Source organism: Lactuca virosa, chromosome 4, assembly GCF_052849685.1.
Source record: "Lactuca virosa cultivar CGN04683 chromosome 4, Lactuca_virosa_CGN04683_v6, whole genome shotgun sequence".
Lineage (NCBI taxonomy): Eukaryota > Viridiplantae > Streptophyta > Magnoliopsida > Asterales > Asteraceae > Lactuca > Lactuca virosa.
Window position 1 is genome coordinate 62,524,801 of NC_136429.1, and position 72,089 is coordinate 62,596,889.

The 72,089-nt window shown below is 35.0% G+C and overlaps 1 protein-coding gene, 2 long non-coding RNA genes and 2 pseudogenes across 4 annotated transcripts; 2 read left to right on the top strand and 3 right to left on the bottom strand.

The window, feature by feature from the left end:
* Window positions 1-21,838: 21,838 nt before the first annotated feature.
* On the bottom strand, window positions 21,839-23,791 carry LOC145104840 (uncharacterized). Its single transcript, XR_013707180.1, has 4 exons — window positions 23,184-23,791; window positions 22,985-23,108; window positions 22,615-22,705; window positions 21,839-22,519 (listed from the first exon to the last, which is right to left on the bottom strand). It is a non-coding gene; the product is annotated as an uncharacterized LOC145104840 (long non-coding RNA).
* Window positions 23,792-24,096: 305 nt separating this feature from the next.
* LOC145104538 (BTB/POZ domain-containing protein POB1-like) lies at window positions 24,097-26,192 on the top strand (annotated as a pseudogene). The gene is made up of 6 exons (XR_013707101.1): window positions 24,097-24,389; window positions 24,566-24,611; window positions 24,705-24,772; window positions 24,851-24,914; window positions 24,991-25,270; window positions 25,410-26,192. The product of XR_013707101.1 is annotated as a BTB/POZ domain-containing protein POB1-like (transcript).
* A 4,948-nt stretch (window positions 26,193-31,140) lies between these two features.
* Window positions 31,141-33,253, top strand: LOC145104539 (BTB/POZ domain-containing protein POB1-like; annotated as a pseudogene).
* Window positions 33,254-33,336: 83 nt separating this feature from the next.
* Window positions 33,337-35,049, bottom strand: LOC145104846 (protein CURVATURE THYLAKOID 1A, chloroplastic-like). Its single transcript, XM_079042013.1, has 5 exons — window positions 34,819-35,049; window positions 34,349-34,449; window positions 34,106-34,213; window positions 33,900-33,971; window positions 33,337-33,566 (listed from the first exon to the last, which is right to left on the bottom strand). The coding sequence occupies exons 1-5, from the start codon at window positions 34,949-34,951 to the stop codon at window positions 33,504-33,506; spliced, it is 477 nt and encodes a 158-aa protein (XP_078898139.1). The 5' UTR covers window positions 34,952-35,049; the 3' UTR covers window positions 33,337-33,503.
* A 14,212-nt stretch (window positions 35,050-49,261) lies between these two features.
* Window positions 49,262-49,814, bottom strand: LOC145109897 (uncharacterized). Its single transcript, XR_013709305.1, has 2 exons — window positions 49,656-49,814; window positions 49,262-49,581 (listed from the first exon to the last, which is right to left on the bottom strand). It is a non-coding gene; the product is annotated as an uncharacterized LOC145109897 (long non-coding RNA).
* Between the last annotated feature and the right edge of the window lie 22,275 nt (window positions 49,815-72,089).

The window sequence follows — 72,089 nt, forward strand, 5'->3', positions numbered from 1 at the left end:
TGGGGAGTTATGTAATATATAACACTATGAAATAGTGGGTTTGTATCCAGTAGTTTGTAACCGCTTTATCAATATAAAATATTCTTTTATGAATATGCATGTAGCATGTTTCGGAGTAACAAATGTTATATATGAAAGTGTGGGTGTTTCACATTGGCTAACATTCTGAAATACGATTTCGGTTTGGTTAACCATCCATGAACACCCCTAAATATCGGAAAATCAAAACCTTGCAGTGATGATGATGAAGATTAATATTATCGATTCTAGGGTTAAAACTTGGTTTTGCTCAACTTGTGAACCTAATTCAAATTATTTCAAGTGATATTTGCACTGCCAAAGATCTTCGGGATAAACTTGATGAATTCTTTTAAAACAACAAAATGACTCGTATGCTTCAATTACAAGATCAATTTCGTAACACCAAAACGGTTCGTTGTCTATTACTGAATTTTGTCACTCACTAAAAAATCTTGTTGATGCTTTATCAGATGTTGATTCTCTTATTACTATAAGTGAGTTGGTTACGCAAATATTGCATCAATTACCCACTTCGTATCACATTATTGTTGAATGTTGATGTCATTACTAATACAAAACTATTTTCATCCTTTCTTGAAGCCTAAAATATGCTTTTACTTCATGAGTCTGGTGAATAAAACATTGACGCTCCTATTAAACATTGACGCTCCTATTGACTCTCCTTTGTATTCAAATTCCGCTCTTATTTCATCTTCCAAATCCTCTGGGAAACAAAAAAATAAATGGAATAAAAATAGAAATAATAGTAAAGATGCTTCCAAAGGGGGGCTAGCGATTCCACATTTGCTAACCATTTTGTAGGGACAAATCACTTGGGAACACAACAACATGCGAGAATTATTGGAAATGGACAAGCATAAATTTCTATTGCCAACAACAACCTTAGAGATCCACTTCATGAAAAAAATACTACTATTTTTTCACAACAATAGTGGTCAAACTTCAGCCCTTCTTCCCAACTTCCACCAATGGGCCAACAACCCATGTACTTGCTGTTGTCAACATCCCAACAAGCCTAGTCCGGATCTCACTTTTTGTTGCTCCAAATATGCTAGCAACCTCGATTTTCCAACCCACAATGCAACCGGTTCAACATGTTTTTCTGTCTCAAATGCAGGCACAACCACCTTCGGTTCAGTCCCCGGCGCACATAGTTTTAGGCCTACATAGCTCCCTTGAACGCGACACGTAGAGTAGAGGAATCTGACTATTTTTTCATGTAGTAGACGCAATGTGTCCAGGTGCATGTCGTTGGTCGTTGACCGTTGACTTTTGATCAAACTTTGATAGTTTTGAGTATTAGACTGAGGATTCGCATATGTTTGGTATTAGGTAGTTCGTGCTAGATGTTTCGTTGGTGGAGAGTGCTTTGGAGTTGTGATTTCCAAACTCATATGATTTTTCTCATTATACTATGTGTGACATTATATGTCATTTACGTGGTAAGATGCCTATGTATGATGTTAGTGTGTGGTGTGTGATTAGACTAGATTAGTCTTTTTATAATAAGTGGATAGTCCTATGGGTGGTTCGCCAAGATCCTTTAGACCTATAACGAGGATGTCTGGAAGTTGATTTATCAGTAGGATGATGGCTCCGTGCCTAGAGGTCTAATGGGGTGTTGGCTATGAGCTGGTTGGAAGTCGACTGGCCGGTGAGATGAGGGCTTGGTGCCTACAAGTCCACTGGGGTGCTGGCTATTAGTTTATTTTGGTATGCATGGTATATGTGATGGAATGTGTAGTATATTGATGAAGTCACTAAACTTTGTGCTTACATTTTAAAGTTAAGTATTTCCAGGTTGTTCTGGTAAGAAGGAAGAACGCGACGTGATTGTACTCGCATATGACATATGTTTATATTTTGAGACTTTTGCAAACTCTGACACATTTTATGACTTGATTTATGATGTTTGAAACAACTGAGATCATCCTAAACAATAACCGCAAGTGACATATCCCATTTTCATCCAAGATTTTAGACCAATTAGTCAAAGTGGTTGCTAGTACAAAATAATTGCTAATCTTGGCAAATCTTTTATTGGAAGTCGCGGGGGAGGTGATCAGTGAGGAACAAACAGTGTTTATTAAGGGTCATCAAAATCATGATGATCCTTTAATGGTTAATGAAATTGTTAGTTGCTCTAAGGCAAAAATGAAGAAGTTCATACCGTCAAGGCCGACTTCATAAGTGCATATGACTCGTTGAGATGGATACCTTGATGACAAGTTAGCTACTAGTTTCTAAGCTCTCAATCAAATTTGTTTAATGACACAAAAAATTAAAGGAACATGAGTTATGAGATGACATGTTTTTATATGATTGCCAAATGCAAGGAAAACTTATTTGTTAGATGTTTATTATATTCTGACCTATATTTACGTCGCATCTTTAAAACTTACTATAAATGTTGGCGACGTACAACTTTTGATCATACAAATTGTTGACAATTTTGATTTAACCGAAAAGAATTCAATTTTACTCAAAATCAAAACTTTATTTTCAACGATATTTTTCAAAAGTTATTTCACATGTATTCAACTAAATATAGTCAACAAAGTAATCTAATGCATGATCTTTCGAGGGTGGGGACGACATCAGAATCACCCCAATGACTGAAATGTGACATCGATGACGAATTAAACATCATCTAAAAACTATCATATTAAATAATCAAAGTCGTCAACGATTTAACCAACTAATGAAAATTGCATTTTATTTTGTAGGTTTATATTATTCTATTGTCCTATTATTGTTATTTTGTATTTAAAATCAAATATCATATAAATAAATATTTTGTTAGAGTTAAATTTAATATGTAAAACCGGTTCGAATCCTATTCTAATGTTACGACGAAACCGGGTGCAGCAAGACTGTCCAGTTGTAACATCCTGTTTCGAGAAGTTTCTTATTTCGGGATTGTGGGCAATAAATTGATCAAGTAAAGGCCTTGGTCTTCAAGGGAATAGGGTTTAGACCCTATTAGATGTTGATAATATTGGTTATGCGATTCAAACGCTTGGTGTGTGTTGGATTCAAAGGGGCAAAACAGGAAAAGTGATGTTTCAGACTTCTTGTATGAAATATGGATTTTTGATCGGGAATTGTTTAGTCCACGATATCTATATAATATTGTGGGGCTCTTTAATACCTTTCCATGGATATAAAGATCGTCGAAAAGGAAGTTGGAACGAAGAAGTTATGACCGTTTGAAGTTAGGACTGTTTTGGGTTAAGCCGAGTACATTGGGCGTACGCGATCAGTGCCCAAACCCTATTTTCATGGGTTGATCCCTATTTAAGCTCCTTAACTTCCCCAAACCCATTCCATTCTCAGCTTCCACTTCTCCAACACCTTCCCTTGAAACCCTAACCCTAGTTTGAACCTTGTGAGCAAAAAGAATGTGTTTTTAAGTGCTTTGGAGTGTTCTTGGTGCATCTTGGAGAAGAATGAGCTCATTTGGGAAGTTTTGGTTGCATTGGAGCTTCTAGATCCAGACTTTGTTCACCTTGATCTTTCTTCTAGAGGTATAAAGCTTGAATCGTGATGATGCATTTGTTAGATCTAGCCAGTTTTGGATGTTATGAGCTTTTGGTCATTTTAGTGATGTAACGTCCATAAAATTTAAGACTAAAAATTTCAATTTTTAGAATAATAAAAACCATTTTTCAAAACATGTTTATAAAACCATAATAGAATCAAGTATGATCAATACATCTGAATACATCAGAGTAAAGTAAACTACGGAACAGCATGGTGTGTGCGATGCAATCACCCCGAGCTCTACCCCTTGGATCCGGAAGTACCTGAAACAAAATGAAAATCGTAAGCACAAAGCTTAACGGGTTCCCCAAAATACCGCATACCATACATACCTGCCAGCTCTGTAACGACCCCATTTTTCAAAGGAAAATTTTCATTTTTTGATTAACCAAAACACATTCTCATAAACCGCGAAATCCAAATACAATTGTTTTCAAAACTCATATCAATTACAATTTTATTTAAAAACATCAGAGTGTCACATAAAAGTGTCTAAGAGAGTACACGCCGCGCCATCAAGCCTTGCCCTTGCCCTTGGGCTCAGATGTACCTGAAACAAATCCACAAACTGTAAGCTAATGCTTAGTGAGTTCCCCAGAGCATACCCCACGCACAATCCACATAACACATAACATATTAGCTATAAAAGCTACATATATACTACATAAGCCATGCATACAACAAATAGGGATGTCATGGGCTCGTCCCCAGGGTCTTACTCAGGATGTCATGGGCTCTCCACATGGTCTTACACCTAAGTGCCATGGGCTCCCTCCATGGTCTTCGATAGGAAATCCATGGGCTCTCCACATGGTCTTACATCCAAGTGTCATGAGCTCTCCCATGGTCATCCACACATACATACCATATATACCACTAGCATGCTTCCTAGCTCAACAAACTAACATACCACATAATACAACTACAGCTAGGATGCCACATATCATAAAATGGGCTAGCCTTGGTGCCTTAGACCCACTGGTATGGTGAGGAGACTCACCTCTCACGAATGTTGTGCTGACAAGATAAGATCCAATAAGTCCCAACGCACAACTCCAACTCAACTCCCTATAAGCATCATAAGATTAACTTGTCATAATCCCAAAATTACCCTCAAAGTCAACCCTAGTCAAAGTCAAGGTCAATAGTCAAGGTCAATAGTCCATGTTGACCCCAACTCGTCGAGTGCATCTAGCAACTCATCGAGTTCCTACAGAGTCCAGAAAACCTGAAAGAACCCTTGCCAACTCGCCGATTTGTTTCATCAACTCGACGAGTTCACTTGATATACAGAGAACGGGGAAATCCAATCCGACTCGTCGAGTTTCCAGGGCAACTCGTCGATTCCCCCTCCCTGTTTGCTCATTATGATGATGCTCTGAATGCAGCGACTCCAGGGCTTAGATCTGAAACCCTAAGGTGTCTAGAAGGATAAAGTTTCCAACTTTGCCAAGTGGTCCAATACTCTAGGGTCCTTATCAAAGATCTGGAATCCCTCCTTTCCAGAAGAGTTTCTAGTCCTCAAAACGTTCCAAAGATGGAGGCTTTATGGACATGCATGTCCAATGCATGTCTTTAAGTCAAAATGGCCAAAAAGGGGAAATAAACTCTAAAAACCCTTGCATGGAATCCTTGATTGACCAAAAGGCTAGATATAGCCCACCTTGGGACTATTTTGCCCTGGAGATCCATAAAGTTGCAAACTTTATAAACCCCATACATGCAATCAACAAGAATGATAGGAAAAGAAGGGTAAACTCAAGATCTAGCCATATTCTAAGATAAAAATCAAGTCTTGAAGACTTACAACAATACCCAAGATGGTCAAGCTCAAAAGTGACTATCTCATTCTTCTCGCTATCTCCTTCTTCTTAAACTCCACAAGTCACTCTAGCTCACAAAATGAAAGAGAATGGGGATTAGGGTTTAGCACAGATGTTCTTAGGGTTTGGATGCTGATGGAAGGTCAGCCTCAAGGTTCTTAAGGAGATTATATAGGGTGAAAACCCTAAAAATTAGGGTTTCTCTTTACAGCTCCTACTCGTCGAGTCGGGCCTTCCGACTCGTCGAGTAGGACCCAACCCCCGCGTCCTCATAATAGCCTCAACTCGACGAGTCGGAGCTCCCAACTCGTCGAGTCCCAGCACCAAAACCCAAAATTTAGAAGATTAAATTAATACATGGAACAGGTGTTACAAGCTCAAGGTTGTGCCGGGTCTATTTCACACCCGGGTCTATTTCAACTCGTGCGTTGGCCCAAGCCATATCGGGTCTATTTCACCACCATATATATATATATATATATATATATATATATATATATATATATATATATATATATATATATGTGGAAAACAGGTACACATGCATATAACACATACAGTAGGAGTCACAAAGACTTCAAGCACATAACATATCCTAGTGTCGTATAGTATAGTGAGAAAACTCACCTCGATGCTGCTGATAACGAAATACTCAGGCTTCTGCAACTAGTAATCACCTCACTAACTAAACAAACAAAACCCTAATTAATAATTAGGTTAATAACGATAACCGGAGTCCCGACTCCACAACTTCACTCCTAGGGTAAAAGACTATTTTACCCTTCCCTTAATGGGCCCAATTAACTTGGCCCAAAAACCCAATAATGGCCCAGGCCCAAAAACGGCCCAACTCATAAACATAAGGCCCAACCATGGCCCAACATAGATAAGGCCCAAAAATCTAGTTAAGGTCCAAAGCCCAAAAAAATACCAAGTCCAAAAAGGGCCCAAAGTGTCGAAGCCCACTTCACCGAGTACGCTTGACATACTCCTCGTACACACAGCGTACGAATGTTGACTCGAAAATGAGCAGTTGACCCAGTACGTGCAGCGTACCAGGAATTACGCCCCGCGTACCGACCAGAGTCCCATTTGTCCTATTTTTGTCTTAACCACTAAAGCTCTTAATGTCCAAACTGCAGATCTACTTCATTTCAAGGTATTAATGCAAAAAGTTGACAACTTTACCACTTTGCATGTCTTAATGGGATCTAAAACCCAATTTTGCCGATTAAGACCCATAATAAGGACTCTAGCTCATGCATGGACCAATATGATTCATCAAGATAACATTTTTCTACTCAAGGGACATCAGAGAGGTTAAGATCTATCATTTCTAGCTCCTAGAGTGGCTCAAACTCACAAGGAGAACTCATAAGACCATAATAAGCTAAAAAACAAGCCCTAATCTCAATCTAACACAAAGAGGTTCAAGATGAGAACTTTATACCTTCTGTAGCTAGCAAATTTGATGAATATTTTTGATCTACAACCTCAAGTCCAACCCAAGCTTGGTCACGAAGCACCACCTTCTTTAATGCACACAAAATAACACAAAATAACTTCCAAAGCTCAAGAACACACTATGGGAGGCTAGGATTTCGTTCTTAGGGTTTGGAGGGGTGGAGGTTGATCATAAGATGCAACCAAGGCCACATAAGTTGTTTAAATATGGCACAAACCCTAAAAATTACGGTTTTCCCTTGCTTAGCGCACCCCCTGCGTACTCCCACGAATGTCCAGCATACGTGGCTGCCTATGCGTCCATCCTTCGAGCCAGTACGCCCAGCGTACTCATAGAGTACGCCCATCATACTCAGATATGGACCAATGATGAATGAAATTTTACACATAAGGGGTTAAAAGGAACATACCCATGAAGGTGAATGTTACATTTCTCCCCCATTTGAATTAGAATTCATCCTTGAATTCCACTGCCACAAATAACTTTGGGTAATGCTCCATCATCTCTTCCTCTGGTTCCCACGTCTATTCTGAACCCATGCGGTGTTTCCACTATACTTTCACCAACTTAACAACCTTGTTCCTCAAGGTATTCATTTTCTTATCAAGAATCACCACCAGTATCTCGATATAATTCAGGCGATCATCCACCTGAATATCCTCCAATGGAACCACTGCGGAATCATCGACCAAACATTTCCGCAGTTGGGAGATGTGAAACGTGTTAGGGATCTGACTAAGCTCCTCAGGAAGATCCAAGCGATAAGCAATCCGACCCACCCAGGCCAAAACCCTAAAAGGATGGTCAGAGTGAACGGACCATTCAGACACTTGAGGACATGTTGAGAGCTTGTGTCATTCTGAACCCCTGCGGTGTTTCCACTATACTTTCACCAACTTAACAACCTTGTTCCTCAAGGTATTCATTTTCTTATCAAGAATCACCACCAGTATCTCGATATAATTCAGGCGATCATCCACCTGAATATCCTCCAATGGAACCACTGCGGAATCATCGACCAAACATTTCCGCAGTTGGGAGATGTGAAATGTGTTAGGGATCTGACTAAGCTCCTCAGGAAGATCCAAGCGATAAGCAATCCGACCCACCCAGGCCAAAACCCTAAAAGGATGGTCAGAGTGAACGGACCATTCAGACACTTGAGGACATGTTGAGAGCTTGTGTCATTTATTTTGGTGGGAGTTGGGACTCCTACCTTCCTCTAGTTGAGTTCTCGTATAACAACAACTACCACTCTAGTATCGGTGCGCCACCTTTTGAGCTCCTCTATGGGAGGAAGTGTCGCACCCCAATGTGTTGGGGAGAGGTTGATCATAGGGTCATGGGAAGGACAGACGTAGTTCTTCATATGACAGAGCTCATCCAGCAGATCATACAGAGGCTCCAGACAGCTCAGAGTCGACAGAAGAGTTATGTCGACAAGTGGCGATCCGAGTTGGAGTTCCAGGTCGGAGACATGGTATTATTGAAGTTATCGCCCTGGAAGGGTGTAATACGCTTCAGGAAGAGGGGCAAGTTGGGGCCCCGATATATTGGGCCATTTCGGGTGTTAGTCATGGTTGGTAAGGTAGCATACATATTGGATTTGCCTGAGGAGCTCAATTAAATCCACAACACCTTTGATGTGTCTTTGCTTCGGAAGTGTGTGGCTGATGATTCAGCGATCGTTCCTTTAGAGGATGTTCAGGTCGATGATGACCTGAATTACATTGAGAGGCCGGTGGCGATCTTGGATCGGAAGACGAATACTCTTCACAACAAGGAGGTGACTTTGGTAAAGGTTCAGTGGCGACATCAGAAGGGTTCCGAATGGACTTGGTGATGGGTTTTGAGCACTACAACATTCCTATGGTGTACATGCAAACCCTAAAGATTTGGATCTAGTTTGTCTAATGAACATGCAATAATCATCCAAAGCCATAAACCCTAGATCTAGCATGTGATAATCAATATAAACATAAGAATAGGGTTTAGATCTTACCTTGATTGTTATGTAGCAATAACAATCTATTCCTTCTAGTAATTGGCTTCTAAAAGCTTAGAGTCACAAATGTCACTCCTCTAATGGCTCACAAACACCAAGAGCAAGAGGATGAAGAAGGAGAAGAGGAGAGGCACTCAAAAACATCTAGAAACCCTAAGGGAACTCTTAGCCACGTTTTTGGTGTCCTAGGGGTCCTTAAATAGTGAAGCTATTAGGGTTATCTAACAAGGAAACCCTAATTTGACTGCTTAGGCCCTAAGCAACCCATGGACTCCTCCTTTAGAGGCCTTGGACGATTTCTAATGGGTTTCCCCATAGAATTCGTCCACCCCTCTAATAAGAAGTCCATTAGCCCAATATTCAACTATCACACAATTGATAGTTCTAGTCCCCTAAGTTTAATTAATCTCTTTTAGCCACAAAATTAATTCTTAATTGACTAATATTAATTAAACAATATGATTTCTCCTTTAATATATTATTCTCATAATATATTAATAAATCATAATTAATCCTCTCTCTCCATAATTCATCCTATCAAGTTGCTTTGGTGAAGGCAACCCAAAAGGACCATGCACCATCGGCTCAAGTACATACCAAAATAGTTATGGACTTAGACACTAATCCAACAGTCTCCCACTTGGATAAGTCTAATAACTATTCTGCGTATGACTTCAGATCCTGATCCGCAATCGTAGCTTTCAAAAGCCGCTGTCAACTCTGATCTTATCAGATATGCGTCCTTTAGATAAGGGATCATATATTCCTCCATTCTAGATATCGTATAGACGTGAGACATGGATTGAAATCATTCTCTCAGTCTATGTGTTGTTTTCCCGATTTCCGATTTATAACGACTGACTAATTGACCAAATCAAATCAGTCCTGGCCCGGCCGAGCACTTTCCTTTGTCATCACTAAATCATCGAGGGGCCCACAGATATCGCTTTTATCCTACATTGGGTAAAAGGAACGGATAAACTTCGACTCAATGCTCGCTTGTACTCACTCACCGAATCACACACAACAATACGCTTTATAACACCAAGTTACTGGTGCGTTTACATATTATCAATGTGTAACCAACTCGCTAGATACAACTCACACATCTCGGTTTCAAGAATATAAGATATTATCGTCTCACCAATCATTCGTGATAAAAATCCATGAAGCGATCCAAGTGAGCGTGGGTTTAATCCAATGCTCAAATCATATTTGTAAGCACTCATGAACGTTGTAGCAAACTTTTGCTATGTCTAATACACTTTAGACAATCTACACACCAATTCATGACAATCTTCTTTCATACCTACTCCCAAAGTATGAGCGACTGTGGAACGTTCAAATAATTCGATTATTCTCAAATAACTCAATTATTTAGGAAGTCAAAACATGCAAATTGAAACACAAGAATAATACTAATCTTATATGGCCCCCAAACTTTTGAGTATAAATAAAACACTTTTATTTAATCACCATATTGATTACTCATTATTTGTTGTTTCGGGTAATCAACTTCTTACTTGAATTATAACGACAATTGTCCCATGCTCTTATCATGCACACTATGTTTACTTATGGTCCTTACTCTGTGAAATAGTATAATTGAATAACATTTTCAATCACACTCATTTTACAATTCCCAATCCTTACCACAAGTGTAAGAATACCAAATTCTTGCCACTTATAGAATATGTTAGATTCTAACACTTTATGCAACGATCCTTTCATAATGTCATGGCACAAAAGTCACCAACACTTGGCCAATGAAATTACAAAATGATCTATTGGAGATTGTTGCAAGAAAATTCCATAGACACGAAGTCTCACATTCAAAGTACATTCCTTTGAACATCCTTCTTGCATAAAAGTTTCTAATCTAGACATATAGATTCTTAACGTCCAACTCCCAATATGGAAACACTTCTATATTTGCCATCTGACAATTCATTATTAATATAATCATATCTAATAATAATAATGCCAGTATGGTCCATTTGTTACTATACTTCCAACAGCTCATAAGCAACCAATCCTTGGCGAACCTTAGATTGTCCTCGACAGTTGTTTAACTAATTCAGTCAAATCCGATTCTAGTCCTCTTTCCCTCTTAATGCCCTAGGCATTTGGAAAATTTTAGAACGGTCGAATATTACAACGACATGATACTTTACCAGTCTTTTGCTATAATATTGTCATAATATTTCTATTTGTCGTGTTCTCAAAATTCGAACTATGAAGAGGGATGCCGTAATCATAATCGAACTTTGAGAATGCATTTAATAAATATTACTTTGACTAAATTCAATTAAAATTTCTCGATCTAAGCTTTTAGATTTGAAACGTAGTATAACATCCTCTCCCTTAATTATAGCAAAAACAACTTTTCAACCCCTGCAACTTTGCAAAGTGAAACTTTTGTTTTTCTATAATTAATATTGCCAACTTGCAATACTTAAAATAATGATCATGCTCCCACTAACATGATGATTATATCCATACCAACATAACATTTATGCTCCCACTAGCTTTGACACGTATTCAGAAACCAACTAAGCTTCTAGAAAACAATACTTATTGACTTCCAAAGTTTAATGTTTCTAATACAATATGCTTTGATAAGCTTTTATCTAAGCATCTCAAACTCATACACCTTACTTTAGACAGCTCACATGTGTGCCTAAATAATTCCAGAACTTATAGCAATAAGTCTCGATTGTTCAAACTAATTGCCAAATCTCATAATTCGAACTATGAAAAGGGATGTCGTAATCATAATCGAATTTGAGAATGCAATTTACATAGTCGCTATCTCCTTAAAATCTCTCTTAGTGAAAGCGTTTCCTCATAATCATTTTCATGAAGGAGAGAAACCATATGACACTTAGATTTTATGGTGCATGTGTTCCTATCCGTGCAAATTTGTCATAAGCATAATCGTAAGATAATGTTTGTGATAAATTCAACCTCTTATGGACAGAACTTGTTCATTCTTAATTTCTTACCATCAAGGGTCCCACCATTGCTTCCAAATTATTTAGCAGCTCACCTATGCCAGTCAATTTACTTTCATTGATCAAGGTTTTTGCCCTTATGCATTCAATTCAGAACTCGTAGAACTCATATGCATAATCACTCAACTGGATTGGCACAGAAATAAAATTTTGTCAACACGATAGGTTACAATCCTCAAGTCGTGTGCTAATGTTTATTAGGTTTACTTCTTGATTTGTTCTTGAAACTTTTCAAGATCTTTAGACTCCCACTGACCTCTTGACATATAAGATTCTCTTGTCAAGAAACATTTCTTGACAAACAAATACTCAAGAGTTAGTGTGTGTCTTTATCAAGATAAACCTACACACAATTTGGTACTAGCTGGTGTTTGTCTTATTCAAGACATCACAACTTACCAAAATGTGCTAGTGTAAGAACATTCCTACTTAAGATTATGTCACTTAACTCACAATCTTGGAGTATGACTCTAAGACTTGATTTTTGGAACGAAGTATGATTCATCTTATTGACTTAACCATTTCAACAATTCTCGACTCCTCATCTTAGCCATACTAGTGCACTAAGGTGTCCTTAGAGGATGAATTGTAATATGGTCCTTATAATCTTTAATAGAATCATAAAACATGATACAAAAGTACTCTCCCTTCTTCTTAGATTGGAGAAACTTTTATCTTTCTTGCCTAATTGATTCTTCTTATTTGTTCTACCATTCATTGAAACTTTTCAATGATTCAGAATCATACTTAATCTTTTAAGTATAATCATATTCACTAATCTTTTAGCAAATCACAACGAACATTTTATCATTCTTTGTGGTGGACTTGACTAGTGCACAACATTGTGTACTAGATCTCATTATCCTTCACTTAACTCACATACTTATGTGAACAAGGAATTAGTCTCAATTTTCCAAATACGAATGTTCTCATTCGTCACACAATACCAGTTGCATGATTCCAAGTTTCTGTCCAATTGAAACTTGGGCGATAAGAATCTTTCCTCATTTGGTAAATTTCTAACATTACCACAAATAACATAACTAAGAATCAAATCCATTCACAACATTGCTAACAATAGAACCATTCAAACACCAATTTTTCATAAAATCCATCGCAAGGAAACATAAATAAGATACATCAAAATTTATTTTATTGCGGAAAAATATTGTCCTTACAATGCGATTACAAGTGAAAACTATGTAAATATTACTTAGCAATCTATCCTAACTCTAAAGTAGTAGCTTAAATATCTGATCCTTGAATCATGCGATCGAAATCCATTTCTTCGTGATCAGACTCATCTTGCTTCTTCCTTTAAGCTTCCTTTCCTTTCTTCGATCCTTCAAAACATCGAAATGTAATCTTATCACATCATGTATTAAGAATCTCCAAATAGGAACTTAATAGAGTTAGATAGTGGATTTTACCTAAAGCAGAGTCATACATCTTGACTCTCCCATCTCTTAGATCTCTCTGGTAGTTAGGGTAGCTTCGTAACCAATGCCCCTTCTTTTGGCAGTAGAAACACATGGATTCTTATGGAATGGTACACGGGACTATCTCAGACTCAGCCTTTCTCTTGCGTAGAGAAAACTTGTCTGGACTTCCAATGTTACCATTGCCCATCGAAATGTAATCTTATCACATTTATGCTCCCACTAGCCTTTCTCTTGCGTAGAGAAAACTTGTCTGGACTTCCAATGTTACAAGTCTTCGAACATGTGGGTCAGGGAGAATTATTGGAGGAGGTAGAGGAAGAGAAGCATGATTTCTATTTCCATAATCCAATCGTGGAACATCATCTTCATGTGGAAAACTTTTTCCAATGGATTTAGGAAGACCATAGTTGTCAGACTATGACATCTATAAAACGAGAGAAAATCCAAGTTTAGTTGATTGAGTCCTTAATAAAACACACAAATGAGATATTAAGGCTAGGACCCAACATAATATCCAACAAATTGGAAGAGGGATGTCGTAATCCAATTCGCAGAACATTTAAAGGTAGGTAAATGACGATTTACCAATTTCCACCATGAAAAACGAAAAGAAGGTTAAGTTTTAAATGAATTAAAACTCCTAGATCTTTTGAGATTCGTTGAACTTTTCAATGTCATGTTTAATATCGATTATGCCCTTCATTTGTGAATGGGATGCCGAGGATCACAAATAAGGTGTGAATAACCATGCGAATGTGCGTGGTGCCCTCAATGTTACAGTCACCTAATCGACGTGCCGGTTAACCACACATGCTCCATCGATCTATGACAAACATCAAGTCACCCTTCGCTACCAATGCCAAACCCAACTTAGTGTGTCGGTTAACCACACACGCTCCACTAATTGTCTCGGCAAGGGTACAAAGTGTAATTCCATGGAATTGCATCGATTTCACTTTTTCCTAAAGTAACTAAGATTGGGAATTTTGTAAAAACCATTTAGTTACTTTATTCATTATACTTTTAATGAGGAGAGGATTTGTCCTATCCTACTCGTTCGGCTAACGACCCTCCACTAGTCAAGAGTGCGATGGGTAAGAGGTGATACCCATTCAATCGCCATTTTATAGGCAATTTCCTTAAACACCCCTTATAGACCAACTTCGTGAATGAGGTCTACTAACGGTAAGACTAGCAGTTTAAGTTATACATATATAATATTAGACTTTTAATGTTATATATAGTATAGGGTGTATTTTACACTTTTAAAATACTAGGTGGTTTAATTTTATTAAATTATACCTTTTAATTTAATTAAATATAAACCATACAATTATGGATTTATTAACTCTCTTTTAATTACACTTTTAATTAATTTAATAAAACCATAAGGGTGTATTTTGAACTTTTTCAAAACTAGGGTTTTAGAATTTAAAATTTCAAAAATTAAACTTTTAATCAAAATTTAAATTCCAAAACTTGAGGGCAAGTTTTGAAACATTACAAAAATATTAGGGTTTAACTATTTAAATTTCAAAACTAAAACTTTTAAGGTTCAAATTTAAACTATAAAACCTAAAGGGTAGAAATTGAAACTTTTCCAAATTTTATCAAGAACATTCTAGATCAACAATTCAAATAAGGTAATTAACAATTAATTATGGTTATCTAATTTTGACCTAGTCCAATTACTTGCAAGATAATTCACCAAATAACTAAAATAATTAAACATTATCTTATAAGGCAACAAATATTTGATTAATTGGTAATTATATACTATTTTGGCAAGGATATTCACCCAAAATCAATAAAAATTGGATTTTACTAATTGAAAACGTTTATGGTAAGTATCCCAAGCCAAAATAGCAAGTAAATCGCGAAAATAAGCTGTCAGACCCTTTAACTCGTCGAGTCAGGCCTTGGACTCGTCGAGTATAGCCGACTCGTCGAGTTCATCATGTGACTCGGCGAGTCACGCAATCAGAACCAAAAAAAATCGTTTTTTGAGCAATTTTCGATCAAATAAGCATCAAATTCATAAACAAACTGCCCTAGGCTCTAATACCACTGATGGGTTTTGAGCACTACAACATTCCTATGGTGTACATGCAAACCCTAAAGCTTTGGATCTAGTTTGTCTAATGAACATGCAATAATCATCCAAAGCCATAAACCCTAGATCTAGCATGTGATAATCAATATAAACATAAGAATATGGTTTAGATCTTACCTTGATTATTATGTAGCAATAACAATCTATTCCTTTTAGTAATTGGCTTCTAAAAGCTTAGAGTCACAAATGTCACTCCTCTAATGGCTCACAAACACCAAGAGCAAGAGGATGAAGAAGGAGAAGAGGATAGGCACTCAAAAACGTTTAGAAACCCTAAGGGAACTCTTAGCCACGTTTTTGGTGCCCTAGGGGTCCTTAAATAGTGAGGCTATTAGGGTTATCTAACAAGGAAACCCTAATTTGACTACTTAGGCCCTAAGCAACCCATGGACTCCTCCTTTAGAGGCCTTGGACGATTTCTAATGGGTTTCCCCATAGAAATCGTCCACCCCTCTAATAAGAAGTCCATTAGCCCAATATTCAACTATCACACAATTGATAGTTCTAGTCCCCTAAGTTTAATTAATCTCTTTTAGCCACAAAATTAATTCTTAATTGACTAATATTAATTAAACAATATGATTTCTCCTTTATTATATTATTCTCATAATATATTAATAAATCATAATTAATCCTCTCTCTCCATAATTCATCCTATCAAGTTGCTTTGGTGAAGGCAACCCAAAAGGACCATGCATCATCGGGTCAAGTACATACCAAAATAGTTATGGACTTAGACATTAATCCAACACTTGGGAGCCCGAGTCTGATATGAGGGAGAACTACCCAGGCTTGTTTGCAGCAGTGGATTTCGAGGACCAAGTGTGATTCAAGTGAGGGAGATTTGTAAAGCCAGTTTCCAGGTATTTGCATTGTTGGGCTTGCTTTATATTAACTTTGCATTTTGGTCCCAAACGCCAGGCATTGGGAATGGAACGCTAGGCGTTGGAACACCATGCATTGGAACGCCAGGCGTTGGAACACCATGCGTAAGTTTGTGGACGCCATGCGTTCGCACGCAGAGGACAAACCCTAATTTTTAGGGTTCGCACCCTATTTAAAGGCCATTATTTTATCAAAACGTTTCTTATCTCCAATCTCCATACCTTATAGCCCTCATTTCGAAACTCTAAGTATGTGTGTAAGTGTTTTGAAGCCTTGGAGTAACATTGTGGTATCATTTTGGTGTTCTTGGTGGCGAAGGAAGATATTTGGAGTGTAGGTGTTACTCTCTAGCCTTTGGATCTGGACTTTTGGCATCTTGGAGCACCTTTTGGAGGTATAAAGTTCAGTTCTTGATGACTTCCTTATTAGATCTTGCTTAAGTGTGTTTTATGTTCTTTTTAGTCCTAAGAATTTGACTTTTGTGAGTTTGGAATGCTCCAGAGGTTTGGGCAGTCCTTTCAAGCATTTTGGAGGGTTTAGAATCATAAAAATGCAAGCTTGGACCTTGATACCCTTCCATGCAAGAGTTTTGGAACTTTAGAGTGTGATTTAATTTAGATTTTGATGTTGGGCTCTTTGTATCCATGCAAAGTGATAAAGGTTGCAACTTTATTACTTTAGACGTTCTTTTAGCATTAGATCTGAAGTTTGAACATTAGTTCTTAAGCCATTAAGACTTTGTTTAAGGATTTGGGATTCCATCGTTACGCCAAGCGTTTGGGTTAGAACGTTGGGCGTTCGGACGCCAAACGTCATCGAGTAGACATCAGGCATTCTCTTAGAAGCACACTGGATCGCTTTTGGGACTTGGGTCATTTAGGGTTTTGGGCTTGGATTAGTTGGATCTTGTAGGGAAAGGGGCAAAATGGTCTTTTTCCCTTAATATGATGAAGGGTGAATGGACCATTGGTATGGGATAAACCTTAATTATTGATTGGAGTCGTTTCTGGATTTTGTTTAGTGTGAGGAGCAGTGTTCGCAACAGATCAAGTATTGATTCAGTTATCTTCTGAGAGGCGAGTTTTCCTCACTGTATCTGTGGGTCGAAGGCACCAATGTCAGCCCACTAGATTATGTATCCTGGTTATAGGATAGTGTTATGCTGGTATATGACTGATTAGTATATCTGTATTTGTTGATTTTGTGTTTATGTTTATCTGTTACATATGTCAACGTATTGTGTTTGGGTTGAGACGATCCTGCTTTGTGCTGAAGCCCAAGACACCCGGGGACGACCGAATAGGCTGTAAGCCCTACGAGGCGGCCCACTCAGTCCGGCAGCCCGTAGAGTGGTTCGGATAGGTTGTACGCCCTACGAGTAGAGGTGGCGGGGTCGACCTAGATTGGGTTCGGGTTCAACCCATTAAATAATTAGGTTGAAATTTTCAACCCAACCCAACCTATTTATTTAAATGGGTTGATATTTTCAACCCAACCCATCATTTTGGATAAATGGGTTGTCACCATGTTGACATGTTTATGTAGTTCCCCACCCAACCTATTAAATAAATGGGTTAAACTTGGGTTAACACATTTAAAATCAAATAAATTAATTAATTAACTAAATAATATACCACTTAATTTAGTTTCATTACTATGACAAAAGCACAATCTCAATTCATAAATACAAACAAATTGTTCAAATAACATTAAAAATGTTTAATTTCAAAGTGATTTTGGAGAGTGACTAGTGTTATCGGTGTTAAAAAAGGATGTAAGTTAGGATTGAATTTTTATAAAACATAAACAATAATACAACATTATAATTTATAAATTAATACTTTTTATTAATACATGATAATATTAAAATAATTATTAAATTAAATATATATTAAAGTTAAATGGGTTGGCGGGTTGAAAACGAGTTGATAATTTTTACCCAACCCAACCTATTTAATTAAACGGGTTAGACGGGTTGACCCATTTAACTTAAATGGGTTGAAAATCTCAACCGAGCCCGCTAATTTTGGTTTGGGTTCGAGTTGAGTAGGCGGGTTGGGTTGATTTTTGCCAGCTCTACCTGCGAGGCGATCCATTCATGTCGAAGGCTTGTAGAGCGGTCCAGATAGGTTGTAGGCCTTGCGAGGCGGTCCAGTCAAGCTGAAGGATCATATTTGCATGCTTTGTATGTTATGTAGTGTGTTGGTACTTTGGGGGAACTCACTAAGCTTTGGCTTACAGTTTCAGTTTATTGTTTCAATTACTTCTGAGGATCGTGGTAAAGTGTAGGCGTGATCGTGCACATCTTCCTATTTTCATGATATTGACTTTTGGGACACTCTGATATGATTTTACTTTTGAAACAATGGCTTTTCTTGTAAACAATTATGGATAATGGTTGTTTTTGAAAATTTTAAAATTTTATGATTTTTGGGATGTTACACTCATACCAGGATATGTATGGTAAGCGTCCTCATTCCATTATTCCATATGTTTCAGGAACATCCCGAATAGTTGTTGTTAATGATTTGAATAGTTGGTGTTGATGATTTGTTGCTAGAGAAGGACGAGTTGTTACGTCAGCTTAAGGAAAATTTAGCTGTGGCACGTCAGATGGGGGAGGTAAAGGCTAATTGGAAGCGTTGAGAGGTCGAGTTTCAAACCGGGGACCGGGTGTTGGTCAAGTTGTTGTCGTACCGTCAAATTACAGTATCTAACCAACTTTCAAACAAGTTATCAAAGCGGTTTTGCGGGCCGTTCGTTATTACGGAGCGCATCGGGAAGGTAGCTTACCGTTTGGCATTGCCAGCAACAAGTAGGATTCATCCGGTGTTTCATGTGTCTATTCTTAAGTCGTATAAAGGCGGGGACATGGATGTGGTAGCGGCATTACCTGAGGAATTTAAGAAGGGTATAACAGTCGAGCAACCACTCTCCATTTGCGGGTCGTGTCGGGTGCTGCATGGAGGTTCGTCGTTCATGCAAGTACTCGTGCAATGGACAAATCGTTCACCGGAGGATGCAACATGGGAATGGCTTCACGAATTCCAGTCCGTCTATCCTCATTATTACCTTCAGGACAAGGTGCTTTATGAAGCGGACGAGAATGTTACGACGGAACCGGGTGGAGCAAGATGGTCCAGTCGTGTCCCAGTGGTGCCCCTTTGGCACAAGGATTATGTTATCAGAAAGGAGCAGATTAGGATAATTATAGTTTTATTGAATTTCATTTAGATAAAGATGTTTGAATTGTTTGGGATTGGTTTTGTTTTGTTTTTAAGTATTTAATGGTTGGCATGCCCAAGTCTATGAGGCTTGATTTTGGGTTAACTCTTCTTTTCTTTTTTTCTTCTTCTTCTTCTGTTGGAGTTGGAACTCACATCTTTATATGTGTTGTAATGCATAATAAAAGCATAATTTTAATATTGTAAATGGGCCAGGTAAAAGGGTTGAAAATTCGTTGATCTGGTGGATAAAGGTATGAGTTTAATTATTCAAAACATTGCGGCTTATGGGTCGGGTTTGGATCAACATTTGAAAATTGCTTAAGTGTTTGGATCAAGACCGATCCTCTCCAAACCCGCTCCATTGTCATGTCTACCTATTATGAGTTCTACAAAACATGACGCCTAAACAATTTTTTTAATATTTTTGTTTTTTTATCTTCTTGTGCACTTTTAAAACCAAAAATATGGTCGAAGTGTTTGATTAGATATGTGAGGTTTGTAATTCATTCCTTTCTCCTTTGTTTTAGAACCTTTAAAACTAAAAACCTTTCATTTTTTTAACTCCTTTGCTTTTTTTTATTTTTAACTTCTTGTGCACTTTTAAAACCAAAAACCATCCTATGAACTTGCATGTCGGTCCCGAACCAATTAAATCTTGTTAGAATTAAGGCAAAATTGGAGAAGATCAAGAACGAAATTGCATTTACCCTTACCTTTATAGTACAAGCATAGTAAAGTTTCACAAGGTTGTTCTTGTTATAAGATGTGTGAATCCCAGTAGCGGCTCCACAATTGCATTTTATAACCATGATTCTTATCAAGTTGAAAGAAATTGTAGGTGATGGGAGAAGTCATACGAAGGAGACGACAGTAGAGGAAGGGAGGGAGGGAGGATTGTGTATGTTTTCGAGGTGCAACGACATTAAGAAGGTATACCACCCCTGAAAAGACAAAAATGCCCTTGCATGCAAAAGGCGTGTGAGGCACTTAAACGAAAGCATTTAATGTTTAACATTTATAGGGACTAACCGTGCAAGTTACCACTACTTGATTATTTATTAGAGTAATTTCGATTATTAATAAATATTAACCCTTGTATTTAATTGGAAAAAAATTATTTTATGAAAATAATATTTATCAATATATTAGGAATTATTTTCTAGGAAATAATAATAAAATAGAACAAAAACTAGTTTAATATCATATGGTATAATTATTAATATTGTGTATAAGATTTTGGACATTTAGAGTAAGCAAATGGTTATACTCCAACTAACTAGTTGAATAAAGTTAAAAGGTAATCTACTTTTTTTGTCTCTTTCGTGGAATTGTCGAAACTAAGAGGACAATGTATTGGTTAGCTTTTAGTCTTTTATATTATTTAATGTTTAATCTGATGCTTGTAAGAAAATGATTTTCTTCTACTTTATGGTCTAAACTTTGTGCCATACTTGTATGCATAAAGGAAGGGCATAAGAGATGAAAGAACAGACTTTTCTACTATCTATTCTCTCCATTATTTGGCTGCCAAAATTCAGATTTTGCAAGTCCTCCCTCTTTTCTTCCTTCTTCCATTAAGTGCTAGAAATGAAGGTCTTAAATGTTGCTTCTCTTTAAACATATTTTAGAATATGTATTAAAGCTTAAGAACAACATTTTACAAGTGAATGACTAGCATCTAATGGTGGTTTCATCTTGCTTGGTGGATACATTATAGAGAGCTTAATTTAGAGCTTAAAGTCATCGTCGTCAACTTCCTAATTGACAGAAAGAACCAAAGTCTTCAAAAGTTGTATAATTTTCTTCTTATTTGGTTTTGTTTAATCTTTCTAAGTTATTGTAAAATGATCATTGATGCGTATAAAACTAATTTTATTTTGTTCAAAATCAAAGTCTTTCATTGCCATATTTATGTTTTTGAAAAAGTTAGTATAATTTTCTTCTTATTTGGTTTTGTTTAATCTTTCTAAGTTATTGTAAAATGATCATTGGTGCGTATAAAACTAATTTTATTTTGTTCAAAATTAAAGTCTTTCATTGCCATATTTATGTTTTTGAAATTATTTTTGAATAAAAACACCAACAAGGACTAAATACGATTTTTGACATATACACGGAGGACGATTGACGTAATTTACTCTAAAAACTAGGGAAGAGCCACGCTTTGCGGGTTGGATTAACGTCTTTTAACCAATATTAAAAGAATTAAGTTTCAAAAGAAAAAGGTGATTTTGTGACTTTTGATGCTAAAGTGGTCAATATGTTTCGAACAATTCAAGTTGAAAACTGATAACTATACATTTGAAAATATATATATGTTACTGTGTTAATCATATCAGCATCCGATTCAACTTTTGGTTGAAAACGACTATGGTTGACTGATCCACTCTAATTTCCAAGTCTTTCTAAGCATCTAAGCAAGAAAGAAAACCCTAATGACATAAAAGAAAGCTTAGTAGAAACAAACTGATTCAAATGATGCTTTCACAGTTGCTGAACAACCTCCCCCTCAATCAACTCCAGAACTCAAAGTTGATTTATCTGAATCAGTGGTCAATGTGGCAACCACATCAGCTTCACCTAGCAAAAGCAAATTAACTTCAGTCATCCCAGATCTGTTGCCCAATCTACCTGAATTTGTATGTTCTGATGATCTATCTTCAAGGTCCGAATCTCATTTGAAGTGCTAACAGAAGCATGATGAGGCAATTGAAATGAATCCAGATGAAAATGGATGCTTGCTGTTAATGTCTTGCAAAAGACATTAGTTGGCTGTCTGCTTGGTGTGCCCAACTCAACAGGTAGAAATGTGTCCTTTTGTTCTTGCTAACAAATATATATAAAAAAAATTATCTTGTTGAAACTGTAAATTACAAATTTGAAAGCTTTTTAACACAAGACTATCGGGTCAAGGGCTGCAATGTCATTTGGGCGTACACCTCATCTGTTTCAACATCCGCCTGAATTTACAGAAATCATAAATCTTTTTGATAAGTTTTGAGTTGTATAAATGCATGAATTATAAGAACTAACAGAATCAAAATGAGAAACTCACATGCATTGTGACATTGTGGAGTTGACAGATCAACCGGGGAGGCAAGCTTGGGTAATTGGGTATATGAGCATGTCCCACCCACCCCGTAAACCTAGACACAATACAATAAAGTCAGAATTCGACTGAAAAAGGCTCCTTCTATAACTCAATCACTCAAAAAAAAAAAATTAGGGTGTAAAGATTTACAGCAACATCAATGGTGGAATTTAAGAAACAAAGACAGATTTTTATTCAAATCCAAATTAGGGCTTAAGCAACAAAACCAAATGGACAGAAAAAAAAAAAAAAAAAAGGATGAACAATTAGACGATGGCGGTGAGGAAGATACATCCAGAGGGTTCAAAGGGCCGGTCTGTAAATACTCGATTACCTATCAGTAGCGGTGGGTTCATAAATGGGGGTGAAAACCGGAAACATTTGTTCCAATATTGAGGCGTGAAGAAACCATTGGCTGAGAAACACTATGAGGGAGGGAGATCAATAGCTTTCACAACCTAGAAATTGCATAAAATCAAAATTAAAAGAATGTTTGAAGATCTGTGAAACATAAATCAAAAAAATGTAATTACTTAAACACAGTAGACGGAAAGACGATTTGACGATTTGACAAAAACAGCTCTCGTAGGTGGGTGGGTGTAGCGGCTGTGGTGAGGAAGGGTGCGCGAACGGTGGATTAAGTCGCTTCCGAGTTCCGATTTCTGTGGCCCAAATAGAAACCCATATCCGACCATTGTGCTCTTCTTCAACTCATCGTCCTCTCAATTCATCATGCCCTGAAACAAAAAATTTCATGGAGGCGGTGACCAAAAAACCCAAATACAGAAGGCGGTGGAGAAGACCTGGAGAAGAAGCAGCCATGGCCTAATTTCAATCGGAGGTGCAGCCCTATAGAACCCGGGATGGTTCCAGAAAATGTATGTGACCGAAGATGGTGCCTGACGCAAAGAAGAAGCAGTGAAGCTTCAAAGAGTTCATATCAGAGATGGAGATGTAGTCGGTGGGAAATATGTGCAAGCATTTTATTGGACCAAAGATGGGTACAATCACAGAGAGAAACACATAGAAGGAGAAGAACTGGTAAAAGTGAGAATGAATAGTAACGGCACCGACCCATTATCATGGGAAAATACATATTAAGAAAAACAAATTCACCCAATGACGGTAAAGTACTGTTCACTAAGGTTGTTCTTCAGATTTAATCTATATAAATAATTATCAAGGTGACATGACATCTATAGTTTGTAAGTTAATCCGAATCTAAGTTCATAAAAATTCACATGTAATAAGATTTGGTGGATATGCAAGATCTTATGAAGATATGCAATATCATTATTATTTATTATTATTATTATTATACTTTATATATATATATATATATATATATATATATATATATATATATATATATATATATATATATATATATATATATATATATATGTCGCAAGCGTATTTCATTCATCCTCTTCCTGTGATAAGGAATTAGGGTTTTTCAAATCTCTCAAATTCTTTTAGTTCACGTATAATGAGAGATTCCAGTTTGGAGATTTTCGATCATACGGTGGTCAGGAGCTCTGGCTATTCGTCTGAAGTCGGTCGCAGCGACGCAGACTTTGGTTTTGCGTTCAACGATAGCAAGTTTTCCGATCGTCTTCTTTGCATCGTGATCGTTTCCGAGCCCCTAGGGTTTACACCAGATGGAGAGGGTAGTATCAGCCTGGCCACTTGGGATCAAAATCGTAAACGCCGTAGAGAAGATATTACTAGAGATAACGGTGAGTTGTTGCATGATCTTTTCGTAATTTACCAATCATCGATGAATATGGTATGCATTTGTTTTGTTTTTTATAATCGCTGTGAATGTGGGGAGATTTCCATAAGAACATGAAACGCCTTTCTGTTTTTGATGAATTTCGGAATATTATGACAGTAAATTGACGTATTTTTTTAGTGTTCACAGCTGTAGACATTGATGCTGTATATTCATACACCATTAGGTATGAACCGATTACTATCACTATTGATACTTGTATTTTATGAGATGACATTGATTCATTCTTCAACAATATTGACTACTTAATATTTATCAGTTGCAAGAGTTAAAACCATACATATTAGCTCCCCAATTTTAGCTGCAAAGAGTACATTTTTCTACAAGGTGAAAGCTTCAATCCTCACAAGAATCTATTCTCTTACTCGATCATATTCATTTTCCTCACACAATATCTTGATGCAGCTCTTTTCAAACGAGATGAAAGAATCAGAACAACCCAATGTAAACCTGCGAATCAATGCCTCAGGTATGTTTACCATTTATAGCATTTGTACTTTGTTAATAGTTTATATTAAACATTTATTTTTTGTTCTTGACAACAGAAGAAGCTGCCTTCATGGAACTCCTGAACTTTATATACAGCAATACTTTGACATCAACTTCTGCTCCTGCTCTTCTTGATGTTCTAATGGCTGCTGACAAATTTGAAGTCTCTTCATGCATGAGACACTGCAGTAGCCTGTTAAGAAATCTACCTATGACAACTGAATCAGCATTACTTTATCTTAATCTTCCTTCCAGTGTTTCAATGGCTGAAGCAGTTAAGCCATTAACAGATGCTGCAAAAGAGTTCTTAATTGTTCGCTATAAAGACATAACCAAGTAATTAATTAACATCCCCTTTCCCCAAAGTAACTACACATCTGTATAGATATATAACAATAAATCACAAAAGTGCTCGCAATTAAAACTTCCTTCATTCGACACATTCGACACATTCGACACGGTTATGTAAATCCAGGTTTCAAGATGAGATTCTCAATTTCTCCCTTGCTGGGGTGGAGGCGATTCTGTCAAGCGACGACCTCCAGGTGGCATCCGAGGATGTAATTTACGAATTTGTCCTCAAGTGGGCCCGGATTCACTACCCTAATATTGAAGAACGACGCGAAAATTTTAACAACATTTCTCGCAGAATGTATCCGGTTTCCTTACATGTCATGCAGAAAGCTGAGAAAAATCATGACATGCAACGATTTCGATCCTAAATTCGCACAAAAAGTCGTACTCGAAGCCCTCTTTTTCAAAGCAGAATCCGAATCCCCTTACAAAAATCCTAATCCCCCACGGGCCCGTGAAGGTGGTTGGATTTAATCTGACACGTCACCAATGCATCGTATACTTGGCTTTAAAACGTGAGTGACTGAGGAGTGCGCGAGTTTGTTTCCTTCCGGAACGATTTACACGCAAGGGTTTCATTTAGGGGGAAAAGGTTTTATTTTGGCTGCTAATTGTCTCATGGACCAACAAAGATTGAGTCGCTGTTTTGGGCTTTTTTTGGTGACGCAGGAAAAAAAGGTTGGGCCCGTTTGCAGTGGATTTTGAGTTTGGGGCCCGGTCAAAGCCCGATGAGGAGTATATTAGTAAGTATAAAGGGACGTATAATTTTACAGGGGCAAATGCTGTTGGGTGTAAGAATTTGTTTGGGATACCTTGGACTTCTTTTATTGGGGAGGAAAGTGTTTATTTTATTAATGGTGTTCTTCACCTTAGGTCACAGCTTACTATTAGGGAATCAAAATAAAAAATTTATATAGATAACTGATCATGTAAATGTGTACATATGTTTTTTGGTTATTATTAGTTAGGCTTATCCATTATGGTATAAAAATTATGACTTGTTGGATATGTGAAGAAAATATAATACAACACATGAAATTGTTTCGTGTTGGGGGTATATATATATATATATATATATATATATATATATATATATATATATATATATATATATATATATATATATATATATATATATATATATATATATATTCAATACAAAGATCTCTCTATATATACTTTAAATATATCAAATTATATAAATGAAAATAAAAAAGAATTCCATTTGATAGTACTTGTCTATGTTTCTGAGATTTCCTTCTTGATTGATTCGATCTTTGTAGCCAACTCTTTTCTTCTTGACTGAAGTTCCCAGAAGTGTGATATTAATTGTAACAATTTTATACTTTTAACAAATTTTACATACTAATAACTTTTATTTTAAATATACATGGGTAAAATACTTAAAGACAGAGTATATTTTAGCAATTTTTGTGATTTAACAACTATTTTATGATTTTGTTTTCCGTTTAAACCTAAACATTTTTTTATATCAAAAAAACCTTTGCATTTTTTTTCATTTTGGCTCATCTAGTAGGTCTAGTAGGCGGGTAAACTTTCGATTTGAGACAAATTTTTCGGAAAAACCCACACTTTATTTCAGAAAAACCTAAACATTTTTTTATATCAAAAAAACCTTTGTTAAAAACTCACATTTGACGAACTTTTTTGTTTGGATCAACTTTCTCATGTTGGTTCATAATTATGTGGTTGTTTATGGTATTCTTGATAGTTTTTAACAATAAAAAATCTAGGGTAAATTACGTCAATCGTCCCTCGTGCATGTGTCAAAACGCATGTTTAGTCCTTATTTTCAAAAATTAACTCAGATCGTCTCTTATTTGCTTAAAACTTATACTTTCCGTCCCTGATATGCGTTTTTGTTGCGCATCTAGTCCATGACAGATTTAAAATGATCATAATTCCCTTTGTCTATTTCTTTTCTAATTAATTTAATGTTATTATTTTTTTTTTAATTAAAAAAATAAATATAGCCCCACCTACCCCACCTTTTTAAAACTCTTAATTTAATATTTCTCTCTCTCTCTCTCTCTCTCTCTCGATACCATCACCAAGAATATTCACCACCACCGCCCCGTCGTATATCTGAACCACCACCATAATCTCCATCTCCGGTGTGTCGCTGTCACCTACCACCATCTCATATCTTTGTCTAAAACCCTAAAAAACCACCTGAATCTCCATCTCCACCACCATCAAAAGCTTTATTTTTCACAAACGCCTCACCGTTTTTGGAACTGTCACGTAGTCGTGATTGTCGCCTCGCTGGAGAACGTGACCTCTTCATCAGATCTACACCACCGTCGTCTTCGTCGCCATCGCCTTCATCTTCGTGACTGTTGATTTGCCTGAAAACCTTCTTCGTCTCAGATCTACACCCTCTCAAATCTATACATTCGTTGTCACTACATGTTCGCCTGAAAAACTGTTCGTTGGAGCTTGCAGATCTCGAAGTGGTGGTTCAATGGATTATCAAATCGGGAGACGAAGGTGGTAGTTCGTCAAAGATAACAGATCTGGAGGACGATGTGTATCATTTTTGTCTCAGAGGTGAGTTGCTTCGAACCTTCATCGTCTCAGGTTTGGAACGTCACCGCCTTCACGGTATCTGGGTTCTGATCTGAGGTTTCTTTAACACCGTCACCTAGGGTGTCAAATGCCACCTAGGGTTTCAAGTTTGGTTTGGTTTGGTTAAGTGATGGTAGATGGTCGTTTCCAATTGTATTCGACTAGCGGTTATTCATGAGATAGCGGTGATAGGTGGAGGCACCAAAGGTGGTTGGTGGCTAGAGGTGGATGGTAGCTGGTTGTGGGAGAGAAATATGAGTGGCATATGGTGGTTTCTGGTGAAGATAGGCGGTGGTTAACGATGGTGACAAGTGGTGGTTTTCTGGTGGTGCTAAGTGGTGGTTGTCGGAGTTGAGAAAGAAGAAGATCAGAGATATAATAATGGTGGTGGTGGTGTTTATATTTAATTAAACAATTTTTTAATAGATTACTAATTAATAATTAATAAACAAATCAAAAAAGAAATAAATAAGGGTAAAATGGTCTTTTTATGTGTGGAGGGACTAAGCGTGCAAGAAAAAACAACCCGAGGGACAGTCCGAGTTAATTTTTGAAAATATGGACTAAATGTGCATTTTGGCATATGCACAAAGGACGATTGGTGTAATTTTCTAAATGGAACATTTGATGCTTTTCAAAACAAAGAGAAAGTTGTTCCAATCTAATGTCATTATTATTATTATTATAAATCAAATCAAATTTAAGATTGATTTTGAAAACAATCTAATTTAAGATGTCAAGCTAGACCGTTGTTCTTCACTTGCTACAATCTCTAAACATGTTAAAAAAAAAAATTGCTATGAATTTTTCCAATAAGAATGGGACACAACATGTGTTCTCTTTGATTAAAAAAAATCAAATGTTTCCTTCGGATTTTAATGTTGAAAGTTGAAACCATCAAGAACACTAAACAACAACCATAAGATTTTTATAAAATATAAGCTAAAGCGAAAAAGTTTGTTAAATGTGGGTTTTTTTGAAAATAAAATCAAAGGTTTTTTCTGAAAAAGTTGTGTAAATTGGAAAGATTATCGGTAAAACTGCAAGGGATATTTAAAAAAAAAAAAAAAAAAAAAAAAAAAAACTATGTTTAAACATTTTTATAAAATTAACCCATTTTTGTATGTCGACCACTTTGACAACTCCTATTGCAATTAAGACTGCGGAAAGACTGCAACAATGAGTGATTATAAGACTGTGAGAGGACCATGTAAATCACACGTTCTGTATTGATATTTATGTTGATAGGTCGACGCTAGAGCCGAGGACTTTATGTGGATGCATTGTATGTATAGTGAAATATGTGGTATACTGAGAAACTCACTATGTTTTATGCTTACAATTAGGGATGGGGGAGTCCTTCCCTCCCAACTCATTCAACTCACTGCCACATCAGCTTTTCTTTCTCCTCTTTCTTCCATCTTTCCCAACCAACGATACATAGAAACCTATATTTTCCGATCCACTCAATTAAAAACATACAAAACAAATATAAGGTACAACTTCTTAAGCCTATGGTACAGGAGAAAAATGAAGAGAGAAAAAGTAAAGAGATAAGGATTATGTGCAGGTTCGTCAACCCATTGAAGAGTATAAATGAGTGGCACCACATGAAGAGGATTTATGATCTTGGAGGTACCCTGGTACCTCCAACCCCAAAAAAAAAATGTGACTCCGTCCTCCCTTATGGATAAAATGTTTTGCAGGTTGTTCGTGAGAAGAGCTCGGTGGGACTGTACACACACATCGAAGATGTTGGTTTCTGCTATCTTTGTAATTCAACTATGTTAAGATAATGGTTTTCAACAATTGAATGTCACTGTTTGTTTTTAAGTAAAATGTTTAAATGGGATAATCTACTTTTTTTTAAATGAAAATCTCTTTGTAGTTTTTGGGACGTTACACCACCCTTCTAAGCGCAGTAGTAGGTTGTATCATCCGAACTAATAAAATCTTATTTCCCTTAATTTCTTGTTAATAGATACGACTCATGGTAAATTTCAGATTATCGAGTTTGGAACGTAGTCCAACATGGTTTTGCGACAAGTCCACCACAACATCCTCATTTCTGCGACCTCCATCTTCCTCTCATGATCCTTCTTTGTCGACCAACATTCAGATCCATACAACATAGTCGACCTTCCAGTACTCTATAGAATTTTTCCCTTAAGTTTTAAGGTGGGCTTCTACACAACCTAACATTTGGCTCACTCATAGTCTCCACAACCAAAACAATATCGTCTACAAAACACATACACCAGGGTACCTTTCTTTGTACCTTGCGAGATACCTTGTCTATAAATAATGTAAAGATATTTGGGCCAAGTGTCTAACCATGATGGATCCCAATTCATATAGGGAAAGACTACTTTATATCGACTACTACAGTTCGGGCACATGTCGTAGACCGACAATACATGTCACGTATGGCTCTAACATAACACCCTAATACCACTTAGCTTCCAAAGTCCTCTAAATCGTTGCCCTTGAGACATTGTCATATGCCTTTTCCAATTCGACGAACAACATATTGAAGTCCCTATTTATTTCTCTAAACTTCTCCATAAGACATCTAATATAGGTGGATTGCCTCTGGACCTCCTAGGCATGAAGTGAAACATTTTTAGCTACAAGTGTATCATGTCTTATCCTATTCTCCAATAACCTATCCCATAACTTCATTGTATTACTAAGAAGTTTGATCCATTTATAGTCGTCCAATCTCAAAAATATTGCCACATATGCATTGGCTTTAGCCACCACATTTTTTGCCTCTCGACTGGCCTCCTTGTATATTTCATTCACAAAGTCTCTTTCCTTATTTTTAAAGCAAACTTGTTTTACCTTAACCTTAGCTCAGACCTCCTCGCTCCACCACACCATGATTCTTTGTGTACAATGGCCTTCCCTTTCGATATCACAAGTGTGTTTCGGCAACCTCTCAGATGGTTTCCGCGGTACTATTCCACAACTGATCAACATTCCTAAATAAGACTGGCTCCAAAATCCGCTTCAAAGAACCCTCTTTCCATCGTGTGATATCTATAGTTTCGAATTAAATTCAAATCGAGTTAAAATAATGTCATATCGAATAAAAGTTGGTGGATATGAATCTGTATATTATATTATATTATATTATATTATATTATATTATTATTATTATTATTATTATTATTATTATTATTATTAAAGTCTATATATACGTTGCATAATTAGGGTTTTTCAATTTTCTCAAATTCTTTTAATTCACGTATAATCTCTGAGATTCCAGTTTGGATATTTTCGATAATACGGTGGTCATGAACTCTAGCTATTCGTCTGAAGTCGGTCGCGACAACAACGACTTTGGTTTTGCATTCAATGATAGCAAGTTCTCCGATCGTCTTCTTTGCATCGAGATCGTTTCCGAGCCGCTAGGGTTTACACCAGATGGAGAGGGTAGTATCAGCCTGGCCGCTCGAAATCGTAAACGCCGTAGAGAAGATATTACAAGAGAAAACGGTCAGTTGCTCCATGATCTTTTCGTAATTTACCAATAATCGATGAATATGTTATGCATGTGAACATGCATTTGTTTTGTTTTTTAATAATCGCTCTGACTGAACATGTGGAGAGATTTCCATTAAGAACGTGAACTTAACAGGCGTTTCTATGCATGCCTATACTGTTTTTTTTTAGTGTTCGCTGTAGACAATGCTGCTGAATATTCAGATGAACAAGTTCTTAATCAGCCCGATCATATTGTTGATAATGGCAAGGACAATGAAATCCAAGATGAAGAGCAGGAAGTAATGATTGAAGAATCACATACACCATTAGGTATGAACCGATTACTATTACTATTAATACTTGTATTTTATGAGATGACATTGATTCATTCTTCAACATTGACTTTTTAATATTTATCAGTTCCAAGAGTTAAAACCATACATATTAGCTCCCCCATTTTAGCTGCAAAGAGTCCATTTTTCTACAAGGTGAAGCCTCACTGCTCACAATAACCTATTTACTTTACTTTATCACTCAACCATGAATATTCATTTTCCTAGCATAATATCTTGATGCAGCTCTTTTCAAACGGGATGAAAGAATCAGAAGAACCCAATGTAAACCTGCAAATCAATGCCTCCGGTATTATGTTTACCCTTTATAGCATTTGTACTTTGTTAATAGTTTATATTAAACATTTATTTTTTGTTCTTGACAACAGAGGAAGCTCCCTTTATGGAACTCCTGAACTTCATATACAGCAATACTTTGACATCAACTTCTGCTCCTGCTCTTCTTGATGTTCTAATGGCTGCTGACAAATTTGAAGTCTCTTCATGCATGAAACGATGCAGCAGTCTGTTAAGAGATCTGCCTATGACACATAAATTAGCATTACTTTATCTCGATCTTCCTTCCACTGTTTCAATGGCTGAAGCAGTTCAGCCATTAACAAATGCTGCAAAACAGTTCTTAACTGTCCGCTACAAAGACATAACCAAGTAATTAATTAACATCCCTTTATCCCAAACTAACTTAAATCTTCATTTTCATGACCTTCAACAATCGACATCGTTATGTAAAATGACCATTTCGCCCTCCAGGTCTCAAGACGTGATTCTCAATTTACCCCTTGCTGCGTTTGAGGCGATTTTGTCAAGCGACGACCTCCAGGTGCCATGCGAGGATGCAATTTACGATTTTGTCCTCAAGTGGGCCCGGATTCACTACCCTAAGATGGAAGAACGACGCGAAATGTTAACAACACGTCTCGCAAAATGTATCCGGTTTCCTTACATGACATGCAAAAAGCTCAGAAAAGTCATGACATGTGACGATTTTGACCCTAAATTCGCACAAGAAGTCGTACTCGAAGCCCTTTTTTTCAAAGCAGAATCCGAATCCCCTCACAAGAACCGTAATCCCCCACGGGCCTACGAGTTAAGACCCATGAAGGTTGTAAGGTTCAAGCTGCCACGTCAGCAATGCATTGTATACTTGGATTTAAAACGTGAGGAGTGTGAGAGTTTGTTTCCTTCAGGAACAATTTACACGGAAGTGTTTCATTTTGGGGGAAAAGTGTTTTCTTTGGCTGCGCAATGTATCATGAGCCAACAAAGTGTGTGTCGTTTCGGGCTTTTACTAGGGATGCAGGAAAAAGGTTTGGGCCCATTTACGGTAGGTTATGAGTTTGGGGCCCGGTTAAAGCCCAATGAAGAGTATAGTAGTATGAGTAAAGGGACTCATAATTTTTCAAGTGGAAAAGCTGTTGGTTATTGGATACCTTGGGCTTCATTTATTGGGGAGCAAGGTATTTATTTTATTAAAGGTGTTCTTCACCTTAGGGCAGTGATTACTGTTATTAGGCAACCAAAACGACAAATTTAGATATATACATGTTTTTTTTTTAGTTAGGGTTATGACTTATGATACAATTATGTTTTTTTTTTTTTTGGTTATTTGAGTTAGGGTTATGATACAATTATGACTTGTTGGATATATAATAAAACACATGAAATTGTTTTGTGTTTGGGTACATAAATACATATTCCATAGAAAGATCTCTCTATACATGCTTTAAATATATCAAATTACATAAATGAAAATAAAAAAGAATTCCATTTGATGGTGTACTTGTCTATGTTTCTGAGATTTCCTTCTTGATTGATTCGATCTTTGCAGCCAACTCTTTCCTGCTTGACTGAAGTTCCCAGAAGTGTGATATTAATTGTGAGTGCAATTTGAAATGAATTTATACTTTTAACAAATTTTCATATAACTTTTATTTTAAATATACTTGGGTAAAATACATAAAGACAGACTATATTTTAGCCATTTTTGTGATATAACAACTATATTTTATGATCTTGTTTTCTGTTTAAACCTAAACATTTTTTATATCAACTTTCTCATGTTGGTTCATAATATACTTTGGTGTTTTTCTTTTGTATTTTAACAAATAATATAACAATTAATTTGCAACAAAATTATAAACACGATGAGTAAAATACTCATTCATTCTCTGTAATCTTACCTCAAAGAGAAGATATTTGTAGACAAACCAGCCACTGTATCCAACTCCTACCAACTCCATGACATTAGGAAGCTGAGGTATTATCATGAAAAACATTAAGTGAAAACAAAGTCAAAATAAATTACAACTCTTAAATGAAATTGTAACAGTATATTTATTTATTTTGATACAAAATCAAAGTGAATTGTTTAATTAATAAAAGTTACCAATGGGAGTTTGTTGATAGCACCAATAATAACAGAAGATAGCCAAAGAGCAACAAATGCTCCTCCTCCATAGATTATGACTGTTGGTTTGTTTTCAACTGCATCCCACTATACACAACAACAAGATTTTGCAGCATAAATAAACCACATAAGAAGAATATTACAACAAAATATAAATTGTCGCCTTCATATATTTCTGGGATTCAGATCTGATTGTATTACCATTTATAGTATGGCATTTACCTTTTCCTTTAGGCTGGTGAACAACTCATCAGTATCAATGGAGGATGATGAAGATGCATCTTCTGAGGCCTTGACATGGAACAGAGATGACCTTTTTGACCCTAGCATGTTGTCATGAAATGAAAGTTAGATAGTTTACTAACAACCCAAAACCCAGAAATTTGAATGTCCTTAAGAAAATGCAATCAAACAAGTCGTTGAGCAACAATATAATCAAAAGGATTTCTTCACCATCATAATCGGAATTCTTGAAAATTCGAAGTACAAGAATACCCTTTTAAAGACCAACAGCTGCAAAATCTGGAATAATGGTACCCTAATTCTTCTAGTTACATACCAGTTAAACACATCAAAGCTGGATTACCCCAAATCCCAACTTTTTAAGCGCTTTTGTAAATCAATTTAATCACTGCTAACCAACTGTTCGACGAAATGCTTCAGAGAAACAAACAAATTACTGATTACATTACCTGAAACCAGTTTGATTGAAGTCGGAAACGGACGAGGTGGGAGGTTAGGTAAGGCGGTACAACGGGCGGTGGCGATGCCTGTTGGAAGACGAGGTAAGAAGACGGCGGTAGACGCCATTGCCGCCGTGGACATTAGAAAATTTAGTTGGTGGCTGATAAGGTTCTTCCGCCGATGATTCTATCTCTATTCCAACCTCCAAATGAAATTTATTGCAAAATTTCCCATCCACACTTGCCTTTTTCAATTTATTTTTTTCAGAATAAAAAACCGAGTGTTGTCCGTGTGACACGTAGACGAACCCAATTATCTTCGAAATGCAACATATGGTAGCTTGCTATATAATTGTAGAGGCACAGAATTATCTTCGAAATGCAACATATGGTAGCTTGCTATATAAAAAACCGAGTGTTGTCCGTGTGACACGTAGGAATTACGAATTGAAATTGAATTCCTGACCAATTTTTACATTTGGTTATAAAAATCTGAGGATTTCCATTCTAAATTAATTTCATAAAAACACTCCAATTAAAGGTTTCTGAAAAACCTTGGTATTTTTATAAATGATTGAAATACTTATTTAACCTAAGACTCATGATACCATCACATTTGAATCTCCTCCCTTTCGTATTATTCATGTATAAATAAAATATGTATTTAAAACGCTATATTGGATTATTTAGAATCTGATAATGTACGCTGATAATTAATATCCACCGTTTGTATACCAAAGGATACATGCAACGAAAAAGTATTAATTTCTTCAATACATATGTTTCGGTTGCTAGGATCGGTTTTATTATAACTCTTATAGAAATATCAACAGAGGGTTTTGTGATGCATCAATTAGTTCTAAATGGCTATCTCTATTGAAAAGATTGTACATCTATCAAGTGGATGTAAAGACAACCTTTCTAAATGGTTATCTCAATGAGGAGATTTATTTGGAGCAACCCAAGGGTTTTGTGATACCTTGGCATCTCTCATAATAGTAGAAAATGACATGTCCTATTAAGGTGACATACTCATCATCTCCCAGAATACTAGAAGATTATTATAATGCTAGTTGGATAGATAAACTCCAGTTATTCAAAATCCACAAGTGGTTGGATTTATACTCCAGTTGGTGGTGATGTTTCTTGGGGAAGCAAGATATAGACATGTAACACTCATCTTCCAGGTATATTTGTTGATTAAGTTAAATTTATCTTAAGTTCTGAATTTGGGGATTTCATCGGATCGCAGTGTGGTGGTCACTTATCGCGACATGGGCCACGTCAATAAGTCGCGTACGCGGTCAGGCATTTGGTTGTCGACGCGGCGTCGCTGAAAAGTGAAAACCCTAATCCTTGAGGTTTGGGACCTATATAAAGACTTTAACTCTAGGGCTTCCCTAATTCTCTCAGCATCTAGCCTTCATTCTTAAGTGTGTGAACTTGTGTGCTTGTTTATGTGAAGTTTGAAGGTGAAGCAAGTCCATCTTGGTGCAAGGAAGTATTATTGCAACTTAGATCCATCATTCTCACCATATTTTCTGGACCTTTGTGAGTCCAAATTTCTTACCTTGATGATTTTCTTTTTAGATCTAGCTTGTGGGTCAAAGTTAGCATCTTGTGGTCCCTTTTATCGTGTTCTTGGAGTTTTAGGAAACTACAGCACCTATTGTGTTGCTTTTATAACTTATGGACCTTTGTACTACTAGAAAATTAGGTTTTTGTGCATCACATTGCTCCATACAAGAGATATGGTCATTTTGGTCCCTTGGAGAGTTAGGATTAAAGATCTTGATGGATTGAGCCTTTTGAATGGATAAAGTTGGAAACTTTATCCATGCAAACCATTATAAGGATCAAATATGAGAATGTTAGCCTTTGACTTGTTGTATTAAGCACTTAAAGGATTAGATACTCTACCTCGAGAAGCACAGCGTGACCAAAGAAGGTCTGTGTCGCGAATGTTGGATTGGTGGTGTGACTGTCTTGTCACCTAGTGGTAGTGACGCGGCCAAGGTCTGGTCGTAGCGTGTTGACTTGTTTGTATGTAAGTATTTTATGCGTAAGAGGATTGATGGTAGATCGGCTGAAGTCGAGAGCCTTGTTTATATGCATTGTATGTATAATAGAATATGTGGTATATACTGGAGAACTCACTAAGTTTTATGTTTAAGTTGTTAAGTTAAATGTTTTTCAGGTTGTTCGTGGGAAAGACACTGCGTAACTGTACATTTGCAGTGAAGATTTATTATTATTCGACTTCCGCTATTTTGGCAACTTAACTTTGTTTAAACCTTATGCTTTTGAAACTAATGAATAATATAACATGTTTTCATGAATGAGTTTTGAATGTTTATTCTGGTTTTAATGAAAATTTTGGTTTGAAATTTGGGACGTTACAAGACATGTATAACTGACTTGACGATGGAAGTTAAGTTTATTGACTTAACAACATGAGATAAAGAGGCAGAGTGGATTAAAGGCCTACTTTTGGATATTCGTATGTGAGATACTCCAATGACATTTATTCCCATATATTGTGATAATGAGGCAAAATTGTCCAAAATATACGATGTTGTCTATAATGGGAAGTCAATATATGTTGGTCAACGACACAAGTTTGTGAGATAACTTATTGAAAGTGGTACCATCAAAGTTGCCTATGTTAAGACTAGTAGGGACTTGACATATCCACTTACCAAACCTCTGAAGAGAGATTTGGTTATAGCTACCATGAGAGTCTTCTATCCAAAACAACAATGGAATCGTTTAGTAATGGAAACCCAACTTGAAATTAATGCTCCTAATTCTTGAGTTTAAAGGCTAAAAACGATAGTAGGTATTATCAAAATGATAGATTCATGTGAGGTAGGATAGTACGTCGATGCTGAAACAAGGTTGAGTTAAAACTCTTAACAAAGTTTTGGATACATCTAAACAACGAAAATGTCGTAAAACCTTTTCCTATATGATTTAGAGGTTGTGGTGCCTCAAATGCAGATTAGTGATTTATCTTTTAAGGGTCATGAAAAATATTTATAACACATGGCTATATTAGTGCTTAAAGAGAACACAAAGATGGTAGGTGATGTGTGGGGGTAAATCGAAGAGGTTATGAGGATCTTGGTTTAAATCCATATGATATCGTTAGATCGACCTCTTCTTGTTTATTCATATTAAACTTTGGTATAATCTTCATGACACCCAGATGACGTCATATTTCTGAGTGAAAGGAACTTTCCAACTTGGTGGGGATTGTTGGAAATTTCATGAGTTATTTGTAGGTACACCGGTTTCCATTGTCCAAATTGGTGGGTGGAGGAACATAAAATGTGTTTATAAGGCTTTTATCTTGTTAAGCCTTCAAAGGCTTTAGTGAAGGATAAGAGATGCACCAAGCCCACACATGCAGTGAGGGTGTAAAATGTGAGGTTTACGAAATGATGTGATTTAGGCGCACTTTGTACTTTGCACGTCGTGTTGCTCGTTTAGGAACTTTTATTTCCAGCCGTGTTCATGTTAGATCATGATGGACCTACCCGATCAGCGTGTTGACCATCGTTGACTTCGTGGAAGAGAAGACATAATCTTTTGTAAGCCTCTGAAAACTTGATAAACTCCATGTTTGAATTCAGATGAGATGTCAGATAACTACACATCAACTTGTTGGATTATATCCAACATTTGAATTGACATTTCGTAGGTCATCATATCTGTTTTTTGGGGGGATTTAGGTTTTTCGTGTTAGTATAAATAAAACTTCTCATATCTCATTTATTTCACGCCTCAAAATTACAACTTTTTATGCTCTCTTCTCTCTCCCTTTGCAACATAGTTTTCTTCTTGCTTTCCGAGCATTCGTTTTGCATTTATCAGTTCTTCCATAGTTGTTTGAAAGAACGATAATCTGCATTAAATCTTGATGTTTTATTTTGAAGCTTATATTTCTAAAACGACGTAAAAACATTCAATGACACGAGTCTTTTCCATGTAGTTTTCAAAGTCAAAGATCGTGAACATCAAGTTGTGTTTAATTTATGTCTCGTCACGGGACAATCTCAATTTTTCTTTTTTTTTTTAAAAAAAATAGATCTGATTGCAGAAGCTCAAATTGATTTTTGAACGAAGCTTGGTAAACAAATAATAATTAGATATGATTATTTCAATATTATAAGGATTCGATATTAGTTCTTAATACTAATGTTCGGATTATTTATTATCTTGTGTGAAATTGATTATGTTTGCAAAAAAATACAATTTAAGATAAGTGTTAAAACTAATGGCGAAATTTAATCGGAACATGGAAAATCTATAAAAGACCCAAATCATCGTTAGAATCCATGGTGGAATAACGGCGAATCTTGCCGGAGAAGAAAATTGGTTCCAAATCAGTGTTTAATTGCTATGTTTGACGTTTCCATGCTTAGGCCAGTTTTAGCCTTTTAGGTTCACAAAATAATTGTTTCGTTAATTAGTCGAGTACATGCCTACATGGGCCGACTCAACATTTGGTTTCAAATTGCTAAATGGTTTAGGAAATTGGAAGTTTCTTTTTCCTTTAATTATTTTAAAATTTTCGGTACTGAGAGAAATAATAAACCGGTTCTTTGATTTGGCTAGGTTAATATTATAAAAGACTGTATATTGAAGAGGTTTTAACTATGATGTTTTCTTTTTATAAAAAATAAGCCGTGTATTCCTTTTTATTTATTTTTTATTTAACTTTTGTAACAAGTTTATCATCAATCTTTCGGTTTAGACATGTTTCGGAAAAACCTCTCTACTTCTTGTTCCAAAAAAAGCCTTTAAATCTTTTATCGAAAAACTCTATGAAAACATTTATGGAATTTAATTTTAGTTTTCATGTTTTTCCCGTTAGAAACATTTGAAATCTTAGAAGTGATTTCGTTTATAATATTATCATTATATTTTCTTTTAAGACTTAAGTTTTGTTTTCCTTTGAACCTGTTGGAAAATTGGTTTTAACCAATTTAAACAATGAGTTTTTCCCTCATTTTTTTAGCACAAACTTAGAACCGTATACATTATTAAATGGATTGTGTTCTCCTTCATGATACCTTCGTTTTGGTATATCACATGTCAAAACGGATTTAATATGAATGATGTAATATCAAGGGGCGGACCTAGGGGTGGTCCACGATGGCACCGGCAACCCCTAACTTTTCCGTCTGCAGTGGAAAATTTTTCGAAAATTTTCAAAATTTTTATTTTTAATACTACCTTGCAACCCCTACTGTAAAATCTTGTGTCCGCCACTGGTAATATCATGTTTCAAGAAGTTTCTTATTTTTGGATCGTGGACAATAAATGGATCAAGTAAAGGTCTTGGCCTTCAAGGGAATAGGGTTTAGACCCTATTGGATGTTGATAATATTGGTTGTGTGATCTAAGTCATTGGTTTGTATTTTGGAGTCAAATGGTGAAATGGAAAAAGTGATGTTCCAGACTTTTTTCATGAATTAAAGATTTTAGTTCAGTGTGTTATAAGTCAAAAGTAATTAGATAGAGTTCTGGGGACCGTCAATACCTTTTCGTGCATATAAAAATCGCCGAAAACGGAGTTGAAACGAAGAAGTTATGGCTAATTGAAGCTGTAATGGATTTGGATGAAAAACCATCGCCACAGAGTGGAGATCAAAGCGCATGGGAAGGAAGGGCATGGAGTGGAGAAACATGGCCACGGAGTGGCAATTTGTCAGGCTCAAGCCCATGATTTTAAGGTTTCAACTTATATAAGCATAAGGTTCCGCATTTTTGGGCATTTTAGCAGCCTCCATCATATCTAGAACCCACTGGGAGAAAGCCTAGCCTCCATCTTCAAGATTTGGGCTCCTTCCCTCTCCTCTCACTTCTTTTGGATGCTTTTTATGATATTTTGATGAAGCTTAAAGATCAAGAAGACTCTTTTGGTTGCAAGGAATGATGTTTTAAGCTTGGATCCATCAAAGGCTATATATTTATGGATTATTGTGTGTATAAAGTTCCAATCTTGATCTTTAGCTCTTTAGATCTCTTCATTTGTGTTTTTTTGGCACTTTTGGTCCATTTTATGAGTGATCTTGGAGTTGAGTGGACTCCAACATCTTTTAATCAGTTTGGAATGCTTATTGGACCTCATGGACTAGGAAAGTTATGATTAAAGAAAAGCTTTTCAAACTGAAGACCACGACGAGGCCAAGGAAGGCCACGACGTGGTGCGTCTGTTTTGTCCGTACGTGCCCACGGCATGGCGACGAGTATTTTCGAGACTGTTTTGCTTGGTTTTTGCCATGGTGTAGTAGCAGATTTTGATCGAGACTGGATTCAGTGGTCACGGCGTGAACGTGGGTTGGCCATGACGTGGGCGTTCACTGGAGTTGACTTTTTGACTAGTTTGACTTTTAGTCAAACGTGGGTAGAACTGAGTATTTGATTAAGGATTGGTTTCGGTTTGGCTTTAGGAAGCTTGGGTTAGCTGTTCTATTGCAGAGGTAGTTGTTGGGCTTCTGGTGAATAGTTCATGTGAATCTCTTCACTGTACTCGTGGGTCGAAGGCACCAATGTCGGCCCACGGGATTATGTTTGTAGGATGATAGTTGTCTTGTGACTCCTGCTGATATGCCTATATGTGCTTTTTGTCTTTATGACTCTTGTTTGATGTGACTTTATGCTTTATGTATGTGGGGTGAAATAAACTTGGTGGTAAAATAGACCCTTTCAGTTGAAAAACATTGATTAAGTTGAAATAGACTCGTGGGTGAAATAAAATCGTTCAGTTCAAAAACACCGATTTAGTTGAAATAGACTCAGGGGTGAAATAGACTCGTTCGGTTGAAAAACACCGATTGAGTTCAAATATACTCGGGGGTGAAATTAACGCAGGGGTGAAATAGACTCATTTTAGCTTCGAGGTGATATGTATGTATGGTATGCCGTATTTTTGGGGAACTCACTAAGCTTTGTGCTTGCGGTTTATGTTTAAAATGTTTTCAGGTACTTTTGGTTTTAAAAGGAAGGGTTCGGCTTGATCGTACTGTATCCCTTGGACATTTATTCGACATTGAGTGTTTATCATTTTACCTTGATGTTTTGAGAATACTATTATTTTGATCGTCTTCTGGGAATGAATAGTTTTGACTTATTTAAAATGGAATTTTTAACCGGTAATTTTGAGACATTACAAATGAACAATTGTATGTTAAAATGAGGTGTTTGGAAGAAGTTAACAAATAAGTTAATAAGTTTTATTTCATCTCATAGGAGAATGAAAAGAAAGTAACTTTATAAGTACAAATTACAAAGGCTTATAATCTTTGTAAGTCTTATAGCACAAAGACTCTTTCTACCGGTCTACTAGAAAAGTTCAAGGACCATTTTACAAATATTTTCGTTTCGTACCTGAAACTTTATCAGTTATAAAAATGTATTAAAAGGGCTTAATCACATATTTTAGTTTTGAACTCTTGATTAATTAATGTCTTTAATTTCCGACAGTTACATTTGAATGTTTAAAACATTAGTTACATTTTGTTGTATATATACAAAACCTTTTGTGACCGATTAAAACACACCAAATAAAATACTATTTGTTACTTCTTTGATTATGCATCTACTCTCTTACTACAACCAAGATAAAATCCGCCTACTAAGGGTTCAGGCGATCTACAAAAATAGTTTTACATTGTTGTATCATAGGAAATAAATATCTGATATGAGCGAATTTGTTTTAAGGACACTATGTTAAACGCAAGCATCAACAACACTCGTTTTCTTTTTTTTCTTTCGTTCATTCTCGTAATACTTTGCTAAAAGAACCAACTTATTTGTTTTGATTTATAATTCTCATTTTATTATTTTTGTTGTTTATAGTGTTCTTAAATGTTTCTATCATTAGAATATGAAGGAAACATCTGATTTGTTTGAAATAAAGTGAAAGGCTATGGTATCTAGATCTTGTTAGCAAAACACATATCAAATCTATTTACACGATGTTTAGAGATCGTAACATATAATGAACAATAGTCTAAGTGGCTTATTATGTTAGGTTGTTTTAAAAATCAAATAGAAAGACATCTTTCGAACACCAATCTATGTTTCAAATCTAATCTAATATTTCTTGTTTTTCCCGTTAAGAACATTGTCAAGACAAACTAGATAGATGTTCTTCACATGCTAAAAGCTTTAAACATCCTACAAATCGATTTTTATATGCATTTTTCCAACTAAAATTTGGTACATCTTTCTCTTTATTTTGAAAAAACTCAAATGTTTTTTCATATTTTAATGTTAAAAACTATAAAAATAATAATAATAATAATAAAATATATAGATGACAACAACAAGAAAAACATGATATCTATGAGCCGAAACGAAAAAGTTGGTTCACAGTAAAAAGTTTGTCAAATGTTGGTGTGGTGATGAGGATGGAGGATATCAATGGTGGAGTTGGCGGCAAGTGTTGTGTTCACGATAATGAGGACGGAGTAGACCAATTGTAGAGGAGGTCACTATATGTGTATACAGTGGTCTACATTTAAGTTGTTAGCGGTGTCCAAAAATACGGGATGAACTTGATTTAGGGAGTTGCTATTTCAGGCTACTTTAAGCTGATTTACATAAATGACGTTGAAACAAATAAAAAATTACACAATAATAGAAAATATAAAATTAATGGTAGAGTAATCATTTTACATGGATTTTATGGTGTTGGCTTGACGATAACCACCTAAGACTCTAAGAGGCGAAAAATTGTGGATTTCGTAACTATGCACACCACTGGTATCAATTTTTTAAAAGTAAGACCAAACGTGCATAAGGTCATGAGGTATACTTACCACTTGGCCACTAGGGTTGTTCATTATTTTAATAAAATCGAATTGTCCAATTGGACTTCTGGATTAGAATAGATTTTTGGATTTTCGGATGGATTTTCAAAAAAATAAATTATTATTTTGGATTGTGGATTGGTTTCAGTTAATAAAATAAAAACTGAATAATCCTAAAAAAACAAATAACAATTTTTATTTAGATAGACAAAATTGTAAGAATGGTAACTCTAGTTATGTCGAAATTGTCACTTTGTGCCAAACATGTTTGGACTAGCACTTATGGTCCAAAGGTTTTCATTTTTTTGCCACTTTGGTCCAATTTACTTTAAATTTTTTAATAATGACCATTTTGCCCTTTGTTTTTACTTTTTCAGTTTTTTTTATTTATTCAAATACTTTTATAATTAAAAGATAAATAAAAAATCTCTCTCTCTCTCTCTCCATTAGAACCTGAAGCTCTCTGCATGTACTTCGAGCATCTACATCACCACCCTCCAAGAACATTCACAAATCAATTTTCAAAACTAGATGCAAAAATCAGATGTTCAAGCAAGCCCTAGCGGACACGATGCATCACCACCAAGAAACCCTAGCCGCCATGAACATCCCATATCTGTTCAAAAATCATATTTTCCATCCTCTATTTCGTTAAGCCAGTAAATCCAGTTCCATTGCTCATTTACAATCCTTGACCAAGTGTACACAAACACAGTCAACTAAACCAAGAATCATATGTATGATTTAAATCTTTTTTGCTTCAACTTTTTTCCTGCAACAGATCAGAAAATTCCAATCGCAGTCAAACACACATGTCGGGTTCTTCTTCTTGTTTGCATCACAATTTCTAGATCTCTATTCTTTTCCAAAATCAAAATGTTCTCATCTTCTTCTCTTTTTCTGTTTAATGGAATCTCGATCGACATCAAAAAAAATTCGCAAACCAAAACTTTTCTATTGTTGTGATCCGAGTTTGGACATTCGTGAGACTTGTACGATCGATGTTCAATCCCAAAAAACCTGCAATAGAAAATCGAAATTGATAGATTACAATTTGAAATTCCATGAATAGAATCAAGAGAATCGATTGAAGATTTCATGAGTTGAACATCCGTGAGACTTGACGTTAGCTTGAACACATATATCAATTTCTAAAAACGAAAACCACACACACATACAAATCAATTTCATATTCTTATTTTGGGGGTTTTTTTGGTTCAAAAAACAAAATTCGAAAACAAAATTGAAAACTCTATTGGTCAAACTCTATAAAAAACGAAATCAGAACCAGAACCCAAATACATTCAGAAATTGAGACCTAAGTTTATCTTCTTAAACTAACCGGGATGCATTGGTGAACTCAAAACCCAAATACGATGGTCTTTGTCATGATTATTCCAATCGACGTCATCCCCTGCTTACTCCTTCCTTCTGCCACCGTGAACCACCTCAAATAAGAATGTTTTAAAGATCGAGTGGCAGAGGCCAAAAACGGAAGGAATAAGTAGACTAAAGATTGGGAGGAGGAAAGGGATGAGCAGTAAATGGAAAAAATTGACGGTAGCTCCTCCTGGTTTTTTTTGGGGAAGAAAAAGATGAGGATGGGTTTTCTTTAGAGAGAGAGAGAGAGAGAGAGAGAGATTTTTTCTTTTAATTATAAAAGAATTTTAATTATAAAAGTATCTGAGTAAATAAAAAAACTGAAAAAGTAAAAACAAATGACAAATTGGTCATTATTAAAAAATTTAAAGTAAATTGGACTAAAGTGGAAAAAAAATGAAAATCTTTGGACCATAAATGCTAGTCCAAACATGTTTAGCCCAAAGTGGCAATTTCGACCTAACCACATGGACCATTCTTGCAATTTTGTCATTTAGATATTTTTGTGTTTAATATAGGTCTTTTAGTAAGTTATTAATTTATTAAACTGTATTTTAAATAGATTAGAAAATGTTACCCAATAAAAACTTTAATACATCCTTTTCAAAAGATTTTTATCCATAGAATATTAAATTATGATATTTTTTCTTAATAGTTGGTCATAAATTTTAATTCACAATTAAAACATTATTTTTATTTAGAGTAGTCTAATATTCAAATTATATATAGAACAAATTACTGAAATAGTCCCTGTGGTTTGGCTAAAGTTGTGCGTTTGGTCCCTATGTTTTGTTTTGCACTCGGACCATCCCCACGTTTTCTTTTTATTACCCGCCTGGTCCCTGGGTCCGTTAGTCGTCAATTCCAAACGTTAAGTCCCTCACGTGCTTCGCACATGAGGGGTATTTTCGTCATTTTATACATGGCGCCTAAATGTAATGCCAATCGTTTCTTCATTCCGATCATTTTACGATCACCTCCCTCTCACACACACTCTCTCTCTCTCACTTAATCTGTAACTCATCAAAATCGAGTAGAAACCCTAACTCCTCAAAATTTTGCAAGAATCATCGAAGCAACAATGGTGGGTTGGAGGATTAGAGCAAACATGGAAGAAATAGACGTTGAAAACCATTACGGTAACCCCTTAATTTCAAAAGTTAAATTTATCACTTACAAATTTCAAGCTAATAAGTTGAAGCTTTCTCTTTTACAGCTGGTCATCCAACTATCTTCTCCATCAGATTATTCTATGGTGGAGAGTTTACGAAGTTTCCTGGAAGGAGGTACGTCAAGGGCAAAGAAAGATACGTTGATCTATTGGACATTGATGAGTTTTGTGTGCACGATATTGATGAGATGATGGAGACCCTAGGCTGTGTTGAGGAGGGTAAGTTGCTTTATTACCACTTCAAAAGACCCTTTTCAGATTTGGACTTTGGGTTGTTTGCATTGGCTAGTGACAGTGACATTAACCATTTGGGTACATACGTGGGTCAACATAAACTGATTGAAGTTTATGTTGAACATGGTAAAACAATGTTGCATACATATACAATGTCATCTACCCCTAGTAAAGTTAGGATAGAAGAAATCGTTGATCAACCTTCGTGTAGTAGAAGGCTTTTTTTGGAATGGAAGGAAACTGAAACAGGGGATTGTATTGGATCAAGTAAACCAAATGTTGTGCCAACAAAAGAAACTGAAAGTGCCCAAATTGATGCCCAATGTGAAACACAAGGTATATGTTATGAATTTGATGAATTTCTAAATGAAGAAACTGGAGGGATTACTCATGAAAGTGACAATAGAGATGATGTTGATGATAGTGGTGATAGTTGTGATAGTGATGATAGTGAGTTCTTAGTAGACTTAGATAACCTCCTAGATGAACCTGAGATAGACATGAATGAGTTTTTGTTAAATATTGATGAAGATATAGAGTGGGTGGGTGATCTTGGAGGGTCAAATGTCAAGGAAACAGAAACAAGGGAAATTGATGATATTGAAGTTGTAAATAATGAGGTATTCTTATATGAGTCAGCATCTGATGAAGGTGGGAGCAACAAGAGAAGAAAGTCAATTAAGGCAATCCGAAGGGCAATGGAAAGCAGTGAAGCAAGAGTTAGTGATCCATTCTATGTGTACCAAAAATTCACTTCATCTGAAGAATTGAAAAATGCAATAAGACAACATGCTGTGGAGACAAGGAGGGAACTAGACTTCATAAAAAATGACAAAAACAGAGTGAGAGCTATTTGTAAAGGTACTATCCCAGACCTTGGTCAACTTGACCCATGTGGGCCCAGTCAAAGCAATAATGAAAGTGAAGAAAACAACTGTCCATGGGTACTTTATGCTAGCAAGTGGGAACAAGATGTTGACTGGGAGATCAAGACCTACGAAAAAGAGCATAGATGTCTACAAACAAGAAATGTGAAAGCTTGTACCTACAAGTTCTTGGCAAAGAAAATTGTGCAACAGATTGAAAGCAACCCTACAGTCCCTACACGAGCTTTACAAGAACAACTTCAACGTGAATACCAGGTAGATATTTCGAAGATGAAGGTATTTAGGGCTAAAACAGAAGCATTGAATCAAGTAAGGGGTGATTATGCAGGGCAATATACTACACTACGAGACTATGTTCAAGAACTTCGCACTCGAAACCCAGGGACAACAGTTAAGATAGAGGTCGAAAGTGAGCCAAACCCATCTTCTGAGACTAGAACTTTCAAACGGATCTACATCTGTCTAGGGCCATTAAAGAAAGGTTTTCTAGTTGGGGCACACTTCACAGGTTTGTTTTATTTTGTTGGGTTAATTGTTACCAAATGATTCACTTTCTTACATAATTTTTTATTTATATTGCAGGGAGGGCTCATTGTGATGGGCTTCTGAATAACTTGTGTGAGACCATAAATAATCAAATTAAGAAAGCACGCGACCAACCAATTATCACATGCCTTGAGTACATTAGAGAGTACCTTATGTTAAGGATTGTTAGTGTCCAAAAGGTAATTGATAAGGTTGTTGGACCATTAACTCCAACTGCAACAAGTGTTCTTGAAAAAAACAAATCTGATGCAGCTCAATGTGTGGGTAAGTTCTGTGGGAATGGAAAATATCAGGTGAGTGGTCCATGGATGGACCAATGTGTGGTAGACATGGCTCATCACACATGTTCTTGTAGAAAATGGGAACTCACTGGTATACCCTGTAAACATGCCCTTGTTGCTATATGGGACATGCGAAAATATAAGCAGAATGTTGGCGTACCTGAAGAATGGGTTCATGCTACTTACTGGTTAAAAACTTGGAAGGAAATGTATTCTTTCAAGATTGAACCAATTAATGGAAGAAGAATGTGGGAAAAGTTTCCATGTCCAACCACTTTGCTTCCTCTTAATCATCATGTCCCCATTGGAAGACCAAGGAAGAAAAGAAGGAAATCAGCTGTTGAATTAGAAGATATGGTGAAGGGTGGTAGGGCATCAAGGAAGGACAAGAGTGTGACATGTTCAAAATGCAAAAAGCTTGGTCATAATAAAAGAAGTTGCAAAGGTCAAAGTGCATGTGATACTAGTTCAAGCAAGAAAGGGAAAGCTGGGAATAAAGCTAAAAGTGTAGGTGATGGTAGTTCAATCAAGAAAGGGAAGGATGGGAAGAAAGGTCAAAGTGCAGGTGATGGTAGTTCAAGCAAGAAAGGGAATGTTGGGAAGAAAGCTCAAAGTGTAGGTGGTGGTAGGCAAAGTGGAACTCAAAGTGCATGTGATGGAATTTCAAGCAGGACAAGGAAGGCTGGGAAGAAAGGGAAGAGTATTGCTTAAGTTATGATTGTGTTTTTATATTTTGTGTCTGTGTTATGAACCAATTATGGTGTTATGATCTTTTGTGTTTGTTATATTTGTCATTATGTTTTGTGTCTGTGTTATGAACAATTATGGTATGACTTTTGGGACCTGTTGTCTATATATGGTATGACTTTTAATGTTTCAATTATGGTATGAACAATTAGTGCTATAATCTGTTACTATGTTTTTGTTTTAATTCAATTCCATTTTATCCAATTCTATTCAATTATTCAATTCATTCCATTCTAATTCAATATCATTCAATTCTATTCAATCATTCAATTCAATTCCATTCCAATAGAAAACCAGTTAATTGCATTCCATTACAAACCACTCAATTCCATTCCATTATAAAACAGTCAATTGCATTCCATTACAAACCACTCAATTCCATTCCATTACAAACCACTCAATTCCATTCCATTATAAAACAGTCAATTCAATTCCATTCCATTACAAACCACTAAATTCCATCCCATTAGAAAACTGCCTTGATGAAACAAAAGATAAGTACATTGATAGCATAAATTAAAGCTTGTAAATTAAAATTGACACAAAAAAACCCAACTGAACACTAATAACAGCCTCAAGGCCCTATTCTCATGTTGAAGCTCATCCAATGACTTCTGCAAATCAGGGGAGATACTTTTTTCAGTTTTTTCACCATTAAAGTTGTCCTCATCAACCCAATCTATGAAACCACATTTTGCTCCCTGCATTTTGAGTAATTTGGTGTGTGTTAAAGGTATGTGATATATAGATATACTTAAGAAGAAATTGTCCTTACCTTTCCAGTACAACAATAGAAAAGTCTTCCAGGGTTTTTCTTGGTAGTCGATCTTCGTATCACACCAACTTCACCACACTTGCAGGTTTTTTCCATTAGGGTTGATCGACACTTCAAAGAAGACGAAATGAAGGAGAAGAAGAAAGGGCGTATTCGAAAATAGAGAGAATTGGGGTTTAGGGGTGTTCTAATAGATTTTTTATATAAAATGACGAAAATACCCCTCATGTGCGAAGCACGTGAGGGACTTAACGTTTGGAATTGACGACTAACGGACCCAGGGACCAGGCGGGTAATAAAAAGAAAACGTGAGGATGGTCCGAGTGCAAAACAAAACATAGGGACCAAACGCGCAACTTTAGCCAAACCACAGGGACTATTTCAGTAATTTGTTCTTATATATATTTTTAAATTTTACACATCTTGAAACCGAATTGTAAAAATGTATCCAACCAAATTATAATTTGATTGTTTCGGATTAGATTTGAATGTAATTGGAATTATTTGGATATATGTTTTGAAAATCGAAATTAATTTGGATTTATTAGATTGCATCCAATCAAACTGATTCATCCAAACGAACATTCGTATTAGCCACATGAAAAATGTTGTCACCTAAGCGTCAACACATCACAACTACCACACCACATTGAACTTGTTAGGCCGATTGGTATACTTGTCACGGATTGCTTTGTGGCTAAGTTGTCAATGGCACCACGGTCGTACACATCACCCTTGACGGCTATGGTTCATAGTGTTTGGGACAAAGAGTCACGACCAACAAAATAATTTTGGCTCTCTTCCTTTCTCTTTTCTTTCTCTCATTCCATAATCCTAGCCATATGGGAAGTACACAATTTAAGCAAGTAGTGGTGGTTTTGTGGCTGATATGGAAGAAACTCCTGCTCTTTGGCATGGGTTGTATACCTTTTTGGCGTTATACCCACAACAACACCATCATTTCCAACAAAATTAATTAATTAATTAATTAAAATATTATAGTTTGATTAAATTTAAAATATTGTATTACTTTAATAAAAAAAATTACATGGTAGAAAAAAAAGGATTACATTAATTTAAATAAAATGCAAATTACTTAGTATAGAATTTAAATTTCATGTTCAACATGTACGTGTGCCAACCGAAACAGTTTCGAAGAATTACGCAAGTCATACAAAACATTAATATAGGTAAAATGTTTACGGTTAAGTTGAGATTGTTGGTATTATTTCAACGTTGCATCAATGACCTCGTAGTCGTTACTCATATTTGGATGTGTGTTTTTTGATGCCGTAATGTCGTTGAATTTGGTTATTTTTAATCTCATATCGCATCATTTTGACAAAAGTTCATCGAGATGTCGTAAACATATTTCCCCATTTCGTTGCGGAAAAGGTTTCCAATAGATTGCCAAAATGTTTCTCTTCTTTGGAATGGGTCTTCGGAACCGAAATCTAAGTATGAGCTATCGCGGTTTCTTCTTTTTCCTCCCAAGGTTATTGGGTTTGGAAGTTTGATGTTTGTGGAAATTGTTATGTGGTAGGAAGAGATGACAAAATGTATGTATGTATATTAATAGAAAAAGAAAAGAATGGTGTGAAGAATAATGGTTTGAAGTGGTAAATTTATAGAGTTAATATTTAGAATTTGAATTATTTTTTTAAACTTATAGTCGTTCCAACAGCTAGTCAAGGAGAAATGTCTCTAATGCCTCAAGTCTCTTCCTGATTCGTCCGTGCCATCTCGTGCCACATACCATGAAACACAACGGTTGTAGCACCGGAAATGGTGTGTGCGGCCGTGTCCATTCCAACACCTGAGCACGTGTCCGTTTCATGAAGAGTATACAATACAACCTAAAAATGTAAACCATATGGACCAAAAGTGTGAGAGATAACATAGCATGTTGAATGTGCAATGTACAATAGACGGCTAGGATTGTTTTTTTTGGTGATGGATGGTGGCTTGTCAAACGAGTAAGCGTCACACACTATGTGCTCTCCGCGTAGGATCCACTGATCCAAGACCCAATATTCTTGCAAGGTATATGTATAATTTTTTGAATAAAATTTTAACTGTAGAGTAAGTGTAATATTTTCTTTCATAAATTTAACTTAATATAATTTTTTGTTTTATTCGTCTTCTAGTAATCCTTACACGATTTTGGTAGTAAACTTGGTCTATATAATTAGTTTATATCGAATGATACATTTTCTTCACAATATGTACCATAAAATCGGATATTATATTTATTTTGAAATAAAAAGAAACATTTGATCGGTAATCCCTAAAAAAATAGGTAGTAATCTTAGAGAGAGTCAACCAGGAACCTTTTAAGGGAGGAGAAAGTGATTCTCTTCCAACCTACTCAACTCACTGCCACATCAGTTTTTCTCTTTCATTCTTGTTCATCTTTCTCAACCCACAACACATAGAAACCCAATCTTTTTCAACCCACTCAATTAAAAAAATACAAAAAAAAACCAAGCTACAAGTCTTAATTATCAATAGAGCTATCGTTGGTGTCACTCATTCTTCAACGGGTTGTTTAATTGGTTTCACTAACTCACTTTATCATCTCTCTCTTCTTTCTCTCTTATTTTCTCTTGTATCATGTGTTTTAAAACTTGTACCATAGTTGTTTTGTATTTTTTTTAATTGAGTGGGTTGAGTGTATTGAGAAAGATAAAATTTCCATTTGTTGTGGGTTGGAAAAGATAAAAAAAAAGTGATGTGACAGTGGGTTCAGTGGGTTGAGAGATAATGACTCCCTCTTCCCTGATAAGTAATAACAATGGCAACTAGGATATTTGTATTTTCTTGAATATTTGATATCTTTCACAAAACTATAACCTAATACTCGCATCGTATATATTTATATAGATAAATTAAATAGCTTCCTATTTTTTATGTCTACAAATGTTCTTACTCAATAAAATTATGACAAGTGTCATCATTCCATATATTTTTAATTAACTCATTAAGGCTATATTAAGAATATATAAAATAAAATAAAATTGAATGATGATTTGTCATAATTTTAGTGGGTATGAATAATTATAAGCATAAAAGGTAAGAGGTAATTTAATTTCTCATTTATATAGTTGGACAATATATGAACCTTATGAGTTCGGATGGTGCATGCCATATTCTCACATTTAATTTTTTTTTTCCTTAAATTCCTTTTACTCTAGTTTTTGTACAAAAAGTCTGGATTCGTTGTGTCCTTATCTCGTTTTACCAATTGATTTCATTAAATCAAATACAAATTTGACAAATTTATGGTACACTTGTTGCTTACTTTGACTTCATATCATTTTGCTTTTGTTCATGTTTTTCATTGTATGAGTCGGCTGCTTTATTTTTTATTTATTTTTATTTTTATTTATTTTTATTTTTATTTTTATTTTATTTTTTTATTGATGTCAAATATATAACAATGTGTGTGGTTATCCATTTTTAGTTTTGAAAAAAAAAACCAACCAACCAACTCCGTCCATACAGCTTGTCATCATAACATTAGTATGCATTAATGGTTACACTGTATTGAAAAATATTACCGACTCTACCAAACCAAAAGTATCAAACTTTTATGTAGAAATACTATTTAACTTAACGAATTTTTTAATTAGTTTTATATTCATTCGTTATATGGTACATCATTTTAATAAGAGGATATCCGATTCATCTCCATATCCTATTTTTCATCTTATTTTTCTTCAAGTCCTTTCTAACCCCAATTTAATTCTCACTCCATTTTAGAACAAATGAATAGTGTTACTCCAAATATATCATTTCTAACCCCAATCCAATTCTCACTCCATTTTAGGACAAATAAGTGTTACTCCAAATATGTCCTTTTAAAACAAACTAATATTGTTACTCCAAATATGATGTAACACTTTTTATCATCCAAATGTAGTTAAAGTTTCAATAGTCAATTTTAGTCTTTTTTTTTATGTTTATATATTTCTAGTTTAATTTTATCTACTAGTTATAATTTAAATGTTATATTTAGTATTTGTAATATCATGTTATATATTAAATTATATTAATTAATCATAATTATGAAATTTAATCTTTATGTATCGAATTCCTATAAAATTTTAAATACATAACAAAAATTTGAAACGCCGTAATATATTTTATAAAAACTTATATGTAACATCCTGTTTTGAGAAGTTTCTTATTTTAGTTTTTCGGGCTATAAATAGATTGAGTAATTGGGCTTCAAGGGAATGGGGTTTATACCTTATTGGATGATGATAATGTTGATTAAGTGGTTAAAGCCTTCGATTTGTGCTTGGAAGTAAAAGGGTAATATGGAAAAAGTAATATTTTGGGCTTCTTGCATGGATTATGGTTTTAGTTCGACATGTAATAAGTCAAAAGTAATTAGATAAGGTTGTGGAGCTCGTCAACACCTTTCTGTGGGTATAAAGATCACCGAAAACGGAGTTGAAACGAAAAAGTTATAGTTGTTTGAAGTTGAGGTGAGTTTGGGTGGAAAGTCGTGGCCACGGCGTAGGGATCAGAGCCCACGGCATGGGGATCAGTCAGACCCAAGCCCATGATTATTTTTAGGGTTTTCAACGTATTTAAGGTTGATATTCCGTATTTTTGGGCATTTTATTAGCCTCCATCGTCTTTAGAACCCATTGGGAGAAACTCTAGCCTCCACCTTCAAGATTTGAACTTCTCATTTCTCCTATCTACTCCTTTGGATGCTTTTTATGCTATTTTGATGGAGCTTAAAGATCAAGAAGGTTCTTTTGGTTGCAAGGAATAATGCTTCAAGTATGGATCCATCAAAGACACTTAATTTCTGGACTATTGTAAGTATAAAGTTCTAATTTTGCCATCTAGTTCCTTAGATCTTATCATTTGGGATTTTTGACACGTTTTGTCCATTTTATGGGAAATCTTGGAGGTAAGTGGACTCCAACATCCTTTGATCAGTTTAAAATGTTTCTTGGACCTCATAGGCTAGGAAAGTTGTGATCTTTTGCCTTCCCTTTTAGTCATGCAAGTTATCTTGGTCCTTAAAACTATTTTGGTGTATTAAAGTTTAGATCTGGGAAGATTATGTCATTATTATGGATAAAGTTGGAAACTTTATCCATCTAGACAACTTGTTGATTCAGATCTGAAAGTTGGAGACTTAGACTTAATAGATTAAGTTGAGAAAAATGCATTTTGGGTCCTTTTGAGACCTAAGGTCTAGATCTTGGTGTTTTGGACCTTCCTAATAGATAAGTTAGCAACTTCATCCATTAAGATCTTGGAAATGATCAGATCTGAGCTTTGCAGGTCTTGAAATCGGAAGAAAATGGATTAAGTTTGTTTTAGCTGTTCAGACTAGTCCCCACAGCGTGACGACTGGGGAATCAAAGACTATTTTGGCATATTCATTAAAATCGAAGTAGTAGAAAAATATGTTTGACAATTTATGTAAGTTATAAGAATGAAATATATTATAAATATACTTTTTGGGTAACAAATAGGCTAAAAAACAGAATAAGTTGGAGATGAAATAATATTTATCAACAAAAATATAATTAATAAATGGTATTTTTGAGAGAATTTTTAAAAATCTTTATAAGCTTGTTAAAACAATCGTCTGAATAGGTTTTTTTTAAATATAGCTTATAAACTACTTTTTGGTTTATCAAATATAACAATATAATATAAATTAGACAAAATTACAAAAATGGTCAATATGGTTTGCCAAAAGTAACAAAGTTAGTCCCTATTAATTTTTTTTGATGCAAATTGTAAAAACCGGTTCAATTCGGTCATAGTTCGACGATCAAACCCCCGTGGGCCGCGATGCAATAAAGACCAATGGCACGTAGATTGGGGTCTCTTAAGTATAGGTGTTTGTATTTTTAATTTAACCAGCCGAGGTTTAACAAACTAATAAATTTTACATGGTTAATATAATTAAGTTCAAATTTATATATATAAATATATAAATATATATATAAATGTGTGTGTGTTAATTACCTTTGCAATTATCTAAATACATGTAGGATATGTAACGTGTATATATTCAAAATAAATATACACTTAAAATTTCGTGTTGTGTAAAAATCCTAAAAACCAAATACCTTATATACGTACATACACCAATACTTCCAATAATATATCAAATTCAAATAGAGGAATATACAAACACTAATAAGATGACAGCCAATGGACACTAATAAATTGACAGCCAATTGACACTGTAGGGGAATGGCTTTATTCTTTCCTTTTTTCTTCCTTGTTTCCTGCAATCTATCAGAGAATCCCAAACACCTTTACCTACATTGATTCCCATTAAAACAATCCATCCATTCTTCAATTATCAAATACACATAAACAGATTCAAAACAATCCTTCCATTCTTCAATTATCAAATACACATAAACAGAATCAAAACAATCCTTCCATTCTTCAATTTTCAAAATACACATAAACAGATTCAAAACAAACCTCCTCATCAGTTTCTATCATAAACAACCAAAAGGACAACCTGTATCCAAGCCAGAACACTCCAGTTCTTGATTCTCGAGTACAACTGCAAACCAGAAGAACAATAACCCGTTGGTATTTCTGTTCCTTTTCCTGTGGAAGAAGCACAATACCAAACACCCATCGAATTCTCGTTCTTTCCCTGTCAAATTATCAAAACCCAAACACCTATCGAAACCCTGTTGATCAAACTCCATACTTTGCCATAAAGATCACCAACTCAGACAAAGAAAAATTCGGACCATTCATCAGATTTGGAATCACAAATCAAAAGTCAAAATGTAAGTAACATGATCTTCAGTAAACCGAAACCCAAAGACGTACAGAATGAAGGATGAGATAAAGGATTCAGAGTCAATTGAAAGATTTGGAATAGCTATTACCTCAATCGATCTTGCCCCCTTCCGAGTCGTCGAACACCGCCGCAAAAACACTGCTGCTGTCACCACTCGATTCTAGCCGCCGGAAGACAGAATCCACCCCTTCGTGACTGCCCTCGAGAAACCCCACCGCTACCCTCGTGATTTACCGATCGTTGGGTCCGCCTTCAGCTTCTATCTCCGAGACGAAGCAAGCCCCGGTTCATCATCGAACTTCGCCAGAGCTGCTGCCTCGTTCCCCCGGGCTGTTGATACAGACGACGAAGGGGGAGTCTTCGCCAGGAAGTCGGAGTCGGGTGACGAGGTTGGCGAACCCGATGCGATCGGTGGCTCTCCTTGCGATGAAAAGCTTGAGTGCTTTCTCCAATTTTCAGGTTTTCTATCGTAGTTTGAAAAACCTGCTAAACCAATCTTCGAAGGACACCGGCAAGAGTTATCAGACCAAGCAAAAGTAGGCACAGAACCAACGCCTTCATCGTAAAATCAGGAACATACGTGGAGGAACGATCCCAGGATGATTCAGGTATCTCATAATCTTCTGGAAGGTCCAGATTTTGGAAAGCTGCTACACGTGATTGGACGTATTGGACCTTCTCCTGGACTCTCTACTTGCTCTAGGAGTTATCACTTTCCCCAATCAGCCGACGATTTGTCGATCCTTCCCCAATCAGCCGACGATGTGTTCGATCTTTCCCCAATCAGCCGACGATTTGTCGATCCTTCCCCAATCGACCGACGATTTTGCTCGATCCGTCCGATTCATCGGTGTTCGATTTCCCGTCGTCTTCCCCCCCCCCCCCCCCGTTCATTGGTGTTCTTCTAGTCGGCTGTGAAGAGAACACGATTTCCCTTTCGATCTTATTACGCGATCAAACTGATTGGAACGGGTTTAAAAGACCCTAATATTCTAGATATCGGATCCGTAGTCGGGTAAAGGGTTACAACCCGAAAAGAAAACGGGTACCGGGTTTGACCCAGTCAACGGTCAAACGGAAATCCAACCCATTTTTTTTAAACTATCAAAACTTAACCCCTTGTTACAAATACTTTGCAAATTCAGTCCAAACCCCAAATCTTTGATTTCAATTGTCAATATTAACCCCTCCTTTGAAATTATGTTTACCCAATCAGTCCCACTTTTGGTTAAAATAATTTACAAACAATCCTTATACTGTAAACCGGTTACAAAACGGTCCTGGTAATACTTCAAGGTTCAAGAATTATGAATTTGCGGTTCACTCGGAATGTTTATTATCGTTTCTCAAAGGAATGCAAATACCGTACCAATGGAACTCACGCTTCAAGGTTGAGTTCATACCCCTACATTTTATATTTTTATTAAGTTTTAAGGGGGGGAATACAAGTTAAATCATCAATATCATAATTAAACGTTTTCAATAGATTACATCAGAAAAGTTGAACTTCAATCACGACCGGTTTTGGTAAACTTAAACATTTTAGTTTTCAAAACAACACAAGGTGCAAGTAGTTCAAGTTCTTGATTTTCAAATGGCTACTTGCACATCACCATACGAGTTTTCTATAATTTATACATAACTCAGTATTTGTATAAATATTGTTTTGTTTGGGCTACTTGTATTTGTAGTGCACTATTATTATTGTTTTGTTTACGCTACATGTATTTGTAGTGCATTGTCATTTTGTTTTGTTTACGCTACATGTATTTGTAGTGCATTATCATTTTTAGTCTAATCTCCATAACTATGCCCGTATTCTTGAGGTACGTTATGGACAATAATAGCGCTATTGGGTTTACCACCCCACCTTGGGACGCTAAGGTGATTGATCGCACGTGGTTGAGTGTGTATGATGATTAGATGCTCCATCCTATACATATACATATGTACATGTATAGGGTGAGGACTATTTGTTGTTGTTATCCTTTGTTAATCCACCTTCAATTTTATAAACCATTATCTCAAATACAATCGTTTGCCAATTTCAAAAGGAAACTAATACTAGGTTTGTAAGTGAAAAACATTTAATAATACAAAACAAATACTTATGAACTCACCAACCATTGTGTTGACACTTTTTCAAACCACTTGTATTCTCAGGAAATCAATAAACAGGTAACCAAGTGTTGTTGAGAATGGCATGCTAAGACGTCAAACATTTTCTATCTTGTCCATGTATTGTAATTGATTTATAAACATGTAAATCATAATGATGTAACTTTTCAATTATATATATATATATATATATATATATATATATATATATATATATATATGTTGGTTGTGTTTACTTGAATTACTATTGCAATTGTTGTTATGATATTATACATGAAGTCCTCCACCCCCGGACGTTTCCGTCATCCTCGGTTTGGGGGTGTGACAGATTGGTATCAGAGCACAGTTTATAGTGAATTAAGTGTATCAAACCACATAAGATATACAAACTATAAACACAATTGGGACTACTAGTCTCTGATTTGTGCATTTTCCAAATAAATATACCTTTAGAAAATAAATGTTTTTCTTAATTAAAGTATACCTACCAACATTCATACAAAGAACAGGGTCACAAGTACAGAACAAAAATATTACGATTGTTGGACAGCACAGGTGGGCTTAGAGACATATAGTCAAGTCTGGGAAGATGTAGCCTGATCAACTACATTATCTGGGGTTTGACTAGCATGTGCCTAAGTACGTTTGTGAAGTTTCAACAAATCTAAAAACTTTATTTCCATAATCAATTTACAAATAACTCACAAGTCCATATGCGTGTTTCTCATAGTTGACTTGTTCCTTGTTTGGTTGTGGACTTAGGGTAGACTCATTAGGATCAACAGTCTAATAAAATTTTAATTACACATAACTGGGGGCATGTCGAGTGAATCTTAGGAGTGGATCAGACATGGAACAAATCACAAGATTATAATCAAGTTATTCCTACTAAATTCATAAGTCTATTTATATAGACCTCTGGTTTAGAGTCGTCAGAGTAGTCGTGTCGGCAATCTAGAATATAGCTAAATACATAATACAAACTATAATACCCAAATTATACAAACTTTTCTGCATTAAAAAAAATCAATAGACAAACACAATGAAACTAAAAAGGGTATCAATTTATCAAGAGAAAAACACATACAATGTAGATTAAAATCCACTAATTATAACAAAATGGCTAAAAGAAAAGGTAAGGACTAAGGATTTTTCAGTCCTCTCTTCTTATAAATAGCTTTGAAGCAAGCTTGCCTAAGCTTCTTTGTTCTTTCTGTCAAATCCATACCTGGCAATTTCTCCATCATCTTCTTGTGCCCTGCTAACGTCTCTACCTCCTCCTTTAATCCCAACTCCTAGTTTTTTTTTTAGGTAGATGCAATATATTTTTCGGGTGAGTTCATAAAATTTACAATGAGTTAAGTTTATGTAAATATAAATCAGAAATCGTAGTAAAACAATTGATTCGATGTGGCATATGCCTAAGGCCTATGTTTATGTTATAAAGAAACTAATAATTAAAATTTTAGAAAATACCAAAACTACTATGGTTACCAAGTGCATGCATACATGCATGAGTAATGTATAGAAGGTTATTAGAGTAGTTACCTTGGCATTTTGAATGAGGGATTCAAGGCTCTTAAGTTTCCTATGAGGCCATCTGTTTATGTTTAGCTCCCTGCATCTTTTCTTCAACAATGTTGCCCCTATCCCTAGTTTCTTTGCTGCCATGATTATCGGCATCTCAAAGTACTTCGCTATCTCTTCAAACTCCAATGGTCTCAATCTATTTGCCACCTTCCGGCCACCGTGATCAGTGGTGGCAGCACTAGAACTACCAGTAGCATCACCACCGGGTTTATAGTCTTCCCTGAAACTAACCGATGGTAAATTACCATCCTCCCAACAATCCCATAAGCTTATGTCTTCAAGGGGATCCAAATCGTGAAACTCATTTCTAGAAATGATGTTTTGATCTTGGTTAAGTACTGTGGAAAAGTTCTGATCAAGCACTTCTGGCAATTTTTCTGACAACTCGTAATTATGATGGTCGAGCATGTCACCACTGTCAGAATTAAAAAAAAAAAAAAAAAAAAAAAAAAAAAAAAAAACAAACAAACAAACAAAACTCAAGATAATCAAATCCAACCCGATGAAATACTCTTTTGATCACTACAAATCCAAACCATGTTTTGATCAATATAGACAAAATCATTTTCTGTGCGAAAGATAGGGTAATGAGTGACGTGTATATTTACCTGAAAAGATCTTGATGATCAAAGCACGGAAACCCATCGAGGTCATATATGGGGTTTTGATGATCTGCAGGTGGATCCATTTGTGAGGAAGAAATTAAAAGTTGCAGTAAGAATGTGAGGATTTATATAAGTGAAGTGGGAGAATTAATTAATAAGAAATAAAGATGAAGTAAATATAAATATTCGTTGAGCCGTAACTCTCTTCTTCCATTCACACACGTATCAGTATATACTGCTACAATCTTGACTTGGGTGCCGCAGGCATTTAATGCTTCACATGTCTACCCTGCAAATCCTTGACTTTTAAGCGACGTATCAGTTCCCATATACCTCAGAGTAAATTCTTTTCACTGCATACTACAAGTCTTCAATCATGCAAAAGAAAACATGACTTGTTGTAGCTAAACTACTTACGTTTGTTATAATTATTTGACTCGTATAAACTTGGTTGCTATAAGCTGCTTTGTATGTGTATGCTAGTGTAAATTCATGAGGTCTTATCACATTTAAGTCCCTAGAATCAGTTCACACTAATCATTAACTCATTTGAGTATATGGTCATCATGGATAACGCTAGCCAGAAGTAGACAACTCCTCACTTGCACGATTCGCTTGAGTGCATTTTACCTTTTTATACCCTATGTTTTTGATACATATAGTAGTCCCTAGGGCATAATTCGGTCATTAGGCTGGGGATATGAACTCATGAATGGGGACTTGGTACATCTACAAGTCTTACATCACGTTTTGTCAACAAATCGTGTATACTCAATTTAACAACAACTCTGGTATCTCATTCTAGCAACTAAAAGTGTATCTCCTTTTAGTAACAAATTTGTTATCCCGTTTTCGCAACAAGCTTTGATTACCCTGAGAATATGAAATTTGCATCTCATTTGGGGCAACATACTTCATCTCACATGATAACAACAAGTCATGGTAATAGAATAAACTTGACATCATTAGTAGTTACGTCTCATATAACCTCTTGTAAACATCATACTTTGACATTACTACCAATATTTATGTCAATTTCTTTTGTGTTTCAGAATTTTAAATTTATGTTTGAGTGAGAATTAGGTTTAGTGAGTTGCATATTCATTAAGGAAGACCTCAACCGTATAAGGACAAACTAGATTTATCATACCTATATAACATCTGGAAGAGAAACATGTTTTGTATTCAGTTCCCTTCTCGGTTATAATTCTAACAATGTCATACTTTAGCATTTTAAATGTACGAAGAAATGATTGAACCCTTAATTCCCATGTCAGCAAAGTAGAATAAATCAATCATTCTCGTCGCTATCAAACAACTTCATACCGCTAAATATGAAAACCTAACAATATTGTAAACCGTAAACAAGTCCATATATATTTTTCATCCATACCAAAACTTATCTTGTAGTCGATTATCCCTAATCAAAGCATCGTATGTTCCCCACGACGGTATACATCATTAACATCCTAAGTGGTTAAGACGGTTGATGATTAATATAGTTTGAAAATAATTAGCTAACCCAATGGGGCAAAGTTTCACAAAACTAGTCATGCCCGATAACCACTCCGGCACGCTCACATTTTTCTCTTAAGGTACTTCTTTCTTAAATTTCGGGACGAAATTCCCTTCAACAGGGGGATAATGTAAAAACCGGTTAAATTCGGTCATAGTTCGACGATCAAACCCCCGTGGGCCGCGATGCAATAAAGACCAATGGCACGTAGATTGGGGTCTCTTAAGTATAGGTGTTTGTATTTTTAATTTAACCACCCGAGGTTTAACAAACTAATAAATTTTACATGGTTAATATAATTAAGTTCAAATTTATATATATAAATATATAAATATATATATAAATGTGTGTGTGTTAATTACCTTTGCAATTATCTAAATACATGTAGGATATGTAACGTGTATATATTCAAAATAAATATACACTTAAAATTTCGTGTTGTGTAAAAATCCTAAAAACCAAATACCTTATATACGTACATACACCAATACTTCCAATAATATATCAAATTCAAATAGAGGAATATACAAACACTAATAAGATGACAGCCAATGGACACTAATAAATTGACAGCCAATTGACACTGTAGGGGAATGGCTTTATTCTTTCCTTTTTTCTTCCTTGTTTCCTGCAATCTATCAGAGAATCCCAAACACCTTTACCTACATTGATTCCCATTAAAACAATCCATCCATTCTTCAATTATCAAATACACATAAACAGATTCAAAACAATCCTTCCATTCTTCAATTATCAAATACACATAAACAGAATCAAAACAATCCTTCCATTCTTCAATTTTCAAAATACACATAAACAGATTCAAAACAAACCTCCTCATCAGTTTCTATCATAAACAACCAAAAGGACAACCTGTATCCAAGCCAGAACACTCCAGTTCTTGATTCTCGAGTACAACTGCAAACCAGAAGAACAATAACCCGTTGGTATTTCTGTTCCTTTTCCTGTGGAAGAAGCACAATACCAAACACCCATCGAATTCTCGTTCTTTCCCTGTCAAATTATCAAAACCCAAACACCTATCGAAACCCTGTTGATCAAACTCCATACTTTGCCATAAAGATCACCAACTCAGACAAAGAAAAATTCGGACCATTCATCAGATTTGGAATCACAAATCAAAAGTCAAAATGTAAGTAACATGATCTTCAGTAAACCGAAACCCAAAGACGTACAGAATGAAGGATGAGATAAAGGATTCAGAGTCAATTGAAAGATTTGGAATAACTATTACCTCAATCGATCTTGCCCCCTTCCGAGTCGTCGAACACCGCCGCAAAAACACTGCTGCTGTCACCACTCGATTCTAGCCGCCGGAAGACAGAATCCACCCCTTCGTGACTGCCCTCGAGAAACCCCACCGCTACCCTCGTGATTTACCGATCGTCGGGTCCGCCTTCAGCTTTTATCTCCGAGACGAAGCAAGCCCCGGTTCATCATCGAACTTCGCCAGAGCTGCTGCCTCGTTCCCCCGGGCTGTTGATACAGACGACGAAGGGGGAGTCTTCGCCAGGAAGTCGGAGTCGGGTGACGAGGTTGGCGAACCCGATGCGATCGGTGGCTCTCCTTGCGATGAAAATCTTGAGTGCTTTCTCCAATTTTCAGGTTTTCTATCGTAGTTTGAAAAACCTGCTAAACCAATCTTCGAAGGACACCGGCAGGAGTTATCAGACCAAGCAAAAGTAGGCACAGAACCAACGCCTTCATCGTAAAATCAGGAACATACGTGGAGGAACGATCCCAGGATGATTCAGGTATCTCATAATCTTCTGGAAGGTCCAGATTTTGGAAAGCTGCTACACGTGATTGGACGTATTGGACCTTCTCCTGGACTCTCTACTTGCTCTAGGAGTTATCACTTTCCCCAATCAGCCGACGATTTGTCGATCCTTCCCCAATCAGCCGACGATGTGTTCGATCTTTCCCCAATCAGCCGACGATTTGTCGATCCTTCCCCAATCGACCGACGATTTTGCTCGATCCGTCCGATTCATCGGTGTTCGATTTCCCGTCGTCTTCCCCCCCCCCCCCCCGTTCATTGGTGTTCTTCGAGTCGGCTGTGAAGAGAACACGATTTCCCTTTCGATCTTATTACGCGATCAAACTGATTGGAACGGGTTTAAAAGACCCTAATATTCTAGATATCGGATCCGTAGTCGGGTAAAGGGTTACAACCCGAAAAGAAAACGGGTACCGGGTTTGACCCAGTCAACGGTCAAACGGAAATCCAACCCATTTTTTTTAAACTATCAAAACTTAACCCCTTGTTACAAATACTATGCAAATTCAGTCCAAACCCCAAATCTTTGATTTCAATTGTCAATATTAACCCCTCCTTTGAAATTATGTTTACCCAATCAGTCCCACTTTTGGTTAAAATAATTTACAAACAATCCTTATACTGTAAACCGGTTACAAAACGGTCCTGGTAATACTTCAAGGTTCAAGAATTATGAATTTGCGGTTCACTCGGAATGTTTATTATCGTTTCTCAAAGGAATGCAAATACCGTACCAATGGAACTCACGCTTCAAGGTTGAGTTCATACCCCTACATTTTATATTTTTATTAAGTTTTAAGGGGGGGAATACAAGTTAAATCATCAATATCATAATTAAACGTTTTCAATAGATTACATCAGAAAAGTTGAACTTCAATCACGACCGGTTTTGGTAAACTTAAACATTTTAGTTTTCAAAACAACACAAGGTGCAAGTAGTTCAAGTTCTTGATTTTCAAATGGCTACTTGCACATCACCATACGAGTTTTCTATAATTTATACATAACTCAGTATTTGTATAAATATTGTTTTGTTTGGGCTACTTGTATTTGTAGTGCACTATTATTATTGTTTTGTTTACGCTACATGTATTTGTAGTGCATTGTCATTTTGTTTTGTTTACGCTACATGTATTTGTAGTGCATTATCATTTTTAGTCTAATCTCCATAACTATGCCCGTATTCTTGAGGTACGTTATGGACAATAATAGCGCTATTGGGTTTACCACCCCACCTTGGGACGCTAAGGTGATTGATCGCACGTGGTTGAGTGTGTATGATGATTAGATGCTCCATCCTATACATATACATATGTACATGTATAGGGTGAGGACTATTTGTTGTTGTTATCCTTTGTTAATCCACCTTCAATTTTATAAACCATTATCTCAAATACAATCGTTTGCCAATTTCAAAAGGAAACTAATACTAGGTTTGTAAGTGAAAAGCATTTAATAATACAAAACAAATACTTATGAACTCACCAACCATTGTGTTGACACTTTTTCAAACCACTTGTATTCTCAGGAAATCAATAAACAGGTAACCAAGTGTTGTTGAGAATGGCATGCTAAGACGTCAAACATTTTCTATCTTGTCCATGTATTGTAATTGATTTATAAACATGTAAATCATAATGATGTAACTTTTCAATTATATATATATATATATATATATATATATATATATATATATATATATGTTGGTTGTGTTTACTTGAATTACTATTGCAATTGTTGTTATGATATTATACATGAAGTCCTCCACCCCCGGACGTTTCCGTCATCCTCGGTTTGGGGGTGTGACACAAATGGCCCCTGTGGTTTGCAAAACTTGCACAGATTGCTTTTTACTAACGCCGTTAGTATTCAGCCGTTAGGGACTGAATTCGCAAGAGTATTTTCGTCTTTTCAAGTATAAAGGGACTGTATTCGCAACTTTCGGTAAACCATAGGGACCATTTTTGTAATTCTATCTTAAAATAATAAGAATGATAGAAAATAAGGGGTGGAGGATTCGAACTTGAGACCTCTTTCCCACTCCTTATTCTGCCAAAACTCTAACCAACTAGGCTAGAGGCAAACATGCTATATATTTCCGAAAATTAATTAATATTTTATAAAAGCGTAAATAATTAATAATAAAAAAATAAAAAAATATTTAAACAAAATTAATAAAACAAAATATATTTTTAACGTATTGTAAAAAAATATTTTTTACAAAAAATTTACTTGTTTTTTTTACGTATTTGTTTTACATAAAATATTTTTTTAATGTATTTAAAAAAATACGTTTTCGAATACTATGTTATTACATTGCTATGATTCTAAAACATATTTTTACGTTTTCATATAAAAATACGTTTTTTTTCTTTCACATAGAAAAAAAAAGTTTTTTTACGTATAAAATATGTTTTTTATATATTTGAAAAATACATTTTGGTATAAAAAGTTTTTAAGTAAAAACATTAAGAATGTGATAACATAACGTAAAAATATGTTTTAAGATCAAATCAAAACGACTTATATTTTTTACGTAATGAAAACGTAAAAATGCGTTTTCATATAATATGTTATCACGTTAACGTTTTTAAGTAAAAAACGTTATTTGGGTGAGGGACCAATCACCCATACGTAAAAAAACGTCTTTAGTTTGCTTAACGTAAAAATATATTTTTACGTAAAAAAACGCATTTTTACGTAAAAAAAACGCATTTTTACGTAAAAAAAAAACGCATTTTTACGCTATGTTAACGTCTTTAGTTTGCTTTACGTAAAAAATATAAGTCGTTTTGATTTAATCTTAAAACATATTTTTACGTTATGTTATCACGTTCTTAATGTTTTTAGGTAAAAAACATTTTATACGAAAATGTATTTTTTAAATATATTAAAAACATATTTTATACGTAAAAAAAACTTTTTTTTCTATGTGAAAAAAAAAACGTATTTTTATATGAAATCGAAAAAATATGTTTTAGGATCATAGCAATGTAATAACATAGTATACGAAAACATATTTTTTTAAATACATTAAAAAATATTTTATGTAAAAAAAATACGTAAAAAAACAAGTAAATTTTTTGTAAAAAATATTTTTTTACAATACGCTAAAAATATATTTTGCTTTATTAATTTTTTTTTCTAAATATATTTTTATATTTTTTTATTATTAATTATTTACGCTTTTATATAATATTAATTAATTTTCGGAATTATATAACAAGTTTGGCTCTAACCTAGTTGGTTAGAGCTTTGGCTGAGTAAGGAGGGGGAAGGAGGAGTAAGGAGGGGGGAAGGAGGTCCCAAGTTCGAATTCTCCTCCCTTCATTTTTTATCATTCTTATGGACTAACTTTGTTACTTTTGGCAAACTACAGACACCATTTTTGTAATTTTGTCTATAAATTAACTAGTTAGAACGTGCAGAAACATAGTCTTACTAGTTTGAATATTAATTATGATTGATTATTTATTAAAAAAGATAAGAAAATAAATTTTGATTGGTTTTTTAAAAATAAAGTTGGTTGAAAATGAAGCACTATTTGCCCAAAAAACATATAATTAAGAAATGGTATATTTAAGTGAATTTTTAAAAAATGGTCTATATGGCCGGTCCTAATGATTCAAATATCCTCAAATCCTCAGAACGAACCAGAAAAAGGTTATTATCGTTATTATAAGTTTATATATATATATATATATATATATATATATATATATATATATATATATATATATATATATATAATATAATATAAAAAAATGAGGATGTTGAAGTGGATTTATGGCAAATTTTGATTAATATGATACCGAATGTCACTATACAAATATGTTGGTGTGATGCAGTTCACCAGAAAATTAAAGAAAATGATATGGACATGTCCAAATGAGACTTTCATTAGCAACATTTAGGAGAGAAGAACCAAAGTTGGTTGGTAATAAGAGGAGTAGAAATGTCTTAGAAGGAAGTAAATGATATTGTGAGGCTAGACAAGAGTTGATAATTACCCGACCCTTTGTATGTATATTTTTATAAAAATACTAATCTTTATTGTATGCAAATTAAAAAGTATTCGATTATTTATTAAAGAAATTCTAGAAGAGCACAAAATTTTGAATTTAGCAAATATAGTGCTTTTTTTTTTTTAACAAAATGATTGATTTTTTTTAAGGAGGTAGTAGTACTTGACTCGATTTAATACCGTGGGGCTGCCACCACGTCAGCCACGTGCTGATGGCCTGATTGGCCTGATTTTGATGACGCGCAGATTTAATCTGAAACGACCACGTGTTATCGTCAACGCTGCCCTGTGTACTTTACAAATGGTGGTTTCTCACTTCACCCCGCCTATTTATCTTGTCGGCCAATAACGTTTATCCACTATTACCCCCTTAACTATGGAAACAGCACAATTATCCCCTTTTGGAGTTATTTATTAAGTTTTCGGCAATTACGTCATAACTTAATGAATGCTAACTACAACGTACGAAATTGATGCCGACAAGTTTAAAATGTCAACATAGTAAAAAATAATATCAAATAAACTTTCAAGAATTTCATAAGTGATGCGAAATATACTTCCTTTCAACAAATAAATTTAAAAAGTTAACCTGTGATTAAATTATATTTATAGTATAAAATAATATTAAAAAAACAAAAATCATTACAAATTTTTATAGTAAAAATCAACTAGTAACAACTTGTAGGGAGTATTTAAAATACATATTTATTAACAACCTTTAAAAAGTATAGAGGTATGTTTAACCACAATACCACATCTATTATAATAAATGAAGATAATTTTGTCATATGTCAATCTCTAATGAATTTTGACACTTGTTATTTTGTGATATTTTTTAAATAAATAATATCCACATGTCAATTTATAGTTTTTTTCAATTTTTAAAATTAAAAAGCCACATAATCTTATACTTATATATGTAAAGTATCAAATATAATAAATATTATACTAAATTGCAATTAATATGTTTCTTTATTCATTATTTCAAAATTTTATTTTAAAAAATACTTATTATTTACATTTTAATATTTTATTTTTTGTAATTAATCCGTGTAATACACAGATTTTACACATAGTATAATATAAAATAAATAAGAAATTAAATATTCTTCACTTTTTGTTTCTGCATATTCTCCTACCTAATTAAATGGTGATATGTGTAACATTTAATGTTCATTTAATGAAACTTAATGATATTTTAGGATATTAATATGACACATGTCATCATTTAAATGGGTAAAAAAGATTGATAGGAAAAAAAGGTTTGAGGATATTTAATTTCTCTAATTGAAAATGTAAAAGTTTCTTGTAATGTAAAATAGGAAATAAGTTTCATCAGGCAAAATTATTGAGGACGAAATAAGTAACATAAAGAAGGGGTAGACTGTAAATTCTGCCTGGCAATTAAAAAAGGAATACACGACAGCCAGCATGGTAATGAATTGGACAGCTCAATCAGCACCGTCTACGGGATACTTTCCACGTGTGTATCTAATGTGAAGTAATTTGATTTAATAATTAATTATTAAAAAGTTATTAACAAAAATGACCTGTATTTGTAGAATATATATTTTTGTAAGAACATTGGGTATGGGCCGTTGTTATAACGTCATCTTACATGTCACATCAACCTTAACACCACCATAACACCATGTAGGAAATGGTGTTCCAATGTTATAACTTGTTAAGAGGTAGAAAAATGTAGAGAGAGAAAGAGAGAAGGAGGAAGAAAATTGATTTTGATTGGTTCTGATTCCCGTTTCAATAAGTTGCGATGAGCACGAGAAGTGCCATAACGAGAAGAAACGAGAAGGGGGGGCGGTGTTCCCCCCGTCACGACGGCGTTTTCGTGTGCCACATCATCCAGTTGCTTCTCGTTGTTGGCCCATACCGCATCGTTTAAGAGAAATCCATTATCCTTTTATTTTTTTCTTCTATAATTTTCTATACAGTATGACATTGGTTATTTAATAAAATTAATAAATTTTTATTGTACTTGTCATTATCTAAAATTGATAGGATGATAGATAAAAATATGTTTGGCGCATTACAGTTAGCTGATAAGCGAACTGATTTTTTTGAGATTTTTTTAAGTTGTGATGTTTGGAAATCCAAACAGTAGCTTATAAGCTAGTTTTTTTTTAAAAAGCTACATAGACTAGTTTTTCGGGAGCTTTTTAAAAATGTTCCAAATATACTCATTAATTAATTATAGAAAACATATTATTTTAAATGTTATGTTATGTCATTTTATATATTTTCACTACCTTATCGGTTAGTTTACCAAACATCATTTTGTTATCAGCTAGTTTTTTAGATTTCAACTAACTTTTTTTTAGATTTCAACTAACTTTTCATATAATAGCTAACTTTTCAGTTAGTACGTCAAACATAACAACCTAAGTAAAAGAATATTTAATTTCTCTTTTTGTAAAGTCAAAATTAACTCTCACAAAAGACCACAAAGCATAAAGCATGTGAATCTTGATCGCGAATTAGCTAGACATACATTTATTTGTTTATTTATTTTTTGAAACTAGCAAATCAGTTATAAAATGGCTAACTGACAATCAAACTATTTGCTTGAGATTTTTGTTGTATTATTATAGAGAATTTAAATATCTTCCTACCTTTTATTTCTATTTATTTAAGATGATAACAAGTGTAAAAATTTAAGATCTCAATCAAATTTAAATTAAATTAAATTAAATTTGTCATCATCTAAAATAGATAGGAAAATAGTAGGCACTAGTAACACTTGTACGGATAGTGAATGAGTATTACATTCCGCAAGTCATTCGAACACAATTGTTTTCGGAAGGGAATGAGAATCATGATAACAATAAATTCTCACAAATGATAGTCAATATTTAATGAAAAGTTGTTCATTACCTTTCAAATAAACATGAGTTTATTTAGGCAAGTTAAAACACCGTGTGAAGATGATATTTGATACTGTAAGGATGAATATTATTGTTGTTCCAATCTTAATTTATTTCTAGAAGTCGGCTCATATCATCCGAACTTCTATATGGAGGACTACTACCAATTAAGATGTTTGATTATATATCTAAAGCGATGACGGTGAATGAAGAAGACAACCAAAAGGGCTCGGAAAAAATCCAGATACTTAAAGAATGTGCAAGAATTCTCTTAGTAGGGTTGAAAGAAAAACGATAATAGATAACGAATACTAAGAAAATAAAATTAAAGTGAAATTGATGATGTAGATAAGGAGATCCACAAGTTTATGGCAAAACAATATATTTTCTAAGGGGATTAACAAGTTTATTAGAATTAAAGAATGTTTTAATCATGAAAAAAATAATATATTCTTAGGACATGTGGCCCTAAATGAATTAGATTTTATAATTAGTTGTTAATAATGTAATATCTGTATTATAATAATTTCCATTTTACATTCTCATTTTTATATATGGTTTTAATAAGATTTTTCAGTTTTCACATCTTTGTTTTTTAAGATTTCTTTTTACACATTAGTGTTTTGTTACAAAATTGTTATCATTTTACATATTCGATTTTATTAATGTACAGTTGTATATAACAAATCAGTTTTTTATATATTTGTCTTTATATAAAATTCCCTTTGTTATGTAAGATTAAACGTAGTTCTTTTATAAAGTTTATAAAATTCCTTTTGTTATGTAAGATTAAACGTAGTTCTTTTATAAAGTTTATATCGTGCATGCTTTAGTTTTTTGCATCAACATTCAAATTTGTTTAAAAAAGATTTAAAAATATCACTATTTTTGTTTAACAATTTGTATATTTTTCTAAAACCTAAGTTTTTTTCAAAAATATAATTTTACAAAATTAAAAAAGAAAAAAAAAAACAACACAAATCTCTTATATAATAAAAGTATAGATGAATCGGTGAAAGACACTGATAAAGTAGCCGTCTCTGAATATATACAAACTCATAAACTTTTATTATTTGATTTCAAAACT

Bases quoted from the DNA above. Each gene is read 5' to 3' on its own strand.
- LOC145104846 (XM_079042013.1), bottom strand. From the start codon at position 34,951: ATGTCCACGGCGGCAATGGCGTCTACCGCCGTCTTCTTACCTCGTCTT. The intron at 34,214-34,348 runs GTAAATGCCATA...TGTTGTGTATAG, and splicing joins TCACCAGCCTAAAGGAAAAG to TGGGATGCAGTTGAAAACAA. The intron at 33,567-33,899 runs GTAAGATTACAG...TGGGAACTTCAG, and splicing joins ACAAATATCTTCTCTTTGAG to TCAAGCAGGAAAGAGTTGGC.